The 60,708-nt window shown below is 46.8% G+C and overlaps 1 protein-coding gene across 1 annotated transcript; it reads right to left on the bottom strand.

Moving 5' to 3' along the window:
* Positions 1-18,670: 18,670 nt before the first annotated feature.
* LOC116980965 (E3 ubiquitin-protein ligase TRIM39-like) lies at positions 18,671-45,499 on the bottom strand. The gene is made up of 6 exons (XM_033033538.1): positions 44,746-45,499; positions 44,562-44,656; positions 23,426-23,659; positions 22,848-22,870; positions 22,638-22,756; positions 18,671-19,222 (listed from the first exon to the last, which is right to left on the bottom strand). Exons 1-6 carry the CDS (start codon positions 45,155-45,157, stop codon positions 18,690-18,692), a joined length of 1,416 nt encoding a protein of 471 aa, XP_032889429.1. The 5' UTR covers positions 45,158-45,499; the 3' UTR covers positions 18,671-18,689.
* Between the last annotated feature and the right edge of the window lie 15,209 nt (positions 45,500-60,708).

Here is a 60,708-nt window from a genome sequence, read left to right as displayed (position 1 = left end):
ACCCGGGCCCCGCACCCCCTCTCCCCGGGCCCCGCACCCCCTCTCCCCGGACCGCTCTAGGATATTTGGCTCCACCTTTGCCAGGCAACCACAGATGACCTTTCATCCCCAGAGGGTTCACGATCTCATCCTGCCTTTAACCACAACATCCCAGCGCCAGACAGAAAGAAACGTCTCTCCACGCCGACTTCAAGACAGATTAGATATTCCCTTTGGAAAGATTTCATCCTCTTTTAAAATTATTTTAAGTTGTTTCGCTGCCCACAACAAAAATGGCGGAGGGAAGTGTCGATAATGGAAACGAATGGGCAAAGCTGCCCGTAACAAAGATGGCCGCCCTCCCCTGGGGTACCGGGACATTAGTGCCCCTAACAAAGATGGCCGCCCTTCATCAAGGTTGCCGACTTTGAAGAAGTTCTCCTCCTGCTGCCAAATCTCCATTAGTTCAGTGACATTAGTGCCTGTACCAAAGATGGCCGCCCGCAACAAAGATGGCCATCCAGCCGTTTCCGGTGCCGGTGACGGCATAGGTGGAGCAGCGATGGCGGTTTACCCCGGAGCGCTGAGCGAGGAGGAGGAGGAAGAGGCGCTGCACAGAAAGTACAGCAAGATGAGGAAGAAGGTGGGGTGGAGAGTGGAAGAATGGGGGGAGAGAGAGGGATCCTGGACTTTCTGACAGAGAGACGGCAGTCAGTCCATGTTGGCAAGAACACCTCAGGCTCGATCACGCTGAGCACTGGCTCCCCTCAAGGCTGTGTGCACAGCCCGCTGTTGTTCACACTGCTCACACATGACTGTGCTGCTAGATTCAGGGACAACAGGATTATAACATTCGCAGATGACACCACAGTGGTGGGAGTCATCAGTGGAGAGGATACATCAATGATACATCATTGTACCATTACATTACAACTCGGCAAATCAGCTGGAGGGAATGACATCGTTCCGTGCGGACAGAGAGGCAGCTAGCTCTGGTAAGAGCCGAGGTGGAGGCCTGTGCTTGTACTTAAACAAGGACTGGTGTGTGAACGCTATGATAGCCAGTAAACACTGCTCTCCGCTGATAGAATTCCTCATCGTGAAATGTCGCCCTTTCTATCTGCTGAGGGAATTCTCCATTGTTTTTGTTGTAGCTGTATATGTAGCTCCAAGTGACAACGCAAATTCTAAGGCCAACGAAGCACTGGAAGCCCTGCATGATGCCATCAGTGAGTTCCAGACCAAATATCCTGACAGCTTTATTGTGGTGGCCGGGGATTTTAATCACACCAGCCTTAAGACTGTGCTTCCGAAATACAAGCAATAGGTGGATTTAGAGACCAGGGGACAGAACATATTGGACTTGGTTTACACCAACACCCCAGAGGCTTACAAGGCAGCCTCATGCCCTCACCTGGGCCACTCTGACCACATCTCAGTGTTTTTAACACCAGCCTACAGACCACTGCAAAAACAAGTCAGAGCAGAGAGAAAACACACCAGGGTCTGGCCAAAGGGAGCAGCCTCAGCACTGCAGGATTGCTTCCTGCACACTGACTGGGATGTGTTCAGGACAGCAGCATCCTATGATGGCCTCATCAACATCGAGGAGTACGCAGAGACTGTAACCAGCTACATTGCCAAGTGCACCGAGGATGTCACTGTCATTAAAACCTTCACTGCACATGGAAATGAAAAGTCATGGATGACAGCAGAGGTGCGCTCGCTGCTGAGAGCCCGTGATGCAGCCTACAGAGCCGATAACACAGCTACCAGGACTGCACTCGAAAAAGGTATAAAGGCAGCGAAACGTGCCTATGCAGAGAAAATTCAGGGACACCTCTGTGACACAGGAGACACCAGGAGGATGTGGAAGGGAATCCAAACACTGACGGGGTACAAGACAAGGCAGCAGGTGACTGACACCGATAAACTGAACAATTTCTTTGCCCGTTTTGATGCAGCTAACACCACACCCAAGGGGAGGGCCAGCCCCTGCGCACAAACTGACCAGCCAGTCCTGATCATAGATGCAATGGACACGCGGAGAATCCTGTCCAAGGTCAACCCGTGGAAAGCAGTCGGACCCGACAACATCCCAGGACGTGTGCTCAAGGAATGTGCGGATGAGTTAGCAGAAGTGCTAACAGACATCTTCAGCATCTCACCTAGTCAAGACATTGTCCCCATATGCCTCAAAACTTCCAAAATAATCCCAATAGCAAAGAAATCAGTTGTGGCCTGCCTAAATGATTACCGCCCTGTCGCCCTAACCCCCATAGTAATGAACGCCTGGTTAAACCTCACATTACGGCCAGCCTCCCCTCATCGTTAGACCCCCTGCAGTTCGCCTATCACCCCAACCGTTCTACAGAAGATCTCATCTCCACTAAGCTGCACACAGTACTCACTCATCTGGAAAACAAAAACACCTACGCCAGAATCCTGTACATTGACTTCAGCTCAGCCTTTAACACCATCATCCCACAGAGACTTGTGGAGAAACTAACCCTGCTGGGCCTCAACACCACCCTGTGACACTGGATCTTGGATTTTCTGACAGAGAGACCGCAGTCAGTCCATGTTGGCAAGAACACCTCAGGCTCGATCACGCTGAGCACTGGCTCCCCTCAAGGCTGTGTGCACAGCCCGCTGTTGTTCACACTGCTCACACATGACTGTGCTGCTAGATTCAGGGACAACAAAATTATTAAATTTGTAAGGCAAAAAAAAAAACGTATCTCTCCACTGCACTCCCCCCCCCCCCCCCCATGTCAGAGTCAAAGTCAAAGCCCCTGGCTGGTGATGGCGATTGTCCCGCGGCCATTAAAGCCACGCCGGGTGATGCAAGGTCGCACACCGGGTCTAGTTGTTAGAGCCCCCGGCGTGCGCTCGCAGAGTCCCGCGGCCATTCCAAGCCGCCCGGGGCTCCCGCTCCAGGTGCTCTTCAACCCCGCAACTCGGGCGGGAGAAGTCGCCGCTGCGGAAGCCCCGAAAAGCGGTATCCCAGCAGGGACCCACGGGCTCCCGTGCCGCCGTCCGCCAGACCCGCAGTTGCAGCCTACGAAACTCCGGAGGTCGGGTGGCAGCAGCGCTCCACCACCGCTCCGGACTCGGCCAGCTCCGCGACGGTGAGTAGTCGGCAGCTCCGCAACTGGAGCCCCAGGTCATTCCTGTTGGAGGCCGCTCCACGTTGCAGCCCCAACGACAACGGAGACCCGACAAAGAAAAGGTCGGGTCTCCCATGCAGGGAGAGATTTTAAAGTTGCCCCCTCCCCCCCACCCCACCCCCACCCCCCCACACACATATCCCAACAAAAAAATAACAAAAACTACATAAAAACGAGACGAAAAATAAAAAAAAACACAGACGGACTGCCGAGGCTGCTGCTGACAAGAGTCGCGCCGCCCACAAAACAATTAAATGTACACAAAACAAAGGAGATGGTTGTCGACTTCAGGAGGTCGCAGCCCAAACACACACCCCTCAACATCAGTGGCACCGCGGTGGAGAGAGTGTAGAGCATAAAGTTCCTCGGAATGCAAATCACAGACAGTCTCACCTGGTCCAGGAACATCACTGGGATTGTCAAACAGTCATCAGCGACTGCACTACCTGAGGAAACTCAAACAGGTCTCACTTTCCACCAACATCCTCAGGACTTTTTACAGGGGCACGGTGGAGTCTGTACTCACATACTGCATAAACACGGGGTACTCCAACTGTAACTGCTCAGACAGGAAGTCTCTGCAGAGGGTAGTGAGGGGAGCAGAGAGGATCATTGGCGTCTCGCTACCCTCGGTACAAGAACTGTTCCAGAGCCGTTGCCTGAAAAAAGCACTGAGCATAGCAAAGGACAGACTGCACCCACTCCACACACATCTAGATCTCCTGCCATCAGGCAAGAGATACCACAGCATCAAAGCCCGGACAACCAGACTTCTAAACAGCTTCCTTCCACAGACTGTGAGGCTGCGAAACAGTCACTCCACCTGATTCTGCTGCCAATTTAATAACTGGCACTGAGTAATAACTCTGGCACTGGCTCAGGCCACTTAAATCAGCTGCCCTAGACATTTTATGACTGTTTTTTTTTTACTTGTATTTTAATGTTGCTTTTTTTACCTGCACTTTTTTAAACTATTTGTACTGTTTTCTATCAGGAACTGGAATGTTTTTTATTTATGCGTGAAATGTTTCGGTTTTTATGTGCGATGCTCTGGTATTCCCTGGGAAACGTCTTCTCATTTTGCACTGTACAATTGTTGCTTTGCATGATGACAATAAAAGGATGATAATGATAATGATAATGATAATTGGAGGAGAGGGTGGGGGAGAGAAGGAGGGGAGAGACGGGGAGTGGAGGTAGTGGGAGGAGAGAGGGAAAGAGTGGGTACAGAGAGGAGCAGGGCGGGGGGAGAGGGAGTTTGGGGGGAAGGTGGGTGGGCACAGACTGACAGACAGAGAGAGAGATAGAGGAGAAAGTACAGCTCGCTGAGGAAACAGGTGCGGTGGTGACAGTGGGAGAGAGAGCGGGGAGGGGAGAGTGGAGGGTGGGGGTGTAGTGATGGGGGGCGAGGAGATACATGGGGGGATTGGGAGGAGAGGTATTGGGTGGAGGAATGAAGGGGGAGGAGAGGCCAGTGATGGAAGAAGCGGGGGAGGTGATGGAGGGGAGGGAGGATAGTGGGAGAGGGTGAGGGAGGTGGGTGGAGGGAGAGGCGATGGAGGAAAGGGAGAGGCAGGTGGATGGAGGGGAGGGAGGGAGGTGATGGGGACGATGAGGGGGAAGGAGTTGGAAGGGGGGTTGGGTGCGAGCGTGGAAGTCTGGGGTGAATGTCCGTGACATTTGAGGGGGTGAGAGAGGGAGGAAGGAGAGAGGGAGGGGGAGAGAGAGGAGGGGTGAGAGAGGGGGTGTGAGAGGGGGGGTGATAGAGGGGGGTGTGTGAGAGAAGGGAGGTAAGAGAGAGAGGGGGTGAGAGAGGATGGGGGGTGAGAGAGGGGGGGTAATAGAGGGGGGGGGGTGTGAGGGGGCTAGAGAGAGGAGGGGGAGGGTGTGAGAGGGGGAAGGGTGTGAGAGAGCGGGAGGGTGTGAAAGGGGGGGTGAGAGAGGGGGTGTGTGAGAGAGGAGGGTGAGGGGGGTGAGAGGATGGGGGTGAGAGAGAAGGGGGGTGAGAGAGGAGGGGGGTGAGAGAGAGAGGGGGTGGGGGTGAGAGAGGGAGGGGGGGCGAGAGAAAGGAGGGGGAGGGTGTGAGAGGGGGCCGTTGTGGCTCCCGGTAGCTGACCAGGAATGTTCCGTTTGCAGAAGAAAGCGCTGCTGGCCTTGAAGAAGCAGAGTTCAGGAGCTCAGAGCATCCAGGGAGGCATCAAACGCTGTCGCTGACCTCGCGGTGACCTCGTCCTCGCTGAGTTATGCTTAACACCTCCGATCAGTCCGTCTACCAAGCGCAGGCTCGGCGAATGCTTCACCCAACACCTCCACACAGTCCGCCTTAACCTACCTGATCTCCCGGTGGCTCAGCACTTCACCTCCACCTCCCATTCCCAATCCTGACCTTTCTGTCCTGGGCCTCCTCCATTGTCAGAGTGAGGCCCAGCGCAAATTGGAGGAACAGCACCTCACATTTTTCTTGGGTAGTTTACACCCCAATTGTATGAACATTAACTTCCCTAACTTCACATAGCCCTTGCTTTCCCTCTCTCCACCCCCCTCCCTCTTCCCAGTTCTCCCACCAGTCCTACTGTCCCCGCCTACATTCTTTCTTTGATTCCCCCCCCCTCCCCTGACATCAGTCTGAAGAAGGGTCTTGACCCGAAACGTCGCCTATTCCTTCTCTCCAGAGATGCTGCCTGTCCCGCTGAGTTACTCCAGCACTCTGTGAAACGTCACCTGCACCAGCCCTCACCTGGACCCGCCCTCACCCGCACTTGCACTCACCTGCACCAGCCCTCACCTGCACCTGCCCTCACCTGCACCAGCCCTCACATGCACCAGCCCTCACCTGCACCAGCCCTCATCTGCACCAGCCCTCATCTGGACCAGCCCTTACCCACACTCACACTCACCTGCACCAGCCCTCACCTGCACCAGCCCTCACATGCACCAGCCCTCACCTGCACCAGGCCTCATCTGCACCAGCCCTCATCTGGACCAGCCCTCACCCACACTCACACTCACCTGCACCAGCCCTCACATGCACCAGCCCTCACCTGCACCAGCCCTCATCTGCACCAGCCCTCATCTGGACCAGCCCTCACCCACACTCACACTCACCTGCACCAGCCCTCACCTGCACCAGCCCTCACCTGGACTGCACTCACCTGCACCAGCCCTCACCTGCACCAGCCCTCACCTGCACCAGCCCTCATCTGGACAGCCCTCACCTGTACCAGCCCTCAACTGCACCAGCCCTCACCTGGACTCACATTCACCTGGACCAGCCCTCACCTGGACTGCACTCACCTGCACCAGCCCTCACCTGCACAGCCCTCATTTGGACTCACATTCACCTGGACCAGCACTCACCTTGAACCGCTCTCACCTGGACCAGCCCTCACCTGGACTAGCCCTCATGTGCACCAGCCCTCACCTGGACTCGCCCTCACCTGGACTCGCACTCACCTGTACTGCACTCACCTGCACCAGGCCTTACCTGTACCCACCTTTACCTGGACCCACCCTCACCTGGACCCACACTTGCATAAGCAGTTATTTGATCTTGTTGCTTTCTTTCTAAGGTGCCTTCACATGCAGCCATTTCCGCGTGGCAGGTAGCTGTTCGTGACCTCCCCACTGTGACAGAGGTTCACCTGCACCTCCTCCAACCTCATCTCCCGTATCTGCTGTTCCAGGTGTCAACTTCTTTACATCGGTGAGACCAAGTGCAGGCTCGGCGATCGTTTCGCTGAACACCTCCGCTCAGTCCATCTTAAACTACCTGACCTCCCGGTGGCTCAGCACTTCAACTCCCCCTCCCATTCTCAATCCTGACCTTTCTGTCCTGGGCCTCCTTCATTGTCAGAGCCCAGCACAAATTGGAGGAACAGCACCTCATATTTCACTTGGGTAGTTTACACCCCAGCGGTGTGAACATTGACTTCTCTAACTTCAGATAGCCCTTGCTTTCCCTCTCTCTCAATCCCCTCCCCTTCACTAGTCATTGTACTAGTTTCACTGTCGTCCTGCTGAGTTTCACTGTCTGTATATTTCGTTATCACCTGCCCCTCGGCCAACAATGGACCATTGTAGGCTCCACCTTTCCTTGATTGGTAACAGACGGGATTCGAGGACAGTCTATCTTGGCCAATTCACATCTCATAACCTCAAAGTTACCTTTCTTTAAGTTCAGGACCCTTGTTTCTGCATTTAAAATGTCACTCTCCATCCTAACGAAGAACTCAACCATATTATGGTCACTCTTGCCCAAGGGGCCACGCACAACAAGACTGCTAACTAACCCTTCCTCATTACTCAATACCCAATCTAGAATAACCTTCTCTCTCGTTGGTTCCTCTACATGTTCGTTTAGAAAACTATCCCGCATACATTCCAAGAAATCCTCTTCTTCAGCACCCTTGCCAATTTTATTCACCCAATCTATATGTAGATTGAAGTCACCCATTATAACTGTTTTACCTTTGTTGCACGCATTTCTAATTTCCTGTTTGATGCCATCCCCAACTCCACTACGACTGTTAGGTGGCCTGTACACAACTCCGACTAGAGTTTTCTGCCCCTAAGTGTTTCGCAGCTCTACCCATATCGATTCCACATCCTCCAAGCTAATGTCCTTCCTTTCTATTGCGTTAATCTGCTCTCTAACCAGCAATGCTACCCCACCTCCTTTCCCTTCCTGTCTATCCCTCCTGAATATTGAATATCCCTGGATGTTCAGCTCCCAGCTTTGGTCACCCTGGAGCCATGTCTCCGTGATCCCAACTATATCATAGTCATTAATAACTATCTGCACATTCAACTCATCCATCTTATTACGAATGCTAGTGCATTGAGACACAAAGCCTTCAGGCTTGTTTTTACAACACTCTTACCCCTTATACTATTATGTTGAAAAGTGGCCCTTTTTGATTTTTGCCCTGGATTTGTCTGCCTGCCACATTTCACCTTGCTACCTATTGCTTCTACCCTCATTTTACACCCCTCTGTCTCTACGCTCACACGTTTAAGAATCCCTTTCCCTTTAACTCCATCCTCAAGTATCCCATTCGACACCCCACCCCCCTTATTCAGTTTAAAACCACCCATGTAAGCAGTGGCAAACCTGCCTGCCAGAATGCTGGTCCTCCACCTGTTAAGATGCAATCCGTCCCTTTTGTACAGTTCCCCCTTACCCCAAAACAGATCCCAGTGATCTAAGAATCTAAATCCCAGCCCCGTGCACCAGTTCCTCAGCCACACGTTCAGGTCCCGTATCTCCCTGTTCCTGCTCTCGCCAGCACGAGGAACTGGAAGCAAACCGGAGATAACAACCCTGGAGGTCCTGCTTTTCAGCATTTTTCCGAGCTCTCTGAAGTCACGCTGCAGAATATTCATCCCCTTCTTTCCGACATCGTTTGTGCCGACATGCACTACCACTTCCGGCTGCTCACCTTCGCCCTTGAGGATTTTCTGCACTCTGTCCGTGACATCCTGGATCCTGGCACCAGTAGTAGAGTGGATAGGGGAAAACAAGTGGACGTGTTATATCTGGACTTTCAGAAGGCTTTCGACAAGGTTCCACATAAGAGATTAGTATACTAATTTAAAGCACACGGTATTGGGGGTTCAGTATTCGTGGATAGAGAACTGGCTGGCAGACAGGAAGCAAAGTGTAGGAGTAAACGGGTCCTTTTCACAATGGCAGGCAGTGACTAATGGGGTACCGCAAGGCTCAGTGCTGGGACCCCAGCTATTTATAATATATATTAATGATTTGGACGAGGGAATTGAATGCAACATCTCCAAGTTTGCGGATGACACGAAGCTGGGGGGCAGTGTTAGCTGTGAGGAGGATGCTAGGAGGCTGCAAGGTGACTTGGATAGGCTGGGTGAGTGGGCAAATGCATGGCAGATGCAGTATAATGTGGATAAATGTGAGGTGGCAAAAACAGGAAAGTAGACTTATCTGAATGGTGGCCGATTAGGAAAAGGGGAGATGCAAAGATGCCTGGGTGTCATGGTACACCAGTCATTGAAAGTAGGCATGCAGGTGCAGCAGGCAGTGAAGAAAGCGAATGGTATGTTAGCATTCATAGCAAAAGGATTTGAGTATAGGAGCAGGGAGGTTGTACTGCAGTTGTACAGGGTCTTACTGCATACAGTTTTGGTCTCCTAATTTGAGGAAAGACATTCTTGCCATAGAGGGAGTACAGAGAATGTTCACCAGACTGATTCCTGGGATGTCCGGACTTTCATATGAATGACTGGATATACTCGGCTTGTACTCGCTGGAATTTAGAATATTGACGGGGGATCTTATAGAAACTTATAAAATTCTTAAGGGTTTGGACAGGCTAGATGCAGGATGCAGGAAGGTTGTTCCCGGTGTTGGGGAAGTCCAGAACAAGGGGTCACAGTTTAAGGATAAGGGGGAAACTTTTAGGACCGCGACGAGAAAAACATTTTTCACACAGAGAGTGGTGAATCTCTGGAATTCTCTGCCACAGAAGGTAGTTGAGGCCAGTTCATTGGCTATACTTAAGAGGGAGTTAGGTGTGGCCCTAAAAGGATCAGGGGGTATGGAGAGAAGGCAGGTGCAGGATACTGAGTTGGATGATCAGCCATGATCACATTGAATGGTGGTGCAGGCTCGAAGGGCCGAATGGCCTGCTCATGCACCTATTTTATATGTTTCTAACCTAACCCAACCCAACCCAACCTAACCCTACCCAATCTAATCAGACCCAACCCAACCCAACCTAGCCTTACCCAATTTAATCTAACCTAAATTTACCCAATCTAACCCAACCTATCCTATCCTAATCCAACCCATCCTAACCCAATCTAACGCAACCCAACTCAACCATACTGCGAGTATGAGTCGAGGGCAAACTCTTCTAAACTCGCCAATTAGGTCACCGTAGTGGGTCAGGGGCTTAACCCAACCTAGCCTTACCCAACTTAATCTAACCTAACCCATCTAAACTAACACAACCTAACCTAAACTAACCTAATTTAACCTAACCAAACCTAACCTAACTCAACCTAACCGAATCTAACCTAACCAACCTAGTTTAACCTAACCTACCCTAACTTAATCTAACCGAATTTAACCTTTCCTCACCTCCCCCTCTTTCCTTCACTCTCCCCCACTCCCGTCCCCTTCCCCCACTCCCGTTACTCTTCTCCTTCCTTTTTCCTCTCTTCCATCCCTCTCCTCTCCCTTCCCTCGCTTCTCTCCCTCCTCGCCTCTCTTCCACTCGCCTCTCTTCCCTTCCCTCTCCTCTCTTCCCTCCCATCTCCTCTCTCCCCTCCCCTCTCCTCTCAGCCCTCCTCTCTCCTCTCAGCCCTCGCCTCTCTCCACCGCCCGGACCAGTTACTCCCGCCCTGAACCGGGAACGTTCTCCGAACGGACCGGCTACATTCCCGGCCACAACCGCACCTCCCTCCCGGAGCGGTGCAGGAACCGGAGAGGAGGGGGTTACAGAGAAGGGGAGTGGGGAGGGGAGGGAAGAGACAGGAGCCTTGAGCCGTTCCCCTTGCTCTCCGCAGCCGTACAGAACAGCGCCAAAGGATGTCACCGGGACAAGCGGACCCAAGTGGTTTACAATGAGGACTTCCTGGGCTAGTACAGCCCCTGCCGCTGAATGGCCAACGTGGGCATGGGGGGGGGGGGGGGCGTGGGTCAGTGAGCAGGTGAACCGGCCCAGAGAGTCAGACGTACCTTCAACAGGACCGGCTCAGTGCCTCCCTTTGTCTCAGCGTTTCATGCCCTTCCCATTGTCCCGACGTTCCCTGTTCTCCCACTCCTGTCTCTGTGACTAGAGTTGCCAACTGTCCCCCCGTATTAGCCTGGACATCCCGTACACTGGCCTCTAAATTGGTTTGTCCCGTACGGAGCCACCCTTGTCCCGTATTTGACCACTACTACTCGGGTCGAGGGGACTGTCGGGTCGGAGCGCCGCGTCTGGACCCGCCTCACCCGGTCCCGGCGCAATGCAGCCCATGGAGTGCAGGAGCAGCAGCGCCTCGCCCGTGGCCCCGTCGGTCGGTCGGCAGCCCAGCCAGCTGTCCGACCTTCGGACCTTCACTTACCGCCGACACCACCACCCCTCCCTCCTTTTCACGGCCGATCGTCGGTTCATGAGCTGGCCCGCCGGCCGGGCTTTGTGTGCAGTCCAGCACCCGGGCCAACTCATCATTCACCCAGCCATGACCCAGTCGGTCAACGAATTGCCGTCGGGAATTTGTCCCGTATTTTGACCATTTGTCCCTTATTTGGGAGTAAGAAAGTTGGCGACCCTGTGCCTGTGATCCCCCCCCCCGCCCTGTCACCCACACCTCCCCCCCCCTGCTCTGCCCACCCACCCCCCCCCCTCCCTGTCACCCACACCTCCTCTCGCCCTCTCACACCCCCTGCTCTGCCCCCCCCCCCAACCCACCACCACAGTCCCGTCACGGATCGATTGTAGCCCCATTGGGGGTGGGGGTCGGAGCTGTGACTCTCCCGGCCCAGACTGAGCGACTGTAAATAACGTGCCCTGGTCTAAATAAACAGGCTGTCCCCACAATCTGCCCTGTGGTCGTCTATTCCCAGCTGCCGTGTTCACTCTTCATACGTTCTAGGGGCTGAATTAGGTCATTCGGCCCATCAGGACTACTCCGCTATTCATTCATGGCTGATCCATCTCTCCCTCCTAACCCCATTCTCCTGCCTTCTCCCCTTAACCCCTCACACCTGCACTAATGAAGAATCTATCTATCTCTGCCTTAAAAATATCCACTGACTTGGCCTCCACAGCCGTCTGTGGAAAAGAATCCCACCGATTCACCACCATCATCTTTGGACTCCCGCGGTCGGGGGTCTCGAACCCTCCGTTGACGGGACGATCGTGACTCCCGTAGCCGGCGGCGTTATGGCCCTCCGTGTCGGGGCGAACATGCTCCCACATCGGGGGGATGTCAGCTCCTCCGCGCCGGGCGATCGGACCCCGGGTCGGGGCTGGTCGAACCTCTGCGCCGTTGGAGCTTCCCGGCTCGGCTTCTCCCCAAGACTCATCGGCGAGACTAAGCGGAGGTTGGGCAATCGTTTCGCCGAACACCTCCGCTCAGTCCGCAATAACCAACCTGACTCAGCACTTCAACTCCCCCTCCCATTCCCAATCCGACCTCTCTGTCCTGGGTCTCCTCCATTGCCAGAGTGAGCAACAGCGGAAATTGGAGGAACAGCACCACATATTCTGTCTGGGGACCTTGCGTCCGGATGGCATTAACATTGAATTCTCCCAATTTTGCTAGTCCTTGCTGTCTCCTCCCCTTCCTCAACCCTCTAGCTGTCTCCTCCCACCCTCCCATCCGCCCGCCCTCGGGCTCCTCCTCCTCCTCCTCCCCTTTTCCTTCCTTCTCCCCCCCACCCCCCATCAGTCTGAAGAAGGGTTTCGGCCCGAAACGTCGCCTATTTCCTTCGCTCCATAGCTGCTGCTGCACCCGCTGAGTTTCTCCAGCAATTTTGTGTACCCTCTCCCCAAGACTGCAAGCTCTCGATGGTAAAGTCCGCAGGCCGCCGTTGGAGCGTCGATCCCAGGCAGGGAATCGCAGGCTCCGATGGTAAGCCCACGGCCCGCGGTGGGGCTCAAAGTCAGTCCCGAGCGAGGCTTCCAGCTCCACCAATCATTGTGCTCCTGTACTCCTGCAGAAGTTTGATAGAGTTTCCATCCACAACTTACAGATGTCCAATGGAGTTTTCTTTCAACAACCAAATCAGTTCGGGCTTCTGAGTCGCTGATGCATTTTCTTTGTGATGGGTTCAATACAGGGATGTGATGCTGAGGCTCTATACGGCGCTGGTCAGGCCGCATTTGGAATATGAGCAGTTTTGGTCCCCATATCTGAGGAAGGATGTGCTGGCTCTGGAGAGGATCGAGAGAAGGTTTACGAGAACGATCCCAGGAATGAGTGACCATAGGTACAGGAGTAGGCCATTCGGCCCTTTGAGCCAGCACCACCATTCAATGTGATCATAGCTGATCATCCCCAATCAGTACTCCGTTCCTGCCTTCACCCCATATACCCTGACTCCGCTATCTTTAAGAGCTCAATCTAACTCTCTCTTGAAAGGATCCCGGGAACCGGCCTCCACCACCTTCTGAGGCAGAGAATTCCACAGTCCCACAACTCTCTGGGTGAAAAAGTGTTTCCTCATCTCCATTCTAAATGGCCTACCCCTTATTCTTAAACTGTGGCTCCTGGTTCTGGACTCCCCCGACATCGGGAACATGTTTCCTGCCACTAGCATGTACAAACCCTTAATAATCTTATATGTTTCAATAAGATTTCCTCTCATCCTTCTAAATCCCAGTATATACAAGCCCAGCCGCTCCATTCTATCAACATATGACGGTCCCGCCATCCCCAGGAATTAACCTGGTGAACCTATAACATATGATGAGCGTTTGACGGCACTGGGCCTTTACTCGCTGGAGTTTAGAAAGTTGAGGGACGACCTCATTGAAACTTACAGAATAATCCCCGTTCCAGCGCAGGTCCGCAGAAACAGCAGGTACAGCAAGTACAGTACCTGGAAACAAAGGGGAAGCCTCCATTGTGTCCGGAAACGTGGCCGTCGGGCAGGACTTCAGGTCAGAATGAAGCGCAGGGGCCTCCGGCCCCCTCTCCCAACTATCCTACTGGCCAATGTACAGTCCCTTGAAAACAAAGTGGAGGACTTAAGGGCAAGACTGCTTTATCAAAGGGAGCTGAGGGAATGCTCTGTGTTCTGTTTCACAGAGACATGGCTCACCCCCAGCTCCCCAGACTCAGCGGTCCAGCCTGAAGGGTTCTCCATCCACCGCATGGACCGTACCCTGGCATCTGGGAAAGGGAGAGGAGGGGGCGTCTGCCTCATGGTCAACTCTGCGTGGTGTTCCGACGTGGCAGTCCTGTCCAACTCCTGCTCTCCACACCTCGAACATCTGGCGGTGAAGTGCCGTCCCTTCTACCTCCCGAGAGAATTCACCTCCGTTATCCTGACCGCGGTCTACATCCCACCCCAGGCAGACGTCCGTCTGGCACTGGAGGAGCTGCATGCCGTGGTCAACAAACACCAGACGTCTTACCCCGAGGCATTTACCACCATTGCTGGGGACTTCAATAAGGCGAACCTCAAGAAATCACTCCCCAACTTCCACCAACATGTCTCCTGCTGCACCAGAGGACCTAACACCCTCGACCACTGCTACACCACCATCAAGAATGCCTATCGTTCTATCCCTCGCCCTCACTTCGGTAAGTCCGACCATACCGCGGTGCTGCTTCTTCCTGCCTACAAGCAGCAATTAAAGAGCGCACCCCCAGAAGTGAGGACAGCACAGAGCTGGTCGGGGGGGGGGGGGGGGGGGGGGGGGGGCAGAAGAACAACTCCAGGACTGTTTGGAGTCTGTAGACTGGGCAATGTTCAAGGACTCGGCAACGGACTTGAACGAATATGCCACAGTCGTTACAGGCTTCATAAAGAAATGTGTGGAGGACTGCATCCCTACAAAAACCTTCCGAGTGTTTCCCAATCAGAAACCTTGGATGAACTTTGAGATCCGCACTCTCCTGAAGTCCAGACACAGGGCATTCACATCCAACGATACAGTGGCCTACATGAAGACCAGATACGACCTTGGTAAGGCCATCAAAAAGGCCAAAAGGGACTTCTGCTCCAAACTGGAGGACGAGACAGATGTTCGGCAGCTGTGGCAGGGTCTGAATGCAATCACCTCCTACAAGGCAAAACCAGGAGGCAGCTCGAATGCCGGTGTAACATCACTCCCTGACGAGCTCAATGCGTTTTACGCACGCTTTGACAGGGAGAATACTGATGTGCCTTCCCGATCCCCCATTCGCTGTGATGGCATTTCAGTCTCAGTCACAGAGGCCGATGTCAGGAAATCCTTCAGAGGGGTGAACCCCCGAAAAGCACCTGGACCTGATGGTATACCCGGCCGTGTTCTAAAAACCTGTGCGGGCCAACTGGCGGGAGTTTTTACGGACATTTTCAACCTCTCACTTCTGAGGTCTGAGGTCCCCACCTGCTTTAAAAGGGCATCAATTATACCGGTGCACAAGAAGAGTAAGGTGACGTGCCTCAATGACTATCGACCAGTGGCACTAACGCCGGTGGTGATGAAGTGCTTTGAGAGGTTGATCATGGAGCAAATCAACTCCTACATCGACAAAAACCTGGACCCACTGCAGTTCGCGTACCGCCACAACAGATCAACGGTGGATGCGATCTCGCTGGCCCTCCACTCCGCACTGGACCACTTGGACAACAAAAACTCATATGTCAGGCTGTTATTCATTGATTACAGCTCGGCATTTAACACAATCATCCCCTCCAAACTGGTTACCAAACTCGCAGAACTGGGTCTCTGCGCATCCCGCTGCAACTGGATCCTCGACTTCCTCGTCCACAGACCACAGTCTGTTCGTATTGGTGGAAATGTGTCAGCCTCAATAACAATCAGCACGGGAGCACCTCAAGGCTGCGTGCTCAGCCCCCTGCTGTACTCCTCTATACCCATGACTGCGTAGCGAACCACAGTGCGAACTCCATCATCAAGTTCGCTGACGACACCACTATTGTGGGGCGTATCACTGATGGGGATGAGTCAGAGTACAGAAGAGAGATCGAGCAACTGTCCATATGGTGCCAGCGCAATAACCTGGCCCTGAACACCAGCAAAACCAAGGAACTGATTGTGGACTTTGGAAGGAGTAGGAGGGGGACCCACAGCCCCATTTATATCAACGGGTCGATGGTTGAAAGGGTCAAGAACTTCAAATTCCTGGGCGTGCACATCTCTGAAGATCTTTCCTGGTCCAAGAACACGAACGCAATTATCAAAAAAGCTCATCAGCGCCTCTACTTCCTGAGAAGATTACGGAGAGTCGGATTGTCAAGGAAGACTCTCTCTAACTTCTACAGGTGCACAGTCGAGAGCACGCTGACCGGTTGCATCGTGGCTTGGTTCGGAAATTTGAGCGCCCTGGAGAGGAAAAGACTACAAAAAGTAGTAAACACTGCCCAGTCCATCATCGGCTCTGACCTTCCTTCCATCGAGGGGATTTATCGCAGTAGCTGCCTCAAAAAGGCTGGCAGTATCATCAAAGACCCACACCATCCTGGCCACACACTGATCTCCCTGCTACCTTCAGGTAGAAGGTACAGGAGCCTGAAGACTGCAACAACCAGGTTCAGGAATAGCTAATTCCCCTCAGCCATCAGGCTATTAAACCTGGCTCGGACAAAACTCTGATTATTAGCAACCACTTTCTGTTATTTGCACTACCAGTTTATTTATTCATGTGTGTATATATTTATATCATGGTATATGGACACATTTATCTGTTTTGTAGTAAATGCCTACTATTTTCTGTGTGCTTAAGCAAAGCAAGAATTTCATTGTCCTATACAGGGACACATGACAATAAACTCACTTGAACTTGAACTTGAAATGCTTGGATAGAGTGGATGTGTAGAGGATGTTTCCACTTGTGGGAGAGTCTAGGACGAGCAGGGCCAGATTTAGATGAAGGCCATAGGCTATTCCACTTGTGAGCCCCCTCCTAATCCCCGACCCCCCACGACGAGAGGATGATGGAAGAGTCCACCAGTTTCATACCGATGTGCAACCGAACATGGCCAATGAGATAAGGGCTGGAAAGCTGCGCTTTTTATTAATTGCCAGTGCTAGTGTCGAGTTATCGGCTTAAAATACTATTATTCTGAAATGGAGGGCAAGGAAAATTACTGAAGTGTTGTTTTAGAGACTGCAGTGCAATGTGAGAGCATATGTAAAAAAGGCCTATGACAGTGTCAAAAATATTATACACCAGACCCGTACGAAGCTTTTCAAAAAGGGGGCATGGCAGGATTACAAAAAATGTATGTGAAATAAGTGTACGCAGCACATATCACAAGCGCGAAGCTGAAAGACCCTTGCAGCCGGGATCTGGAAGCTCTGCGGGTTTAGATGCTCTCTGGTGTATTCTGAGCCTAATTTTGGAGCAATTTTTGCACCAAATTTATGACCAATATTTCAGAAATAAGTTTGGTTGTCAAGAGTAATCAGTGGTTGGAATGGGGTGATTGGGGTCATTGTTGTATACATTTTTTTAAATCACGAATTGAAGCTCTCCTTGTTTTAATAGTCAAGTTGTACTGTAAAATGTTATGTATAATGTTTTAAAGGAGCTCACAAACATTGCAAATAAAATACTGTAAGGTTTTGCAGTAAATAACACCTTTTTTTAGAAAATGTTTCCCCTCTTTCTCTCTCCCTCTCTCGCACCCCCACCCATGTTAAAGTCGTGGGCTGCTCGAAGCACCCACTCACTTGCTGTCAAAGCAAAGTTTACACCAATTTCCTCCTTTGTTGAGTTTGAACTCATTCTTCCAAAGATCTGTTCCGAAAAAATGAATCTGTTGTGTGGAGAGCAAATGCTGCAAACACACTTTAAATTCTCAGGTAGACAAAAATTCTGGAGAAACTCAGCGGGTAAAGCAGCATCTATGGAGAGAAGCAGTAGGTGACTTTTCGGGTCAAGACCCTTCTTCAGACTGATGTGTGTGGGCGGGGGGGGGGGGGGAGGGGTGGGGGCGGGAAAGAGAAAGGAAGAGGCGGAGAAAGGAAGAGGCGGAAGAGCTGTGGGCGAGCTGGGAAGGGGAGGGAGGGAGAAAGCAAGGACTACCTGATATTGGAGAAGCCAATGTTCATACCGCTGGGGTGTAAACTACCCAAGCAAAATATGAGGTGCTGCTCCTCCAATTTGTGGTGGGACTCACGCTGGCCATGGAGGCCCAGGACAGAAAGGTCGGATTGGGAATGAGAAGGGAGTTGAAGTGCTGAGACACCGGGAGATCAGGTTGGTTAATGCGAACTGACCGGAGGTGTTGGGCGAAGTGATCGCCAAGCCTGCGCTTGGTCTCACCGTAGTAGAGCAGTTGACACCTGGAACAGCGGATGCAATAAATGAGGTTGGAGGAGGTGCAGGTGAACCTCTGCCTCATGTGGAGAGACTGCTTGGGTACTTGGATGGAGTCGAGGGGGGAGGTTAAATGACAAGTGTAGCATTTCCTGCGGTTGCAAGGGAAAGTACCAGGCTGGGGGTGGTTTGGGTGGGAAGGGACAAGAGTAGGCGGACTATAGGACCCGGGTGAGCCCGGAGCTCAGGACCCACCGCCCGCGGCTGCTGCTGAACCCGCGGGAAGGGAGATTGTTTCAATCTTTATATTTTCACAAACGTTATTTTTGTTCCTTTGCCGGACGCGGTTAACGCGTTAAAATGAACGGATCGACAGACAGCTCTGATTTCAGTTGCTGTTTATTTCACTCTTCCCACATTTACATTCCCCCTAGTTTTATTTCCGCGCTCAGTGGGGTTTCACGACACGGAATTTGGGGATTAAATGGGAGTCGTTCAGCGCCGACCTGTTGTCCACCGGGGTTCTGCCCCATGGCCCCTGAGCCCCGCTCCTGACGCCAGTCCCGGGACCCGACCCTTTTACACACCTAGAGCGGAACCGGAGCAGATTCTCAGCCATTGCTCTTTACGCCAAGCCGCGAAGAAAGGATAAAGTTTCTCCGTGAATTTATTCCCAGTGAAGGTATGAAGATGGGACTTGGTGTCCGCGTCGTAAAATGAAACTGTCCCGAACTCGTAACTGAGATAAACTCCAACCCTCCCGGGGATGGGACGGGCGGGGAGACGGGATGGAGGGGAGGTGACTGCATCAAACTCGTCACCCTGCCGCCTGATGCTCCAGACTCCAGTCTCCAGGGTCAGTGTGACCGGTCTCTTTCTCTCCACAGACTCTGCAGCGACTCCTAGACTCCACCATTGACTCCCCGCCACCTCCACCTCCCAGTAATGTCTCCCCGATGTGAATCCCTCTGATCCCAGCACACACGGCCAGACTGTAAACCACTTCCCGGTGTCAGGGAGTCTCCTCCGGGTCCAGGCCCATCTCACACTCTTCCGATCCTCAGAAACCTCGAGCAGCGGATGCGCTGTTTCCACATCCAGGGTGACAGAGACTGGGGGGAGGAGCAGAGAATCAGAGAGTCCCCGGGGGTCGGTCTGGGGGAGACTCGGGCAGCGCGGCCCCGGGACCGGGGGAGATGCCGCTCGGCCTGAAACCTTGCCCGGGGTTTGATCACATAAACATCGTATGGACAACAGACATCTTTTCAGGAATATTTTAACGGGCAGGAGTGGGGAAATTCCGCTGGTTATCGGCAACGGGAGAGGGTGGTCCGTGCGGACGGGGAAACTGAATGCGGAAAATGACGATGAACGAGACATTGTGGGTGGGGATGGAGAAATAAGGCAGACATTCAAATACCTTGCCAGTAGATGGCGAGGGAGGGACAGATTGGAATGTGAGTGGTAATTAGAGGTCGTTAAAAAGGATGTAAAGATGTGGGGTGGAGTTACCGTGGTCATACTGAACAGGAGTGGACTAGACGGGTGAGGTAATCTGCTACTGTTTACTTGCTTTCCTGCGTGGGAGGGTGAGACAGATGGAGGGGTGACTCGGACCATGGAAAAAAGCAGGTTGACTAATCGATAGTTGGATAGAATGTGTGGAGACTTGTGATAGTAGGGTCGCTGGAAGGGCGGAGATTTACGCGTGGATTTGTTGCGTCTGTACAACCAAGAAGGCAAGGCAAGGCAAGGCAACTTTATTTATATAGCACATTTCATACACGAGGCAGACTCGAAGTGCTTCACATAAAAACATGTCATACAATAAAATGAAATAATAAAATGAAATAAAATAGAATTAAAAGAAAAGAAAAGCAAAATTAAAAATGCATTATAAAAAGTGCAAAAGTTAAAAGTGCAATGTAGTTAAGATTTAGCTGAAAGCTAAAGTAAACATAAAAGTTTTCAGTCTTGTTTTAAATGTGGTCAAAGTTGAGGCAAGTCTTAAATCTTCAGGAAGTTTATTCCAGCTATTTGTTGCATAGTAACTAAATCCAGCTTTCCCATGTTTTGTATTTACTCTGGGAATCACTTACAGATTGGTTTCAGAAGATCTTAGCGGTCTAGAAGGCTTATATAGTGGAAGCATGTCAGTGATATACTTTGGTCCTAAACCATGTAGTGATTTATAGGTGAGCAGCAGGATTTTGAAATCAATTCTCTGACATATAGCGAGCCAATGTAAGGATTTAAGATTTGGTGTAATGTGTTCAAATTTTTTGGTCTTTGTTAGAACTGTAGCAACAGTGTTCTGAACAAGCTGTAGCTGCCTGGCAGTTTTTTTCAGAAGACCTGCAAGGAGACCGTTACAATAATCTAGCCTACTAGTGATAAAGGCATGTACAAGTTTTTCTAAGTCTTGAGCTGACAAGAGTCCTCTTAGTACACGCTGATCTCACTGTGAACCAATATATGATCTTCACTGAGGGAACTAATAATGTTCCGGAAAGCGAAGGCAGGTGGGATCCAAGCGAGCTGGTGACATGGATCCAAAATTGTCTTTGTGTTTGGAGGTAGAAGGTAGTGGTAGAAGGATGATTTTTCTGCTTGGAGGTCTGTGACTGGTGGTGTGCAGCAGAGATCTGTGTTACAACATTTGCTGTCGATCTTATGGTTTCATACCTTGGATGTGAATGTAGGAGGTGTGACTACTAAGTTTGCAGAGAATGGGTAATGTACATAACGAGGAAGTCTGTCAAAGTCTGCAGCAGGATATAGGCTAGATCCTCGAAACCTTATGCTCATACAGGGATATCAAAACAGGTGGGCGCAGGTTTAACACGAGAGGATGGAGTTTTAATGTGGATTTGAGTGGTAGGTTTTCGTCACACAGAGAGTTGTTGATACCTGGAATATTTTGCCAGAGGATGTGGTGGAATCATGTACATTCAAAAGGCACTGCGATTTAATAAACGAGGTGTAGAATAATACCAGGTACACAAAAATGCTGTAGAAACTCAGCAGGTGCAGCAGCATCTATGGAGCGAAGGAAATATGTAACGTTTCGGGCCGAAACTCTTCTTCAGACTGTAGAATAATACCGTTCTAATGTAAGCTAATGGGATTTCCAAAGTCTACAGAGTGATTTAGGCCATTTGGAAAAATGGGCTGAAAGATGGCAGATGGAGTTTAATGCTGATAAATGTGAGGTGTTACACCTTGGCAGGACAAATCAAAATAGGACGTACATGATAAATGGTAGGGAATTGAAGAATACAGTTGAACAGAGGGATCTGGGAATAACCGTGCATAGTTCCTTGAAGGTGGAATCTCATATAGATAGGGTGGTAAAGAAAGCTTTTGGTATGCTAGCCTTTATAAATCAGAGCATTGAGTATAGAAGCTGGGATGTAATGTTAAAATTGTACAAGGCATTGGTGAGACCAAATCTGGAGTATGGTGTACAATTTTGGTCGCCCAATTATAGGAAGGATGTCAACAAAATAGAGAGAGTACAGAGGAGATTTACTAGAATGTTGCCTGGGTTTCAACAACTAAGTTACAGAGAAAGGTTGAATAAGTTAGGTCTTTATTCTCTGGAGCGCAGAAGGTTAAGGGGGGACTTGATAGAGGTCTTTAAAATGATGAGAGGGATAGACAGAGTTGATGTGATCAAGCTTTTCCCTTTGAGAATAGGGAAGATTCAAACAAGAGGACATGACTTCAGAATTAAGGGACAGAAGTTTAGGGGTAACATGAGGGGGAACTTCTTTACTCAGAGAGTGGTAGCGGTGTGGAATGAGCTTCCAGTGGAAGTGGTGGCGGCAGGTTCGTTGGTATCATTTAAGAATAAATTGGATAGGCATATGGATGAGAAGGGAATGGAGGGTTATGGTATGAGTGCAGGCAGGTGGGACTAAGGGAAAAAAATTGTTCAGCGCGGACTTGTAGGGCCGAGATGGCCTGTTTCCGTGCTGTAATTGTTATATGGTTATATGGTTATATGGATTAGTGTGGCTGGAAAAAAGGTGGTCATGGACGTGATGGGCCAAAGGGCCTAACCGTGTAATGTACAACCATGGCTCGATGGCTGCAAGAGCACTGAATGACTGAGTCTCCACTGTCAACGGTGCAGGGAATTCCAAAGTTTCCCCGGTCTCTGCGTGCTGTAATGTCTCCCTACCTCTGTCCTAAATGGTCCTGCCCATATTCTGAAAGGGTGTCCATTGGCCCCAGACCCCTGGGACAGGGGTAACACCCTCCCTACATGCAGCCCACTGAGCCCTGTAAGGACTTATTGTTTCACTGAGATCTCCTGAAATGCACTTGACCTCTCGAGTCTATGCAAATTCACCCAGCACAGCAAACCCATTCTCCCAGGACAAAGGATTTATACAAGCGCAAAGTAACTTCGCTTTGAGTCTGCGATGCTTCCCCAGAGTTCATTAGTACTATTGATCTTCACTTCTAAGTATTACATAAAGATGTAATTAAAAAGAACAATGGAAAAAGTATTAGTTTTACCTCGTTTGATGATATCAGATGTTTCTCTCAATGCCATGTTGTAGAAAAAGGTGCGATCAAACTTTTCAATCGGTAACGCACCATCTTCCACCGACATTAGTTTGGCTTCATCACTAACCCTACAAATATTTAACAGCTATTTATTCACTGAGCATTCGCAAATTTTTCAGCTGTTCTCTTAAAACATACATTGTCAAAAACATGTCCTACCTCCTCTTGCAACCAGCTTCTTCCTGAAATAAACAAAAACACAAATCTTAATTGATGGAGATGGATCATCTTGATCCTGACAGCTGCTTTTTCACCAAATTGCTCCATAATAAAACATAGGAATGTCGATGAAAATAATTGAGAGTATGTAATTTACTTGTAACAGCAGGTAAGTAGTGGGATTATATTGGAGAATATGTCAGAGATAATGCGATTGAGCATTTTAAGATCAGTGGTGGATTTAAATGGGTGGGGATTAGAAATATTATCACAACTTTTGGGGAGACAAAAATCTAAGCTGAAATGTAAGGTGGCCTTTAATGAATTCCATAAGAAATGCAGTAAACAGAACGTGGAACTCACAGGTCGGACTGAAGATAATATTGCAGATAAATTTAAGTTGAAGTGGGATAAATACACGAGGATTCCTGGAATTTAAGGAATTATTATCGGATGTGGCGAGTAGATGGAACAGACGAACATTCACCCAGTTCTGGTAAATGCTACATTTATTTCAGAAACCCACCATTTTGTGACTGTGCATTTTCACTTCACCAAACTGTAGTGTAACCCCTCACCTTCAGAAATATCGTGCCATCCTTGTGGTCTGTGTGTTCCTGTAACTTTGAGAGATCCTCCTGAATGGATTTTAAATATTCTTGAATCTCTTGAAGATTTTTCTCCATTGATTTTACAATCTTCTTCTCCTCTTCCCGGATATCTCTGAGTAAGTGCTGCCCTTTCTCAGTGAGAATCTGGTGCAGTTCAACAAACTGGGATGTGACCTGTGACTGAAGGTTGTGTGACTGTTTCTGTCAGATGAAAGATGAGAATTAATATATTGTGTCACTCTGCTGTGTTTCCTCATGACATGGAAGGTGACATTTGGCTGGTCATTGTCGAACCCTGTAGCGCAGAAATAGGTCATTCGGCCCAACATGTCCATGCTGGGCTCTGTACGTATCTACACTAATCCCATTTACCTGTATTTAATCAATAGCTGTAATTACCTTGGTAATTTAAGAGCTTGTCTTAATAATTCAGAAATATTTGGTGAAAGTAATGTACAAGCACATCATTTCCATTTCTCCAATTCAAGTCTCTGCAACCAGGGGCGTAAACCGCTAGCAAAACATGGGGGGATGCATTTTCTTGGCGGCCGCTGCATGCGCGCGCACACACACACACCCACACCCACCCACACTAGGCTTCGGAGGCTTCAGCTGTGGGCCCTGGGGACGGTAATAACCTCAGGATTCTTCCAGTTTCCAGCCCATGTGGACTAGTGCAGATCTGTACCACGGATTTAAAATACACTTGACGACATGCTGGACAACATAATATAGGACAGGACACTTTCAAGCTGTACTATGGAAACCAAGCTATTAAAACCAAGCAATATATAAATGATCTGCATTATAGGCAACCTAAAACTTTGCATTCTTGGATGTATTAAACACGATTATCTATATTACTAAATCTCTGTTCTTCACCACTTTTGGCCGACTGTGCTGCGATTTCCGAGAGAACGCCGCCACCTACGGCCGTCATTTTTGGCCACCTCGCTCAGAGCGCCCCTCTGTCGCATGTGTGCCGAGGATTTTTCCCGTCGATGAAAAATGGCAGAGATATTTTTACAAAATTCCCCATTCTCTCTGCTGCCCCCGCTGGCGGCAGGGGGGAGGGAGGGACTATAAAACCCGGAAGTGTCCTGCCTCAGTCACTCTCTGCCGGACCCACGAAGCGAAAGGGTCACAGCTCTCTGAGCTGCGGCTCTACTCCACGGTGCGTCCTCTCCATGTGCTTTTTTAGCCAATTGATATGTATTTTGTTTAACATGGTCTGAAGTTACTTGGCATTTTAGTATTTGTTGTAAAGAGTTTGCAAATTTGTCTCTATTGTCTTTGAAATGAATGTTTATGTCTTTGAAATGAATGTTTATAGAAAATGAAATGCATTTGTTGTAAAGAGTTTGCAAATTTGTCTCTATTGTCTTTGAAATGAATGTTTATAGAAAATAAAATACATTTGTTTTAAAGAGTTTGCAAATTTGTTTCTCTTGGGTTTTAAATTGGTTGCAACCGTTTTCAGATGGATAAAGCATGAATAAACGTTTTTATTTGATCAGAACTGTGTTTAAGTTTAAATTTGGCGCTCATTTTGTGATTTTGGCTGGGTTGCAAGATGGCATCGATGACGTCATTTCCGGTTATCGGTGAGAAGCGTAGATAACGTCATTTCCGGTCGGAGGCAAGAAGGCGCTGACTGCAGAAGACACACAGAGTTGCAGGCGCTGCTGAATAATTCTACAGAGCTGGCTGCTTTCTCTATGGTAAGTGTGTGTTTGTTGGACGTTATTTAAAAGCAGCATTTTGTTTCAGCAACAGCAGCGTCTACAGCAGGCTTTAAACGTTTTATGTCTGTTTACCATGTTCTGAAGTTATTTGGCATTTTAGTATTGGATGTGAGTGTGTGTGTGTCTGTGTTTTCTTGAGGAAATGTTTGGTTGTAAAGAGTTTGTAAATTTGTTTCTGTTGGCTGTTTAAAATAAATGTTTACAGAAAAGAAAATATTTGTTGTAAAGAGTTTGCAAATGTGTTTCTGTTGGCTGTTTAAAATAAATGTTTACCGAAAAGAAAATTTATATGTGGTAAAGAGCTTGCAAATTTGTTTCTGTTGGCTGTTTAACATAAATGTTTACAGAAAAGAAAATTTATTTGTTGTAATGAGTTTCTACAGCGTCTACAGCAGGCTTTAAAGATTCGTTTTACACACTGTATATTCAACACGTTCTGAAGTTACTTGGCATTTTAGTTGTGTGTGTGTGTTTGTTAGATGTTATTTAAAAGAAGCATTTTGTTACAGAAGCAGCCTCCAGAGCAGGATGTAAAGATTCGTTTTACACACTGTATATCCAATATGTTCTTGTGGCGACTCCTAACAGACAAAGCAGACCAATTCTTAATGATTTGGTCTCCATTTATCGACGTCTTACAAGCATATGGTGCAACATAACTGCAGAAATTAACTGTTTCAGGATCGGGTGAAGGGTGGTCAAGATAATAAATAGCAATTTCTCCTTCAGTCCCCTGTTTTCTATCGCCTTTTTTCTCTCTCTATTTTCTCTCTTTTCTTCTTTCCTTCACCTCACTGATCGATATCACGCACTTCTCTATTTTTCTACTATTCTCTTTCTTTTCTTCCATTTACTGCTAAAAAAAATAAGTTGTAAATAAAATGTAACATGTCAATATATATTAGGTATCTACAAGGTACCACATTATTGTACTTCTAATAATATACAAATTTAAAAAAACACGTTCTGAAGTTACTTGGCATTTTAGTATTGATTGTGTGTGTGCGTGGGTGTGTGTGTGTGTGTGTGTGTGTGTGTGTGAATATATGTGTGAATGTGTGTGTGTGTGTGTGTGTGTATGTGTGAATGTGTGTGTGTGTGTGTATGTGTGTATATATGTGTGTGTGTGTGAATATATGTGTATTTTAAGAGATTTAGTAATAGATTTAGTAATATAGATAATCGTGTTTAATACATCCAAGAATGCAAAGTTTTAGGTTGCCTATAATGCAGATCATTTATATATTGCTTGGTTTTAATAGCTTGGTTTCCATAGTACAGCTTGAAAGTGTCCTGTCCTATATTATGTTGTCCAGCATGTCGTCAAGTGTATTTTAAATCCGTGGTACAGATCTGCACTAGTCCACATGGGCTGGAAACTGGAAGAATCCTGAGGTTATTACCGTCCCCAGGGCCCACAGCTGAAGCCTCTGAAGCCTAGTGTGTGTGTGTGGGGGGTGTGTGTGGGTGTGTGTGAGTGTGTCTGTGTGAATATGTGTGTGTGTAAATGTATGTGTGTGTGTGGGAATGTATATGTGTGTGTGTGAATGTATATGTGTGTGTGTGTGTGCATGTATATGTGTGTGTGTGTGTGGATGTCTATGTGTGTGTGTGTGTGTGTGAATATGTGCGTGTGAATATGTGTGAGTGTGTGAATATGTGCGTGTGAATATGTGTGTGAATATATATATGTGTGTGTGTGTGTGTGTGTGTGTGAATGAATATGTGTGTGTGTAAATGTCTGTGTGTGTGCATGTTTGAGAATGTGTGTGTTAATGACTGTGTGTGAGAATGTGTGTGCGAATGAGTCTGTAAATGAGTGTGTGTAAATGAGTGTGTGTGTGAATTAGTCTGTGTGTGTGTATATGTGTGTGTGAATGAGTGTGTGTGCATGAATGAGTCTGTGTGTGTATGAATGAGTCTGTGTGAGTGTGAATCAGTCTGTGTGTGTGAATGAGTCTGTGTGTGTGTATATATGTGTGCAAATGAGTGTGTGTGTCTGTGTGTATGTGTGAATGAGTCTGTGTGTGAGTCTGTGTTTGTGTGTGTATGAGTCTGTGTGAGGTGTAGGGTGTGTGTGATGAATGTGTTTGTGAATATGTATGTATGTGTGTGAATATTTGTGAATAAATGTGTGTGTGAGTGTGTCTGTGTGTGAAAATGAGTGTACATGTGTGTATATATATGTGTGTGTGTGGGTGAATGTATATATGTGTGTCTATGACTGTGTGAATATGTGCGTGTGGGAATATGTGTGTGTGACCATGTATGTGTGTGTGTGAATGAGTCTGTGTGTGTGCATATGTGAGAATGTCTATGTGAATGAGTGTGTGTGTGTATGAGAATGTGTGTGCAAATGAGTCTGTGTATGTGTAAATGAGTCTGTGTGTGAATGAGTCTGTGTATGTGTGTGTGTGTGTGTAAATGAGTCTGTGTGTGAATGAGTCTGTGTGTGTGTGTGAATGAATCTGTGTGTGAGTGTGAATGAGTCTATGTGTGTGTGTGAGAATGTGTGTGCAAATGAGCCTGTGTGTGTGTGTGCGAATGAGTCTTTGTGTGAGTGTGAATTAGTCTGTGTGTGTGAATGAGTCTGTGTGTGTGTATATGTGTGTGTGAATGAGTCTGTGTGTGTGTGTGTGAATGAGTGTGTGTGTATATGAGTCTGTGTGTGTAAATGAGTCTGTGTGTGTGAATGAGTCTGTGTGTGTGTGAATGAGTGTGTGTGTGTATATATGAGTGTGTGTATATATGAGTGTGTGTATATATGAGTGTGTGTATATGAGTCTGTGTGTGTGTGAATGAGTCTGTGTGTGTGTGAATGAGTGTGTGTGTGTGTGTGTGTGTGTGTGAATGATTCTGTGTGTGTGTGAGTCTGTGTTTGTGTGTGTGTGAGTCTGTGTGAGGTGGAGGGTGTGTGTGATCAACAAATAGTACAAATAATATAGTGTTTCGTAGTTCAGAGCTTATTTGCAGGGCTCGAAATTAACAGTTGCCCGGGTGCCATTGACCACTCAAAGCGCCGCCGGGCAACCTAAACACCGAGTCATTTTTCCCAGCTTGGCAACCAGATACTAGTTTGTACCAAAGATAGACACAAAAACTGGAGTAACTCCGCGGGTCAGGCAGCATCTCTGGAGAAAAATACATTTTGTGTCGGCGGTGACGGCTGTAATGCATGGGCAAGATACTAGGTGCGGGGTGACGAAGGGTCGCAGCGAATGATGGCCCCGAACAGAGGCTCCATCTCCTCCTCCCGCCCCCCGCCCGCCCTGATAAGGACCGCTGCTTGCAAACCCCCTAACCAAAGATCTTATAGCAGAGCTCCGCTATAGGATCTTTGCTGCTAACGGCGCTTTAAAAAAAAACCCTCCAGCACGCCGAGGCAGGGAGGAGGGAGGGAGGGGGAGGCCTCGGCGTGCGGGAGGGTTTGTTTTGAAAGCGGTTTTCGCCGTTGGCGGGATTGCTGTCGTGGCCGCTGCTGCTGCTGTGCGGGACCGACTGTTCGCTCCGACACTTCTGAAGCAGCTGCACCAAAGATCCTATAGCTGTAGGATCTTTGAGCTGCACCGCTCGGCCCCGCACCTTGCTGTTGGCTGGCGGAGGAGGGAGGCGGTGGCGTGGAAATCCCAACGGCCAAGGCAGCGGGCGATGTTGTCCGAGGAGCGCTGACCTTCCTTCCTCCCCACCTTGCCCCCCTTCTCACTCTCTCTCTCGTACGCCCCCTCCACCCCACCCCCCTTTATCCTGGGACCCCTCCTCTACATCCGGCACTGTTCCCCATTCCTGCCTCTATTCAGTCCCCACTGATATCCCCTGCATTCCCCTTCCTGTCTCGTCTCCCCCCCCCCCACCCCTCATCCATCCTGCACTGGTTCCCCAATTCACCCTGTACTTACCCCTTTCCCATCCATCCTGCACTTCTCCCTATCCAACCTGTACTAATCCACCATCCATTTACCCTGCACCTTCCCCTCATTCATCCTGGAGTGATTTCCCATTCATCCTGCACAGACCCTCCGATCCACCCTGTACTGACCCCCCCCCCCCCCCCCCCCATTCATTCTGCGCTGATCTCCCCCCCCCCCCCATCCATCATGTACTGATCCTCCCATTCAAGAAGAATGGGGGGAACAGTCTGAAGAAGGGTCTCGGCCCGAAACGTTGCCAATTTCCTTCGCTCCATAGATGCTGCCTCACCTGCTGAATTTCTCCAGCACTTTTGTCTACCCCCATCCATCCCGTACTGCACCCCCCATTCAACACCACTGACATCCCCCGTGCTCTCCCCTCACAATTTTACCTACTCCAACCAAAACGTACTAATTCACCTGCCTCTATCCATCCATTCTGCACCGACTGCCTTCTAACCCCCCCACCGGCCATCTATCCACCCCGCACTGATTCACACACACACCCTTCCCTGACCCTATTGTCCTGGAAATGGCTTCAGAGCGAATATTGACTATGTTTGATAACAGAATGCAATCAAATGTGTTTTCATTCCCAATGTTATTATTTGTTTTAATCCATAAAGATGGATTAATTAAATTGTGAACACGTGAAACATTAAAACCGCAGTGTTCGATTGTCACTGCTACCATTGACACGTTATTACAGAATTCATTTTAACAGCAAATCAATGCTCTTACTATGGAGTATCAGTACTGTAGTTATTTAATGAGCAACATTCACAACTAACGTACGCATATATGTTACCATGGTCCAGGATTTATTGACCCAGGTTGATCATACGCTGAATAATCCAAACACATTTTTGTTTGGAAGTGGAAAGAACTAATAGAAATTGCATTAACTGCAATGTGTAAAAAGAGTTGAGATACTGTCTTATAATTTTGCTGCATGTCATTGTGGGTTATATCATGTCTTGATTGGTAAATGTTTAGTTTGTGACTTTATTTGAAGCAGAAATAATATGTGAATGCTTCATTGAGTATAATTCCGACTGATAACTACGCACTTTATCCGAGCACATTATCGCACGCGTCATGCAAGCCATCTTAAATGACCACCTAAACTGTCATTTGGCAACTTAAAAAGCTGTCAAGGTCACCCGGCTGGCAACATGGAAAAAAAGTTAAGCGAGAGCCCTGATTTGTTATGTTTAATAGCCTGATGGCTGCCAGGAAGAAGCTGTTCCTCAATGTAGATGTTACAGTTTTCAGTTTACAAAAGTCGGACGTGACTCCAGAAGTTGGGCATCAGTCAGTCCACAAGCCGTTAGAGTCAGTCAGTCCAAAGGCCATGAGTTAATCCCAAGGCAGTGAGTGAGTCCAGAGGTCATCAGTAAGTCACTCACCACCCCCCCCCCCTCCACTGACATCCCCCACCTTAAGACGCTGTCCTCCGCCTGGCTATAGGATGCACCACCTACTGAAGCCGTCCACACCCCCTGCATGAGGACCCCCCCTTCTCATCAGCTCACGAGAACCCCTGCCTGAAGCTGTGTGTGTGTGTATGTGTGAATATGTATGTGTGAATATATGTGTGTGTGTGTGTGTGTGTGTGCGTTTGTGTGTATGTATGTGTGTGAATATATGTGTGTGTGAGTAGTGTGTGTGTGAATATGTGTGTGTGTGTGACTGTGAATATGTGTGTGTGTGTGACTGTGAATATGTGCGTGTGTGAATGTGTGTGCGAATATGTGTGTGTGTGTGTGTGAATGAATATGTGTGTGAATGTGTGTGTGAATATGTGGTTGTGTGAATGTGAATATGTGTGTGTGTGCGTGTGAGACCGAATGTGTGTGTGAATGAGTCTGTGTGTGTGTGCATGTGTGAGAATGTGTGTGTTAATTAGTCTCTGTGTGTGAGAATGTGTATGCGAATCTGTATGTGTGTGTGTAAATGAGTGTGTGTGTATGAATGAGTCTGTGTGTATGTGTGTGAATGTGTGTGTGAAAGAATGTGTGTGAATATGTGTTTGTATGAATGTATATGTGTGTGCGAATGAGTCTGTGTGTGTGTGTGTGTGTGTCAGAATGTGTGTGCGAATGAGTCTGTGTGTGTGTATGTGTGTGTGTGTGTGAATGAGTCTGTGTGTGTGTGAATGAGTCTGTGTGTGTGAATGAGTCTGTGTGTGTATATGTGTGTGTGAATGAATGTGTGTGTATGTGTGAATGAGTCTATGTGTATATATCCGTGTGTGTGTATATATATGAGTCTGTGTGTGTCTATGAGTGTGTGTGTGAATGAGTCTGTGTGTGAGTGTGTTTATGTGTGTGAGTCTGTGTGAGGTGTAGGATGTGTGTGATGAATGTGTGTGTGTGTGAATATGTGTGTGTGTGTGAATGTGTGTGTGTGACCATGTGTGTGTGTGTGTAAGAATGAGTGTGTGAATGAGTGTGTGTGTGCGTGTGTGAGAATGTGTGTGAATGAGTCTGTATGTGTGTGAGAATGTGTGCGAATGAGTCTGTGTATGTGTGTGTGTAAATGAGTGTGTGTGTGAATGAGTCTGTGTGTGTGTGTGTGAATGAGTCTGTGTGTGAGTGTGAATGAGTCTGTGTGTGTATGTGTGTGAATGAGTCTGTGTATGTGTGTGTGTGTGAATGAGTCTGTGTGTGTGTGAATGAGTCTGTTTGTGTGAGTCTGTGTGTGTGTGTGAGTCTGTGTGAGGTGGAGTTGTGTGTGATCAACAAATAGTACAAAAAATATAGTCTTTCATACTTCAGGGCTTATTTGTTATGTTTAATAGCGTGATGGCTGTCAGGAAGAAGCTGTTCCTCAATGTAAATGTTACAGTTTTCAGTTTAAAAAAGTCGGACGTGACTCCAGAAGTCGGGCATCAGTCAATCCAAAAGCCCTGAGAGTCAGTCAGTCCAAAGGCCATGAGTTAATCCCAAGGCAGTGAGTGAGTCCACAGGTCATGAGTAAATCGCTCACCACCCCCCCTCCTCCACTGACATCCCCCACCTCAAGATGCTGCCCTCCGACTGGCATTAGGATGCATCCCCTACTGAAGCCGCTCACATCCCCTGCATGAGGACACCCCCCCCCCCCTTCTCATCAGCTCACGAGAGCCTCCGCCTGAAGCTATGCCCCTCCCTTAGCTGTAAGACATTTTCTACCCCCCACCCCACCCTGACAGCCCCCACCTCGAAAAAATGTTTTGCACAAAATCTTCAGTGTTCATTAACAACTGAAATTGTCTTTAGGCTGCTTTTTCAACATCATGTCAGGAAAAGTTAGAGGTCAAGGTGATGTGGCTATTGCTGTAGTATCCTCTGGGATAGCAGCTACATTTATGTCTGGTGGAAGACCTACACATTCTCGATTCAAGATACCCATCCAAGTGGCCAAGGATACATTGTGCAACATCGAGAAGGACTCTAAGACGGTACATTTCATGAGGCAAGTGAGTCATTGTTTGGGATGAATGTCCAATGATTAGGAGAGAAAGCTTTGAAGCGGTGGACATAACTCTTCAAGATGTCTTCAGCAACACTAAGCCTTTTGGTTGAAAGATGAAGGGAAATGTCAAAGGTTTCCTGAAGGATGGTAGCATCGACCAATAATGTTGTCATTAACAGCGTGCTTCGTTGATTGATGACTTCTGAGATAAATTCTCAGATTTTCCTTCTTAAAATTTGACCGCTGACCTTTCGCTATATTAAAATTGTCTCTTTTTATCAACAGGAAATAGTCTCAAGAGGCAGTGAGCAGCAGAACACAACAAGAGGCACAACAAGAAAGAACTTTAATAATTCTCATCTTGAACATTTAAATTGTTCTTATATTTTAAGTGTCATTCACATTTTAAACTTTAATAAATCCTTTTTGCACTTTTGATGCCTGTGTGTTCTTCATCACAATGGGAACCTAATAGGCAGGAATGGCTGCTCTGTGGGAGAGCCACTAAGAGTGCATCAGGGGAGGTTGTGGGGAGATGCACTGAATGTGTGGGTGGGAGGGGAATGGCAAGGAGCAGAGTGGGGGGGCGGGGGGTGAATGTAGGTGGGGTGACTGAGTGAACTGCCAGCGTACCAGGCATGAGTGACTGCACTGCCAACCCACGAGCCGTGAGTTAGTGAATTGCCAGCCCACCAGCCGTAAGTGACTGAAATGCCAGCCCAATAATCCATTCAGTCCAACCTCTTCCCCCTTCTCTCTCAGTCTGTCACCTGTTTTGGGCAGAATTTCTGGCAGTTTCTCAGCCGCCAGCCTGCCTGCCAGGTCCGAGTGATTGTACTGCCAGGCCTCAGTGACTGAGCTGCCAGCCCTCAGTGACTGAGCTGCCAGCCCAAAAATCCATTCGGCCCACAAACTCCACACTATCCCTCTGGAAAATAGTACCTTCGGCCCACAACACTCATACTCGCGCAACAGAAAGTGCCCCCCCCCCCCCCCCCCCAGGCCAGCAATATTGGAATTGGTGGAAAGGTGGAATATTGTGCTGGGTATCCAGCCGTCCCGTGTGATGCTGGGACCCAACGGGTCCCACTTATTCTAGTCTATATTACTAAAAGTCTGATATTGACTGCTTTTGGCTCGTAGTGCTGTGATTTCCGAGAGAACGCCACCAGCTACTGCCGTCATTTTTGGCCACCTCGCTCAGAGCCCCCCTCCGCCTTCCTGGACTGGAGGATTTTTCCCGTCGATGAAACATCAGAGAGTTATTAATGTTTTATTTTAATTGCCATCCTCCCCGCCTCGGCGTGCTGGAGGGCGACGGCTCTCTGAGCTGCGAATAACAATTAACGCGTGTCTACTCCACGGTTAGCTGTGGTTTTCAGCAAATGTGTTTTGTGAGCTTGCTGAGTGGTTTTGCCCTAATTGCCTTTTTTAAAAGTGCTTTCAGCAAAACGAATGTCTTTTGTCGGCTTGCTGAGTGGTTTTGCCCTAATTGGCTTTTTTGTAAGTGCTTTCAGCAAAACCATATAACCATATAACAATTACAGCACGGAAACAGGCCATCTCGACCCTTCTAGTCCGTGCCGAACACGTATTCTCCCCTAGTCCCATATACCTGCGCTCAGACCATAACCCTCCATTCCTTTCCCGTCCATATAACTATCCAATTTATTTTTAAATGATAAAAACGAACCTGCCTCCACCACCTTCACTGGAAGCTCATTCCACACAGCCACCACTCTCTGAGTAAAGAAGTTCCCCCTCATGTTACCCCTAAACATCTGTCCCTTAATTCTCAAGTCATGTCACCTTGTTTGAAACTTCCCTACTCTCAGTGGGAAAAGCTTATCCACGTCAACTCTGTCTATCCCTCTCATCATTTTAAAGACCTCTATCAAGTCCCCCCTTAACCTTCTGCGCTCCAGAGAATAAAGACCTAACTTATTCAACCTTTCTCTGTAACTTAGTTGTTGAAACCCAGGCAACATTCTAGTAAATCTCCTCTGTACTCTCTCTATTTTGTTGACATCCTTCCTATAATTGGGCGACCAAAATTGTACACCATACTCCAGATTTGGTCTCACCAATGCCTTGTACAATTTTAACATTACATCCCAGCTTCTATACTCAATGCTCTGATTTATAAAGGCTAGCATACCAAAAGCTTTCTTTACCACCCTGTCTATATGAGGTTCCACCTTCAAGGAACTATGCACGGTTATTCCCACATCCCTCTGTTCAACAGTATTCTTCAATTCCCTACCATTTACCATGTACGTCCTATTTTGATTTGTCCTGCCAAGGTGTAGCACCTCACATTTATCAGCATTAAACTCCATCTGCCATCTTTCAGCCCATTCTTCCAAATGGCCTAAATCACTCTGGAGACTTTGGAAATCCTCTTCATTATCCACAACACCCCTATCTTGGTATCATCTGGATACTTACTAATCCAATTTACCACCCCTTCATCCAGATCATTGATGTACATGACAAACAACAAAGGACCCAACACAGATCCCTGAGGCATCCCACTAGTCACCTGCCTCCAACCCGACAAACAGCCATCCACCATTACCCTCTGGCGTCTCCCATTCAGCCACTGTTGTTCAACCTTTCTCTGTAACTTAGTTGCTGAAACCCAGGCAACATTCTAGTAAATCTCCTCTGTACTCTCTCTAAAACGAATGTCTTTTGTTGGCTTGCAGCGTGGTTTTGCCCTAATTGGCTTTTTTAATGTGCTTTTCAGCGGACGGATGTGTTTGTCGGCTTGTACGGTATTTTTTCCCCAATAGCTTGGCTTATTTAAAGTGCTTGTCAGCGGACGGGGTGCGTCCGCATAAACGTGCTTCATTTCCGGTTTGTGGCAAGTAGCGAGAGGGTGACGTCAAGATGGCGCAGAGTGCATGTGCCGTTTAATAATTCAGGAGCTAACTGCTCTGTCTATGGTGTGTGTTTGTTAGATGTTATTTAAAGCATGATTTTGCTTCAGCAGCAGTCTGTACAGCAGTCTTTAAAGATTCGTTTTACACACTGAATATTCAACGTTCTGAAGTTACTTGTATTGGGTGTGTGTGTGTGTGTGTGTGGCTTCACTGTGTGTGGCTTCACTGTGTATGTGTGTGTGTATGTATGTGTGTGTGAGTGTGTATGTATTAGTCTGTGTGTGTGTGTGTGAATGAGTGTGTGTGTGAACATGTGAATGAGTGTGTGTGTGAACATGTGAATGAGTCTGTGTGAGTGTGTGAATGAGTCTGTGTGTGTGTATATGAGTATGTGTGTGTAAATTAGTGTGTGTGTGTATATGAGTGTGTGTGTGTGTGTATGTGTGTGTGTGTGTGTGTGTGTGTGAATGAGTCTGTGTGTGTGTATGTGTGAATGAGTCTGTGTGTGTGCATATGAGTGTGTGTGTATGAATGAGTGTGTGTGTGTGTGTGTGTATGTATGAGTGTGTGTGTGTGTGTGTGTGTGTATGAATGTGTGTATATATGAGTCTGTGTTTGTGTATATGAGTCTGTGTGTGTGTGTGTGTGTGTATGTATGAGTCTGTATGTGTATGAGTCTGTATCTATGAGTATAGAAGTTGGGATGTAATGTTAAAATTGTACAAGGCATTGGTGAGGCCAATTCTGGAGTATGGTGTACAATTTTGGTCGCCTAATTATAGGAAGGATGTCAACAAAATAGAGAGAGTACAGAGGAGATTTACTAGAATGTTGCCTGGGTTTCAGCAACTAAGTTACAGAGAAAGGTTGAACAAGTTAGGGCTTTATTCTTTGGAGCGCAGAAGGATAAGGGGGGACTTGATAGAGGTTTTTTAAATGATGAGGGATAGACAGAGTTGACGTGGAAAAGCTTTTCCCACTGAGAGTAGGGAAGATTCAAACAAGGGGACATGACTTGAGAATTAAGGGACTGAAGTTTAGGGGTAACATGAGGGGGAACTTCTTTACTCAGAGAGTGGTAGCTGTGTGGAATGAGCTTCCAGTGAAGGTGGTGGAGGCAGGTTCGTTTTTATCATTTAAAAATAAATTGGATAGTTATATGGATGGGAAAGGAATGGAGGGTTATGGGGTCTGAGCGCAGGTATATGGGACTAGGGGAGATTATGTGTTCGGCACGGACTAGAAGGGTCGAGATGGCCTGTTTCCGTGCTGTAATTGTTATATGGTTATATGGTTATATGTCTGTGTTTGTGTATATGAGTATGTATGTGTGTGTATATGAGTCTGCGTGTCTGTGTGTGTGTGAGTGAGGCTGTGTTTGTGTGTGAGTGTCTGTGTGAGGCGGAGGGTGTGTGTGATCAACAAATAACAAATAGTACAAATAATATAGTCTTTCATAGTTCAGAGCTTATTTGTTATGTTTAATAGCCTGATGGCTGTCAGGAAGCAGCTGTTCCTCAATGTGGATGTTACAGTTTTCAGTTTACAAAAGTCGGACGTGACTCCAGAAGTCGGGCATCAGTCAGTCCACAAGCCGTGAGTCAGTCAGTCAGTCCAAAGGCCATGTGTTAATCCCAAGGCAGTGAGCGAGTCCAGAGGCCATGAGTAAGTTGCTCACCGCCCCCCGCCCCCCGCCCCCCCACTGATATCCCCACCTCAAGATGCTGCCCTCCGCTTGGCTATAGGATGCTCCCCATCCTGAGGCCGCTGCCATCCCCCACTGCAGGACACCCCCTCCCTCATCAGCCCACGAGAGCCCCCGCCTGAAGCCGTCCCCCTCCCTCGGCTGCAGGACGTTTGCCATGCCCCCACCCCACCCCAACAGCCCCGCCTCAAAACATTGTTTTGCACAAATTCTTCAGTGAGTCCAGAGGAATTAGAATTACAACAAAACAATGGAATTCTCTTATTTGCCACAACCAAGAAATGGAAGGATGCACCTTGATGATGACAATCCAGAATTGCTGCAGGAATTGCAATACGATAGAACTGAACAACAGCAATTTGTTGTGGAGAATGGGCCTCTGCTGAATGCTGAGCAGAGAGCAGTGTATGCACTCAATTTAACTGAAGGTGAAGACATTCCCCTTCAGCAGACCTAATTCCCCATTCAATCAAGTTTTGCTATGTCGATCCATAAAGCACAAGGACAAACAATGCAGAAGGTGTTGATCTACCTTGACATATGGAAAACTATATGTGTCTTTTAGCCGAGGAAAGATGAAGGGAAATCTCAAAGTTTTCCTGAAGGATGGAACTTCGACCAAGAATGTTGTCATTAAAAGCGTGCTTCGTTGAATGATGACTTCTAAGATAAATTCTCAGATATTCTTGGTTACAATTTGACCGCACAATCTCTCTATATTTAAATTGTCTCTTTTTTTTATCAACAGCAAAGAGACATAAAGACGCAGTGAGCAGCAACAAGAGGTAGAACTTAATAATTCTCATCTTGAACATTTAAATTGTTCTTATATTTTAAGAGTCATTCACATTTTAAACTTTAATAAATCCTTTTTCCACTTTTCATGCCGGCATGTTCTTCATCACAATGTGAACCTAAAGGGCAGGAATGGCTGCTCTGTGGGAGAGCCACTAAGAGTGCATGGGGGGAGGTTATGGGGAGATGGACTCAATGCGTGGGGGGGCGGGTGGGGAATGGCAAGGAGCAGAGTGGGGCGTGAAGGGATGAGGGGTGACTGTGTGAACTGCCAGCGTACCAGGCGTGAGTGGCTGCACTGCCAGCCAACGAGCAGTGAGTAAGTGAACTGCCAGCCCACCAGCTGTAAGTGACTGAACTGCCAGCCCACCAGCCATGATTAAGTGAACTGCCAGCCCACCAGCTGTAAGTGACTAAACTGCCAGCCCACCAGCCGTGAGTGACTGCACTGCCAGCCCACCAACCATGACTAAGTGAACTGCCAGCCCACCAGCCGTGAGTGATTGCACTGCCGGCCCACCAGCCCTGAGTAAGTGAACTGCCAGCCCACCAGCCATAAGTGACTGAACTGCCAGCCCGATAATCCATTCAGTCCAACCTCTCCCCCTTCTCTCTCACAGTCTGTCACCTATTTTGGGCAGAATTTCTGGCAGTTTCACAGCTGAGGGCCAGATCTGAGTGAGTGTACATCCAGGCCTCAATGACTGAGCTGCCAGCCCAATAATCCATTCGGCCCACAATGTCCATACTAGCTCTCTGGAAACCAGTCCCTTCGGCCCACAACACCCATACTAGCGCAACATAAAGACCCCCCGCCCCCCACTGGCCAGCATTATTGGAATTGGTGGAGAGGTGGACTATTGTGTTGGGTGACCAGCCCTCCCGTATGATGCTGGGACCCAACGGGTCTCACTTAGTCTAGTATTTACTAAGGATTAAGGAATGCTCATCGGTGTAGCAGTTAAAAGTGACAGTTAACACATCATTTTCGTCTCAGTCAGAGGAATTAAGTGATAAACGACTCGAATAGTTCTGCAGTACACTACTCATGAAACCCGACACAATACTTGTAATGAATATGGAATAGATGAGCATTTATTATTGACAAAGGATGACATTTTCAGAGTCTTTTCTTTTCAGAGTCAAATTCTTTTTAGAGTCTGAGCCAGCTGACCATGCATGCGGCCGCGACTCCAAATGGAAACTGATTGCAAAATTAATGTTTCACAAAACACGGGGGGATGTCCCCCAACTCTGAAAACATGGGGGGCACGCCCCCCTGCCCTCCCTCCCTGGATTTCCGCCCATGCCTGCAACCTATTCCATTTCGTGTGACCACTAACCCTTACTGGACAGAACCAGGTCACCAGAACTAGCAGATAGCAGCACCACTTAGAATGACAGACTTCATGGAGTCATACAGCAAAGGGTAGCCAACAGACAATAGGTGCAGGAGACCATTCTGCCCTTCGAGCCAGCACCGCCCTTCAATGTGATCATGGCTGATCATCCACAATCCGTACCCCGTTTCTGCCTTCTCCCCATATCCCCTGACTCCGCTATCTTTAAGAGCCCTATCTAGCTCTCTCTTGAAAGTATACAGAGAACCTGCCTCCACCCCTCTAATGCAGCAAATTCAACAAACTCACAACTGTGAGAAAGTGTTTCCTCATCTCCGTTCCAAATGGCTTACCTCTTATGATTAAATTGTGGCCCCCGGTTCTGGACTCCCCAGACATCGGGAACATGTTTCCTGCCTCTAGCGTGACCAAACCCTTAATAGAAACATGGAAAATAGGTGCAGCAGTAGGCCATTCGGCCCTTCGAGCCTGCACCGTCATTCAATATGATCATGGCTGATCATCCAACTCAGATTCCTGTACCTGCCTTCTCTTTCCTACCCCCTGATACCTTTAGCCACAAAGGCCACATCTAACTCCCTCTTAAATATAGCCAATGAACTGGCCTCAACTACCTTCTGTGGCAGAGAATTCCAGAGATTCACCACTCTTTGTGTGAAAAACGTTTTTCTCATCTCGGTCCTAAAAGATTTCCCCCTTATCCTTAAACTGTGACCTCTTGTTCTGGACTTCACCAACATTGGGAACAATCTTCCTGCATCTAGCCTGTCCAACACCTTAAGAATTTTGTGAGTTTCTATAAGATCCCCCCTGAATCTTCTAAATTCTAGCGAGTACAAGCCGAGTCTATCCAGTCTTTCTTCATATGAAAGTCCTGACATCCCAGGAATCAGTCTGGTGAACCTTCTCTGTACTCCCTCTATGGCAAGAATGTCTTTCCTCTGATTAGGAGACCAAAACTGTACGCAATATTCCAGGTGTGGTCTCACAAGACCCTGTACAACTGCAGTACAACCTCCCTGCTCCTATACTCAAGTCCTTTTGCTATGAATGCTAACATACCATTCACTTTCTTCACTGCCTGCTGCACCTGCATGCCTAGTTTTAATTACTGGTGTACCATGACACCCAGGTCTCGTTGCATCTCCCCTTTTCCTCATCGGCCACCATTCAGATAATAGTCTACTTTCCTGTTTTGGCCACCAAAGTGGATAACCTCACATTTATCCACATTATGATGCATCTGCCCACTCACCCAGCCTATCCAAGTCACCTTGCAGCCTCCTAGCATCCTCCTCACAGCTAACACTGCCCCCCAGCTTCGTGTCATCCGCAAACTTGGAGATGTTGCATTCAATTCCCTCGTCCAAATCATTAATATATATTGTAAATAGCTGGGGTCCCAGCACTGAGCCTTGCGGTACCCCACTAGTCACTGCCTGCCTTTCTGAAAATGACCCGTTTACTCCTACTCTTTGCTTCCTGTCTGCCAGCCAGTTCTCTATCCACATCAATACTGAACCCCCAATACCGTGTGCTTTAAGTTTGTATACTACTCTCTTATGTGGGACCTTGTCGAAAGCCTTCTGAAAGTCCAGATATAACACATCCACTGGTTCTCCCTTATCCACTCAACTAGTTACATCCTCGAAAAATTCTATAAGGTTCGTCAGACATGATTTACCTTTCATAAATCCATGCTGACGTTGTCTAATGATTTCACCACTTTCCAAATGTGCTGCTATCCAATCTTTAATAACTGACTCTAGCAGTTTCCCCACTACCGATGTTAGACTAACTGGTCTGTAATTCCCCGTTTTCTCTCTCCCTCCCTTTTTAAAAAGTGGGGTTACATTAGCTACCCTCCAATCCTCAGAAACTCATCCAGAATTTAGAGAGTTTTGAAAAATTATCACTAATGCATCCACTATTTCTGGGGCTACTTCCTTAAGTACTCTGGGATGTAGCCTATCTGGCCCTGGGGATTTATCGGCCTTTAATCCATTCAACTTACCTAACACCACTTCCCGGCCAACCTGGATTTCATTTGACCCCCAGTCCCCTGCTATTTCCGGCAGATTATTTATGTCTTCCTTAGTGAAGACAGAACCAAAGTAGTTATTCAATTGGTCTGCCATGTCCTTGTTCCCCATGATCAATCCACCTGTTTCTGACTTAAAGTGACCTACATTTGATTTAACTAATCTATTTCTCTTCACATATCTATAAAAAAAATTGCAGTCAGTTTTTATGTTCCCTGACAGTTTTCTTTCATAATCTATTTTCCCTTTCCTAATTAAGCCCTTTGTCCTCCTCTGCTGGACTCTGAATTTCTCCCAGTTCTCTGGTAGGCTGCTTTTTCTAGCTAATTTGTACGCTTCATCTTTTGTTTTGATACTATCCCTGATTTCCCTTGTTATCCACGCACTACCTTCCCTGATTTATTCTTTTGCCAAACTGGGATGAACAATTGTTGTCGTTCATCCATGCAGTCTTTAAATGCCTTCCATTGCATATCCACCATCAACCCTTTAAGAATCAATTGCCAGTCTATCTTGGCCAATTCACGTCTCATACCCTCAAAGTTACCTTTCTTTAAGTTCAGAATCCTTGTTTCTGAATTAATTATCTCACTCTCCATCCTAATGAAGAACTCAACCATATTATGGTCACTCTTGCCCAAGGGGCCACACACAAGACTGTTAACTAACCCTTCCTCATTACTCAATATCCAGTCTAGAATAGCCTGCTCTCTCGTTGGTTCCTCTACATGTTAACCATATAACCATATAACAATTACAGCACGGAAACAGGCCATCTCGGCCCTACAAGTCCGCGCCGAACAATTTTTTTCCCTTAGTCCCACCTGCCTGCACTCATACCATAACCCTCCATTCCCTTCTCATCCATATGCCTATCCAATTTATTCTTAAATGATACCAACGAACCTGCCGCCACCACTTCCACTGGAAGCTCATTCCACACCGCTACCACTCTCTGAGTAAAGAAGTTCCCCCTCATGTTACCCCTAAACTTCTGTCCCTTAATTCTGAAGTCATGTCCTCTTGTTTGAATCTTCCCTATTCTCAAAGGGAAAAGCTTGATCACATCAACTCTGTCTATCCCTCTCATCATTTTAAAGACCTCTATCAAGTCCCCCCTTAACCTTCTGCGCTCCAGAGAATAAAGACCTAACTTATTCAACCTATCTCTGTAACTTAGTTGTTGAAACCCAGGCAACATTCTAGTAAACCTCCTCTGTACTCTCTCTATTTTGTTGACATCCTTCCTATAATTGGGCGACCAAAATTGTACACCATACTCCAGATTTGGTCTCACCAATGCCTTGTACAATTTTAACATTACATCCCAACTTCTATACTCAATGCTCTGATTTATAAAGGCTAGCATACCAAAAGCTTTCTTTACCACCCTATCTATATGAGATTCCACCTTCAAGGAACTATGCACGGTTATTCCCAGATCCCTCTGTTCAACTGTATTCTTCAATTCCCTACCATTTATCATGTACGTCCTATTTTGATTTGTCCTGCCAAGGTGTAACACCTCACATTTATCAGCATTAAACTCCATCTGCCATCTTTCAACCCATTTTTCCAAATGGCCTACATCACTCTGTAGACTTTGGAAATCCTCTTCATTATCCACAACTTGGTATCATTTCTTGGTATCATTTGCATACTTACTAATCCAATTTACCACCCCTTCATCCAGATCATTGATGTACATGACAAACAACAAAGGACCCAACACAGATCCCTGAGGCACCCCACTAGTCACCTGCCTCCAACCCGACAAACAGCCATCCACCATTACCCTCTGGCTTCTCCCATTCAGCCACTGCTGAATCCATCTTGCTATTCCTGCATTTATACCCAACAGTTTAACCTTCTTAACCAACCTTCCATGAGGAACCTTGACAAAGGCCTTACTAAAGTCCATATAGACAACATCCACTGCTTTACCCTCGTCAATTTCCCTAGTAACCTCTACAAAAAATTCAAGAAGAATGGTTGGTTTAGAAAACTATCCCGCATACATTCCAAGAAATCCTCTTCCTCAGCACCCCTGCCAATGTGATTCACCCAATCTATATGTAGATTGAAGTCACCCATTATAACTGTTTTACCTTTGTTGCACGCATTTCTAATTTCCTGTTTGATGCCATCCCCAACTCCACTACTAGTTAAGTGGCCTGTACACAACTCCCACTAGCGTTTTCTGCCCCTTAGTGTTTCGCAGCTCTACCCATATCGATTCCACATCCTCCAAGCTAATGTCCTTCCTTTCTATTGCGTTAATCTCCTCTCTAACCAGCAATGCTACCCCACCTCCATTTCCTTTCTGTCTATCCCTCCTGAATATTGAATATCCCTGGATGTTCAGCTCCCAGCCTTGGTCACTCTGTAGCCATGTGTCTGTGATCCGAACTATATCATAGTCATTAATAGCTATCTGCACATTCAACTCATCCACCTTATTACGAATGCTCCTTGCATTGAGACACAAAGCCTTCAGGCTTGCTTTTACAACACTCTTACCCCTTATACAATTATGTTGAAAAGTGACCCCTTTTGATTTTTGCCCTTATAGTCTAATATGTTTCAATAAGATGCCCTCTCATCCTTCTAAATCCTAGAGTGTACAAGCCCAGCCGCTCCATTCTCTCAGCATATAGTCCCGCCATCATGGGAATTAACCTTGTGAACCTCCGCTGCATGCCCTCAATAGCAAGAATCAATGCTGCACTCCCTCAATAGCTGTTAGATACTGACCAAGATGCCCCAACTGCGCTATTTCCACCTGTCTGCATTTGGCCCAGATAGTTCTAAAACTTTTCTCTCCATGAACTTGTTCAAATATATTTTAGATGTTGTTATGGTACCTGACTCAACTACCTCCTCCGGCAGCTCGTTCCATATACCCACTACAAAAGTTGCCCTTCTTGTTTGTATTACATCCTTTCCATCTCACCTTAAACCAATGCCCTCACATTCTCGATCGCCCTACTAAGGGTAAAAGACTGAGCATTCACCCTATCATTTTGTTTCATGATATTATACACCTGCAATAGACCAATCTTCAGATTACTGAGTTCCAGGGAGTAAAGTCCTTGACCGCTTGGGTCCTCTACTACTGAGCTGTATAGAGTTGCCCATTTATTACACGCATCACAGGGATCAAATCTACTCAGAATAATTACATCGATAGTACACAGCCTCACCTGAACTCCAGAAATGCTCTCTTTCTGTTTCTGCTCCATTTTCTGGATCTCTGATGTTTTTTCTGTGAGTGATTCGAAAGAAGCTTTGCCTGATCCTGGGGTTGGGTTCAGATCAGAGAATAAAAATGTCAGACAATAAAGAAAAGATTAGACAATTATGTGATCAAAATTGATTTGTTTTTACCTTGTAGATATTCAACAGCTACTGCTATCGGCTCGAAGCTGTGAGACGTGTGTTCCTGCGCAGACGCGCAAATCAAACAGATCATTTTCTTGTCGGTTTTACAAAACAGCTGCAGTTCTTTCTGATGTTTCTCGCACTGAAGTTTACTTTTCTTCGCTGTGAGATTCGGGCTCAGTGCTCGAGCTTTCTCAGACAGTCTAACCATGGCCCGATTCACCGTGAGGGAGCGGCCTGTAAACTCTTCTCTACATTCCGGGCAGGGGTTTCTCCCCTCCCTGTCCCAACTCTGTGTGATACAGGAGCGGCAGAAGTTGTGCCCACACTCCAGTATAACCGGATCGGTGAAGATATTCTGGCAGATGGAACAAACTACCTCCTCGGTCCAACTCTCGACCGGGTCTTTCGCAGCCATTCCGGCACTTCCTGGTTCAAAGTGTTTCCCACTGCGCACGCAGGCGTCTCGGGGAATGAATGTTATTTGGCTGCAAGTGTTCAGCAAAGATCCGCTATAAGATCTTTGGTGTTCAGTGTCCTGGCCACTCCCAACTAATCTCACACGAGGGAGGGGTTAGTTAGACATCAAACCGGCCTGAATATAGACGAAAGCGGAGAGATTGCCCTGGGATTGTCTAAGGCAGGACAGAAAGGGACTGGGACCAGCGCTAAGGAGGTGTAACTGAGGAGACGTTCCACCTGTTGGGCGGTGGAACCCGCCGCCCGCATCTCCGTTCACAGCCCGGGATCAGGATGGAAGTAAACATAAAGCCGGCTTTAACTCAAGGGCCACAATCCAATAGGAACTGGTGAACTCGAGGCATCAACTGGAGGTTGGGGTGCGGTGGCGAGGCAGCGATTTTCTTATCGAACGAGGAATCCAGCAGCACAATACAGGGACACAATTTTATGTATTTCCCCCACTTTAAATACAGTTAATCATCTCAAATGCTTGAAACTAATAAACGGTCTGAAATACGATGATCGCAACACTTTTATTTTGTTTAAGATCCAACTCGCTCAAAGTGGTTGAAGATCAAATGTCCTTGGAATTGTCCGAGCAATCTACTCAGAGGGCAACTAGTGATTTGTAATAAATGCTGTTCTTGCAGCGACATCTACATCCTGAGAAATTGATCAGCTACTTACATTATTTTCTTAATAAGAAGGTTAAGTTTTGTTTATTAAGAACAGTGTTGTATTAACTCATGAAGTTGATGAAAAACAAGTAAATAATAGCACAGTGTATTACTCAAGTTAGACAACCGGGTAGCTCTTGCGGTCTCTCCTGTTCGTTTCTCTGTGTCTCAGTCACCGCCACTGCTCCCACGTCGATGCCGGCCTCCAGCATCGGAATTTGTTCATTCTCTCTGCTCCAGATTCACCATCTCCACGGGCAATGGGTTAATATATCGGCAGATTATGCAGTATCGGGTTTTAACAGCCCGTGGGGACCTTGCGCCGCGCAGACATTTAGACAGTTCGGACGTAGACAAAAATAGGTGACGTTTCGGGTCGAGACCCTTCTTCAGTCTGAAGGTCTCGACCCAAAACGTCACCTATTCCTTCGCTCCGTAGATGCTGCCTCACCCGCTGAGTTTCTCCAGCATTTTTCTCTACCTTCGATTTTTCCCGCATCTGCAGTTCCTTTTTAAACATTTAGACATCTTGGCATCAGTTGGAAGCGGCACTGCAGCGAACTGAACTGAACGAGGTTGCGTGCATGAAATTGGTACTAACCTTCTTAATATGTTTAAACCATGTACTACTCTTTTGAAGTTATACAAGTATGCGATTTGTTTAATGTAACAATTCGCACGACCAATAAAACGCACAAGAACCTAACAGAACCTAATAGAAAAGTTTTGTTTATTCCAATTTCGTGCCTTGGAGCTTTCAGTGTTTAAATGAAATAAACCCCAAACTGTATGGACTTTAGAGCTTGGTTTTAAAATCTGCTAGAGTGAAAAGCTTTTGTTGCGTGCACTCCAGTCAGCGGAAAGACAATGCATGATTACAATCGAGCCATAATCATAGTCAGGGCAGCCTGCTCCCTGATGTTAGGCCGCAGAGCGACCGGAGATATGATCCGGAAAATAATCGCATCTCCGGCAAGGTAAGAGTTGAAAAAAGGTTTTTCCCGACCCTTCCAGCCCCCCCCCCCCCCCCCCACCCTGGAATTTAGAAGGATGAGATGGGATCTTGTAGAAACATATAATTTTTTTTGAGGTTTGGACAGGCTGGATGCAGGAAAAATGGTCCCGATGTTAGAGGAATCCAGAACCAGGGGTCACAGTTTAAAATTAAGGGGTAGGTCATATCCCTCTCTCATTAACTATCGCCCAATCTTAAACCTCCCCTTTCTTTCAAAAACCCTGGAGCGTATCGTCGCGTCACAACTTCATTCCCACCACCTCGCGTATAACCTATTCGAACCCCTCCAATCTGGATTTCGCCCCTTCCATAGCACAGAAACTGCTCTCCTCAAAGTCCTCAACGACCTCCTCACCTCTGCTGACACTGGTTCCCTCAACATCCTCATTCTCCTCGACCTGAGTGCGGCCTTCGATTCCGTGAACCATAACATCCTGCTTACCAGACTCAAAGACCTTGGCATTGAAGGTTCTGCACTCAGCTGGCTCCGTTCCTACCTTTCCAACCGATCCCACTTCATCTCTCTCCATAACCACACCTCTGCTACAGCCACTGTCACTCAAGGCGTTCCCCAAGGCTCTGTTCTCGGTCCCCTCCTCTTCATCATCTACATCCTCCCCCTTGGTCATATACTCCGTCACTTCAAACTGGACTTCCATTGCTATGCTGATGACACCCAGATCTATCTCAGCACCAAGTCCCCCCACCACCCCCCTCTCTCCCATATCAACTCCTGCCTGTCAGCCATCAAACCTTGGATGCAACTCAACTTCCTTAAATAAAACAGTAACAAAACAGAATTTCTCCTCATTGGCTCCAAATCAACACTTACCAAAATTAACAACCCCACTCTCACTATTGATGGCACCACTGTCTACCATCTCCTCAGGCCCGCAACCTTGGCGTGATCTTTGACTCAACCCTCTCCCTTGAGCCTCACATCCGCCATGTTGTCAAAACATCATTTTTTCACCTCCGCAACATTGCCAAAATCAGACCCTCTCTCACACCCCCCGCTGCTGAAAGACTCATCCATGCCTTCATCTCCCGACTGGACTACTGTAACTCTCTTCTCTTTGGCATTAATTCCAGCAACATCAACCAACTCCAACTGGTCCAGAATGCAGCCGCCCGACTCATTACCCATACCAAATCCTGGCACCACATCACCCCAGTCCTCAAAGGACTTCACTGGCTTCCCATTTCCCACCGGATCATCTACAAAATCCTGATCCTCACCTACAAAGCCCTCAACCACTTGCCCCCCCCCCCCCCCCCCCCTTATCTCACTGACCTTCTCTCCCCCTACCAACCCTCACGGTCCCTCAGATCCATTTCAGCCGGTCTCCTCTCCATTCTGAAATACAACCTCTGCACTTTTGGAGACAGAGCCTTCTCCAGGGCAGCTCCCAGGCTCTGGAACTCCCTCCCACAATTGATCCGAACTTCTGAGTCCCTCACCATCTTCCAGTCCCGCCTCAAGACCCATCTCTTCACCTCTGCATACCCTTAGTCCCATGTCCCCCTCCCCTTTGCATCTCTGTCTTACTGCTCTATTTTGTTTTGTTCTTGACTCACCATGTAAAGCGACTTTGAGTCCTTGAAAAGCGCTATAGAAATTAAATGTATTATTATTATTATTATTATTATTATATAGGACTGTGATGAGGGAGAGCTTTTTCACTTGGAGAGTTGTGAATCTGTGAAATTCACTGTCACAGAAGGCAGTGGAGGCCAATCCACTGGGTGTATTCAAGAGAGAGTTAGGTATAGCTCTTACGGTTAATGGAATCAATGGATATGGGGGAGAAGCAGGAACAGGGTACTGATTTTGGATGTTCAGATGTGATCAAATTAAATGGCAGTTCTTGCTCGACGGGCCGAATGACCTACTCCTGCACGTATTTTCTATGTTTCAATATTTCTACGTTTCTATGGTGACATTTTGGAGAGTGAATCCATTTATCTGGGAAGGAACAAGAATTTCATGAACTGGGTCTATGAGCGGATTAAAGGCTAATTTATTTATCTTTGATAAATGTGATGCAAATTGGTAAAACATGCCAGGGCAGATTATACACAGTAAAAGTTACGCCCTGTGTTGTTTTTAGCAGACTAGAGAGACATTGGAATGCAGACACACAGCTCCATGAAAATTGCACCAGGGATGGGCAGGGTGGTGACGAAGGCGTTCGGCACATTTGCTGGGTAATTCAGGCAACTGAATTCTCCTTCCACAACCGGACAGTTGTGCTGAACTACTATCTATCTCTTTGGTGACCCTCGGATTATACTTGATTGGACTTTGCTGGCTTTGCCTTGCCCTGAACGTTCTTCCCTCATCATATATCTATACACTGAAAATGGCTTGATTTTCTGCTGACTGGACAGCACGCAGCACGAGCTTTTCACTGTAGATCAGCACACGTGACAATAAACTAAACTGAATAACTGAACTGAACTTATAGTACCTTCCCTCTCACCTCCATCAGGGATCACAGCCGTCCTTCCGAATGAGACAGAGGTTCACGGTCACCTAATTTACTGCATCCTGTATTCCTGGTGAGGCCTGGTGCACATTCGTGTGAAAGTCCAGAGTCGCCAATCATTTGGCTGAACACTTGCACTCGATCCGCCAAGGGCTGCTGAATGTCAACTCATCTTCCCATTCCCACGTTGAACTTTCTGTCCTGGGCCTTCTCCGTTGCCAGAGTGCGGCCATACACAAACTGGAGGAACAGTACCTCATATTCCCAACAACACCAATAACAGTAATTTGTTTTATGTGCAGCAGGACTGACAGGGTCAGGGCAAATTTCGACCAGAGACTCGGAATGCTAACTCATGTCCTCTCGCCACAGATCCTGCCTGAACAACTGCGGACCCATCCCAAGCCCACTTGACTATCTCAGCTTTGCCCACCCACACAACAGAGGTCTGGGCTCAGACAAAAATTTCTTGAGTCAGAGATTTTGCAACCCACTTTGTTGTAAATTGGGAATGCTGATTACAAGTCAGGAAGATTACGGACATGGGGGATGGTATAGCAACATTCCTTGAATATGGAGTGAGGATTATTTACTAACATTGGTCAGGAAGAGAAGTGTGTCCCGCAGTTTAAGGGTGAAAGTTGTGAGGAGTGATATAGATGCAAACTCAGGTTATGGACAAGTAAGAATGTCATTACTCCACCTCGGTACATATGACAATTAACAACTCATTACTATTTCTCTCTCTTGGTCTGAGGACGGCGATTAAAGTTTCACCTGATGTATTGGGTGAAAGAGGGGAAGAAGCACAGGTAAATAATCTGAGAGAAAAACATGTAAAAGGGGTTGGGTCATTGAAATCAAATCCACTTACAATATTGTTGGTCAGTAGATTAATAAAACATATATATTTAGTACCCTGTTGTTGTAGTTGGATAATTTACACGGCCAGTAACATTCCTAAGAACCGAATAGAAAGATTGTATTTATTCGAATGATGTGCTTGATGCTTCTAATACTCCAATTGAAATAAACCCAAATCGGTGTGGACAGTATAGTTTGTTTTTAAACTCTGTCTGTGAATGTTCCTGACTACAGGATGACTGCTGCATTTCCGTTGCAGTTCGAGGCTGCACTATAAAGAGATTTACGTCAATGAAACACTTTGGGGTGTCCTAAAAGATATGCAAGGGCATTGTGTAAATGTATAACCATATAACCATATATAACCATATAACAATTACAGGCCACCTCGGCCCTTCAAGTCCGTGCCGAACAATTATTTCCCCCTAGTCCCATCTACCTGCACTCAGACCATAACCCTCCATTTCTTTCCCGTCCATATACCTATCCAATTTATTTTTAAATGATAAAATCGAACCTGCCTCCACCACTTCCGCTGGAAGCTTATTCCACACCGCTACCACTCTCTGAGTAAAGAAGTTCCCCCTCATGTTACCCCTAAACTTCTGTCCCTTAATTCTGAAGTCATGTCCTCTTGTTTGAAGCTTCCCTACTCGCAATGGGAAAAGCTTGTCCACGTCAACATTGTCTATCCCTCTCATCATTTTAAAGACCTCTATCAAGTCCCCCCTTAACCTTCTGCGCTCCAGAGAATAAAGACCTAACTTATTCAACCTTTCTCTGTAACTTAGTTGTTGAAACCCAGGCAACATTCTAGTAAATCTCCTCTGTACTCTCTCTAGTTTGTTGACATCCTTCCTATAATTGGGCGACCAAAATTGTACACCATACTCCAAAATTGGTCTCACCAATGCCTTGTACAATTTTAACATTACATCCCAACTTCTATGTGTAAGCAGGGTGTTGCTGCATGCACTCGATCTTGGAGGGAATATTAAATTTCCGATGAGCAAACTGGGGTAGTGGATAGACGAAGTAACCGATGACATCCGCGATAGATATAGTTTCATCACTTCTCTCTGGTTGTGGTAGAATGATTCAGTTGCCTGATGACAGTTGTGGGAAGAAACAGTCCCTGAATCTGGAGGTGCGCGTATTCACGCATTAAAAAATCTACTGGGATACACAATTCGCCTGAGGTCGGATTCCGAGGGCGATGCTGGAGGGTTGCTCCTCAGAATGGAGACCGACGGCAGATGATTTGCCGCAGGTCTCGGTGTTGGCTCAACTAGAAACATAGACACACAGAAACATAGAAAATGGGTGCAGGAGTGCAGGATCACATTCATTGTGATCATGGCTGATCGTCCCCTATCAATAACCCGTGCCTGCCTTCTCCCCATATCCTTTGACTCCACTAGCCCCTAGAGCTCTATCTAACTCTCTTAAATCCATCCAGTGACTTGGCCTCCACTGCCCTCTGGGGCAGGAATTCCATACATTCACACCTCTCTGGGTGAAAAAGTTTTTTCTCACCTCAGCCTTAAATGACCTCCCCTTTATTCTAAGACTGTGGCCCCTGGTTCTGGACTCGCCCAACATTGGGAACATTTACTTGCATCTAGCTTGTCCAGTACTTTTATGATTTTATATCTTTCCAAAAGATATCCCCTCATTCTTCTAAACTCCAGTGAATACAAGCCTAGTCTTTTCAATCTTTCCTCATATGACAGTCCCGCCATCTCAGGAATCAATCTCGTGAACCTACGCTGCACTGCCTCAATCACAAGGATATCCTTCCTCTAATTAGGAGACCAAAACTGTACACAATACTCTAGACGTGGTCTCACCAGAGCCCTATACAACAGCAGAAGAACCTCTTTACTCCTATACTGAAATCCTCTTGTTATGAAGGCCAACATTCCATTAGCTTTCTTCACTGCCTGCTGTACCTGTAAGCCAACTTTCAATGACCGGAATACAAGGACGCCCAGGTCTCGCTGCACCTCCCCCTTACCTAACCTAACCCCATTGAGTTAATAATCTGCCCCCTTGATTTTGCCGCCAAAGTGGATATATGGGTTAATCTTCTCTGGTGTCTTTTATATGGGGGGTGGGGGAGGGGGTCGGGGGAGACTTATTTTTATCCTCTTACCTTGCCGGAGATGCGATTGTTTTCCGGATCATATCTCTGGTCGCTCTGCGGCCTAACACCATGGAGCAGGCGGCCTTGATTATGATTATGATTATGATGCACTGTAATGGATCGATTGTAATCATGCATTGTCTTTCCTCAGACTGGAGTGCACGCAACAAAAGCTTTTCACTCTACCAGATTTTAAAACCAAGTTCTAAAGTCCATACAGTTTGCGTTTTATTTCATTTAAACACTGAAAGCACTTTGCACCAAATTCGAATAAACAAAACTTATCTATTATATTCTTGTGCGCTTTACTGGTTGTGGGAATTATCCAAACTCAACAAAGGGGGATTAATCTATTACTGTTTCAATTCGTCATGTTTGCGGTTCTTTACCCTCGAAGAGGATCGGCTCATAGCTTCCACTAATGCTTCTTGATCAATGTAATGTGAAAGTAAATCCAAAAGGTTTCTACAGCTATATTAATAGCAAAAGGATAACGAGGGATAAAATTGGTCATTTGGAGAGACAGAGTGGACAGCTATCTGCAGAGCCAAAAGAGATGGGGGAGATATTGAACAATTTCTTTTCTTCGGTATTCACCAAGGAGAAGGATATTGAATTATGTGAGGTAAGGGAAACTAGTAGAGCAGCTATGGATACTATGCGTTTCAAAGTAAAAGAAGTACTGACCAAAGATTATAGAGGAGCAAGATAGACCACTCCTCGAAAAACGCGTAGTATGACGTGTGTGATTGTCGACGCCATTTTATTTGGCATTTTATTGGGCTGTCATGGCATCCTCATCTAAATCTTCATCTCACTGCTCCGCTATCAATTGCTCTAATCGTAAATCTAAACGACCAGACCTGTCATTCTTTAGGTTCCCCGATAAAAAAGAAAGGTAAGAAAATATTATTATTATTTTTTGTCGATATTCTGTCGTGAAAATGTTATTTTCTGTTCTCCCATCAACGGCCATTGTGAAACTAGGTTTGTCGGTACATTAGAAAGTTAGTAGACTTATTTTTAATAGATCTTTACTTACCACTATAATAAAGACAATTTTAACACTTCTGTACGTTTTTGGTTTTGTTCTTGTAAGGGATTGGTCTCCAAAATATGGCCCGCGGGACACATTGGGCCCAGTGACCACGGGATTTTTCGAGCTCAGATTCAAGTCCGAGAACGCGGCGGCTGTTACCCGTTATAGCCCTCGAATTGTCGAGACATCACAAGCAAAGATCACAAGCCCGCCGTGAATATTATACAACTCTGCTCTATCATCTTTGGGTGCAATGGTGGGCCGGGGGGGTTCGGCGGCGGCGGCCGCAATCAAAGATACGAGAGGAGCTCTGCTCTATAATCTTTGGTCGGAATGGGATGGCTGCGCGTTATAATGTGCTATTGTTCCACTCCCTCTCCCCCTTCTCCCTGTCCCCCTTCTCCCTGTCCCCCTTTCTCCCTCTCCCCCCTTTTCCCCTTCTCCCTCTCCCCCTTCTCCCTCTCCCCCCATCTCCCTCTCCCCCCTTCTCCCTCTCTTCTCTCGATCTCTCTCTCCCCTCTCTTTCGATCTCTCTCTCCCCTCTCTTCTCTTGATCTCTCGCTCCCCTCTTTTCTCTCGATCTCTCTCTCTCCCCTCTCTTCTCTCGATCTCTCTCTCCCTCTCTTTCGATCTCTCTCTCTCTCTCTCTCTCTCTCCCTCTCTTCTCTCGATCTCCCTTCCTTCCCTCTCTCCCTCCCTTCCCTCTCTCCCTCCCTTACCTCTTCGTGAGAGTTGGCAGCTCTGCTATGCCTTGGGTCCAAAAGAGGATAGAAAGAAAATACCTAATGGTCTTTGTAAGAAGATTTTAATAAGCTCTTCTACATTTAAGGTAAATTGACATATTAGAGGCAAAAAGCATCTTCAATATACAGATCTCTCCACACAACTGAAAACAATTGCATTTAAGTGATATATCATCCATTGTTCAGGCATGTAGTTATGATCATCTTTTTTCTTATTAGTTAATCCTAAATTATATCTCCTGTAATTTCAGATGTCAACAGTGGGTCCAGAATACTCGTCGACAAGATCTCCTGCACCGAACTGCAGAGTATTTGTCAAATAACTGCCGTCTTATGTACATTGTGTGAAATTGTGATTTGTTAACTGCACAAAACTAATGCAAATGGCGATATATTTATTATTGTATCTATGTTGGACATTTTGCTCTTTGGTGTCAGAACGCGGGGTGGGAGATTGCAACCTTCGCGTGGTCCGCCCTGTTTTGACAAATGCAATCAACCCGGTGTGCACAGTCAAATAAGATCAAATAGAACAAGTTGTCCTACAACTTTAGGCTGTGCACGCCATACGCAAGAAGAAGAAGAAGTGTCAGAACGCAGTCTGAAGAAGGCTTCCGACCTGCAACGTCACCTATTCCTTTTCTCCAGAGATGCTGCCTGACCCACTGAGTTACTCCAGCATTTTGTGTCTATCCCTGTTTAGATTGGACTCGTGGGTGGAGATTGCGGCTGGTCTGGTGATCTAGAACGAGGGCCAAAGTCTCAGAATATGGGTCATGATATTTAGTAATGAGGCAAGGAGCAGTTTCTTCACTCAAGGGCTGGGAATCTTGGAATTCTTGATCGCGTGAGATGGTGGAAGTCGAGTCCTTGAAAGGAGAGATATTTTTTTTCAAATACGAAAAGGATGAAGGATAATGGAGAGAATGTGGGAATAAGGTGTTGAGGTGCAGGATCAACAATAATCTTACTGATGGTGGTGTGAACTTAGATGGCTTATCCTTGCTTCTATTACTTACAGAGACACAACGCGGAAACAGGCCCTTTGGCCCACCGCGTCCGCATTGACCAGCGATCCCCGCACACTAACACCATCCTACACACACTAGGGACAATTTACACTTATACCAAGCCTACAAACCTGTATGTCTTTGGAGTGTGGGAGGAAACCGAAGATCTCGGTGAACACCCATTCAGTCATGGAGAGAACCTACCAACTCCGTACAGACAGCACCCACTGTAAGGCATCAACTTTACCGCTGTACCACCATGCCGCCCTTAATCCACTAGGGCACTAGGTTACAATAAACTTCCTACATATTCCAGGAATGCATCTCATAAAAATGGGAGAGGTTTAAATGCATTGTAAAATCTGCTCTCAGTTTCCTAGATCGGTATTGCTCTAATGGCCTCTTTGTATCATTTTCTTTGATTTAAACCATCCATTGTTCTGCATTTAGATTTTATTTTTTCCCCTGTGGATCACAAGGCACTGTTTGTTTCAGGAGTGACTCTAATCTCCAGCGTAATTTGACAAGACAGCCAAGAGGGCAAACACAGGCAGTTCAGAGCTGCTGCCTGTATCGCATGAGAGAACACGAATGAGACCAACTTGGTTTTTGCTGATCATCAACCCTTGACTGATATTATCAATGCCGATGATGACTCAAGGAGACTCAACCAGGTGGTGGTTTACAAAGGTCCATGCCCATTGTTCCTCATGGCATACCACCAGCCTCAACAGATCACCCAGTCATAGTTTCACAGCGTAGAAGCAGGCCCTTCAGCTCAACTTGCCCACGCTGGCCAACATGTCCCATCTACACTAGTCCCACATGCCTGCATTTGGCCCATACCCCTCTAAACCTGTCCTAACCATCAAATAACCTAACAGAACTGTCATATGAGGAAAGATTGAAAAGACTAGGCTTGTATTCACTGGAGTTTAGAAGGATGAGGGGTATTCTTATCATATTGTTTACAGTGTACTATGTTTACAGATTCTGTTGTGCTGCTGAAAGTAAGAATTTAATTGTTCTATCTGGGACAAGCTAGATGCAGGAAATTGTTCTACATGACAATAAAACACTCTTGTTAGATGCAAGGGGATCTTATAGAAACATATAAATGAATAAAAGGACTGAACAAGCTAGATACAGGAAAGATGTTCCCAATGTTGGGCGAGTCCAGAACCAGGGGCCACAGTCTTAGAACAAAGGGGAGGCCATTTAAGACTGAGGTGAGAAAAAACTTTTTCACCCAGAGAGGTGTGAATTTGTGGAATTCCCTGCCACAGATGGCTGTGGAGGCCAAATCACTGGGTGGATTTAAGAGAGAGTTAGATAGAGCTCTAGGGTCTAGTGGAATCAAGGGATATGGGGAGAAGGCAGGCACGGGTTATCGATTGGGGCTGATCAGCCATGATCACAATGAATGGCGGTGCTGGCTCGAAGGGCCAAATGGCCTCCTCCTGCACCTATTTTCTGTTTCTAGAACACTCATCCAGCAATCCTCGAGCCCACCAGCTCATCCCGTAGTCAATTCATCAGCTTTTCCATAAGAACTTCCATCAGATCTTCCAAAAGAATGACAATCAGCCAATCTCGATTACCCTCAGCCCATCAAGCAGCTCCTTAATTCACCCAGAAGTCTGAACTATTGAATGCTCACTGCATCTCTTTCCATGTCGGCAAGTTAATATCCAGCTGCATGAACCATGTGAAAAGGGAATACATAGATGCATGTGGTGCAGTGATTTGTGCAGCACTATAGGCCTGGAGACCAAGAGGAGTTCACCATTGAACAGAGTTTGAACGGGGGGCTTGAGGCCCCCGACCGAGGAAGAACAAAAGGAAGGGACTTGAACTTTATTTCGCCTTTCATCACAGTGAGGAATGTGCAGGAGTCACTGTGGTGAATGTCCGTATTAAAATGTGTTTTTGAGTGCTGTTGCTTTTAATTGTATGACTGATCTGGCCAATGAAATTCCTCGTATGTAAAACATACTTGGCAAATAAAATCTGATTCTGATTCTGGAAAGCCTTTCCCTTCCATACTCTTTCCTCTCTTTGATCTTTTTGCAGTTGACTGCCTTTCTGTACTTGTTGCAAGAGATTGTCGCGGCATCCAGCAACCTCGGAGAATGTAGAATTAAAGGCAAAGGCAATGCCAGTTTTAAAGATGGTTATTTGCCTCAAGATTGGATTATTGTATCTCCAGAACCTCCCCAGAAGCTCTGGGAGACACAAGGTTCAAGAGGGAACACAAAAAGCCTAATTAGGAAGAATATTAAGCGTAAGATTTTCAATTAAAATACTGTAATTGATGGAACCTTGCCTTTAAATTGCTTCTTGGATGAAACCCTGATGGTTCTCACATTGTCTCTTTAAATTTACTCTCCTTTTCACACTTGCATTAAAACACACAGCCACCACCATTCACAGTAATACTGCCCGGCAGTCTCATAATTACAGTCAACACAGCCACCTTGACAGCCACACAAAATGATGTAAATAAAAAATTGTTTTCCTTGTTTAAGAAGTTCAATTTAGAATTATTTGAAATTGTGGGGGTTGGTACAAAATACTGCTGACCCACAAATGTGTTGCTATGCGACATTCACATTTAAAAAATCCATGTCTCAAAAAAAGCAAGAAGGTGCCCATTTTATTTGACCAACTTATCAGATGAATTTAAATATGTAGGTATGTATGCATTAGTTTTGCTCCTAATTCCCTTTTCCAAATCATTAATATATATGGTAAACAGTTGCGGCCCCAACACCAAGCCTTGCGGCAAACAAATCCAGAAGATTAGTCATACATGATTTCCCTTTCATAAATCCATGTTGACTTGAACTAATCCTTTTACTGCTATCCAAATGCCCCATTATTACATCTTTAATAATTGACTCCAGCATCTTTCACACCACCAAAGTCGGGCTAACTGGTCTGTAATTCCCCGTTTTCTCTCATGCTCCTTTCTTGAAAAGTGGGATAGCATTAGCTATCCTCCAATCCACAGGAACTGATCATAAATCTATTGATCGTTGGAAAATTATCATATGTATAAATATATATGTATGTGTATATATGCATGTATGTGTATCGATGCATGTATATGTATATGTGTGTATATATGTAATAATAATAATAATAATAAATACTTTATTGATCCCCTCAGGGAAATTCAGATGTCCAGAAGCTCCCAACCAACAAACCCACAGATTCAAAACGAACGCAGACAGAAAATACATAGAATACAATGTGGACACTACCTGAGAGCAATAAATACTTAAAAAGACCAATAATTAACAGTTAAAAATTAGTAATTGCAAAATGCATCCCCCTACAGCCTAGCGGTCCGAATTATAAAATCTAATGGCTGCAGGGGTGAAGGAACTCCTGAACCGCTCCGTTCTACAGGGCAGGGAGAGGAGCCGGTTGTTGTTCCGAGTGCTCTTTTGACTCTCCAGAATTATATGGAGGGGATGCCCGGGGTTTTTCAGGATGACCTGCACCTTGTGCCTCATACGCCTCTCAAGCACCTCCATCCCAGAGTCTACTCTCCCCTCCAGCACTGAGCTAGCTCGATTAACCAGTTTGACCAGCTTCCTATTGTTTTTTGCACTAATGCTGTTGCCCCAGCCAGTGGGCCAGTGGACGACATCATCGGGAGCTCGAGTTTTGTTTTCCGGAGCTCCCGCAACTACAGCTGCGTCCGCTGGACTGGAGGACGGCAGCTTCGGCAGCTTCGACCGCCCCAGGCCGCGGAGTTTGATCCGTACCGTTTGCGGAGCTCGGATTCAGCCTGCCGGACTTACCTACCATCACCCGGCGGGGTCACAACATCGGAGGCTTGGATTGCCTCAGCGCAGAGGGAAAGCAAGGAGGGTAGAGACAATGACTTTGGGACTTTAAACTGTGTTGAGTGTTTGTTATTTATTCTATGTTATGACTGCAGGCTAAACCATATTGTTTGTTTTGTTTTGTTTTTATCTTTTGTTTTTACCTTGTTTGGGATGTGTTTACCTTGTTTGGGACTAAAGATGGAAATTAGCTACTGGCTACAATCTTGCGTATTACATGTAAATGTTTATTGATATGCACTGTCCCTAATAAAATCAATTCAATAAAAATAAAATAAAAAAATCAATTCAATGAAGAGGATTTCCAAAGTCTACAGAGTGATTTAGGCCATTTGGAAGAATGGGCTGAAAGATGGCAGATGGAGTTTAATGCTGATAAATGTGAGGAGCTGCACCTTGGCAGGACAAATCAAAATAGGACGTACATGGTAAATGGTAGGGAATTGAAGAATGCAGTTGAACAGAGGGATCTGGGAATAACCGTGCATAGTTCCTTGAAGGTGGAATCTCATATAGACAGGGTGGTAAAGAAAGCTTTTGGTATGCTAGCCTTTATAAATCAGAGCATTGAGTATAGAAGCTGGGGTGTAATGTTAAAATTGTACAAGGCATTGGTGAGACCAAATTTGGAGTATGGTGTACAATTTTGGTCGCCCAATTATAGGAAGGTTGTCAACAAAATAGAGAGAGTACAGAGGAGATTTACTAGAATGTTGCCTGGGTTTCAACAACTAAGTTACAGAGAAAGGTTGAATAGGTTAGGTCTTTATTCTCTGGAGCCCAGAAGGTTAAGGGGGGACTTGATAGATGTCTTAAAATGATGAGAGGGATAGACAGAGTTGATGTGGACATGCTTTTCCCTTTGAGAATAGGGAAGATTCAAACAAGAGGACATGACTTCAGAATTAAGGGACAGAAGTTTAGAGGTAACATGAGGGGGAACTTCTTTACTCAGAGAGTGGTAGCGGTGTGGAATGAACTTCCAGTGGAAGTGGTGGAGGAAGGTTCGTTTGTATCATTTAAAAATAAATTGGATAGGCATATGGATGAGAAGGGAATGGAGGGTTATGGTATGAGTGCAGGCAGGTGGGGCTAAGGGAAAATAATTGTTCGGTATGGACTTGTAGGGCCGAGATGGCCTGTTTCCGTGCTGTAATTGTTATATGGTTATATGGTTATAATTCTACCAGAAGTTCACTTCTCGCTCCTGCATTGAGGGTCTCTCTACTATTCCACCTCATGCATGTGCCGCATCTGCAGACTCTTGTGTCTCAGTGAATTCTGGACATCAACAACGATGAACCAAGCATTATCAATTATTACATTAAACAAATCGCATGTTTGTAGAACTTCAAAATAGCAGAATATGGTTTCAAATATGCAGCACGTCAAGAATGTTCGTAGAAATGTCATGCACGCAACCTCACGCATGTTCAGTTCAGTTCAGTTCGCTGCAGTACCGCTTTCAACCGATGCCGAGCTGTCTAAATGTTTAAGAAAGAACTGCAGATGCTGGAAAAATCGAAGGTAGACAAAAATCTTGGAGAAACACAGCGGATGAGTAGCATCTATGGAGCGAAAGAATAGGTGATGTTTCGGGTCGAGACCCTTCTTCAGGCTGCCCCACCCGCTGAGTTTCTCCAGCATTCGTGTCTACCTCCGAGCTA

Source organism: Amblyraja radiata, chromosome 15, assembly GCF_010909765.2.
Source record: "Amblyraja radiata isolate CabotCenter1 chromosome 15, sAmbRad1.1.pri, whole genome shotgun sequence".
NCBI lineage: Eukaryota > Metazoa > Chordata > Chondrichthyes > Rajiformes > Rajidae > Amblyraja > Amblyraja radiata.
This window is presented reverse-complemented; position numbering and strand designations above follow the sequence as displayed.

Excerpts from the sequence above, each read along its gene's own strand:
- LOC116980965 (XM_033033538.1), bottom strand. The coding sequence starts at position 45,157 with ATGGCTGCGAAAGACCCGGTCGAGAGTTGGACCGAGGAGGTAGTTTGT. Across the intron at positions 23,660-44,561 it reads AGAGCATTTCTGGAGTTCAG|AAACAGTCACACAACCTTCA; the intron begins GTGAGGCTGTGT and ends TTCATCTGACAG. Across the intron at positions 22,757-22,847 it reads GAAGCTGGTTGCAAGAGGAG|GGTTAGTGATGAAGCCAAAC; the intron begins GTAGGACATGTT and ends AAATATTTGTAG.